We start from the raw sequence: 72,089 nt of genomic DNA, 5'->3' as shown, positions 1-72,089 counted from the left end.
AGGACTCTCTGCCGATGTCTCCTGGTGTGTCTCTGTCTCCGCGTCCACGGCGAGTCTTCTCCGTGACCCCACGCAGCGTCTCTCTCTCCGCCCCGCTCGGCCTCCGCTTCACGCGTCTCTCTCACCCACCGAGCCGGAACGGGAGACTCTGCGGGGGAAAGGACACGGGGGGGGGGGGTGAGTGGGAGGGGGTGAGTGGGGGGGGGGGGTGAGTGGGAGGGGGGTGAGTGGGGGGGGGGGTGAGTGGGGGGGGGGGGTGAGTGGGAGGGGGGTGAGTGGGGGGGGGGGTGAGTGGGAGGGGGGTGAGTGGGGGGGGGGGTGAGTGGGAGGGGGGTGAGTGGGGGGGGGGGTGAGTGGGGGGGGGGGGTGAGTGGGAGGGGGGTGAGTGGGGGGGGGGGGTGAGTGGGAGGGGGGTGAGTGGGGGGGGGGGGTGAGTGGGGGGGGGGGTGAGTGGGAGGGGGGTGAGTGGGGGGGGGGTGAGTGGGGGGGGGGGGTGAGTGGGAGGGGGGTGAGTGGGGGGGGGGGGTGAGTGGGGGGGGGGGTGAGTGGGGGGGGGGGTGAGTGGGGGGGGGGGTGAGTGGGAGGGGGGTGAGTGGGGGGGGGGGTGAGTGGGGGGGGGGGTGAGTGGGAGGGGGGTGAGTGGGGGGGGGGGTGAGTGGGAGGGGGGTGAGTGGGGGGGGGGGTGAGTGGGAGGGGGGTGAGTGGGGGGGGGGGGGGGGGGTGAGTGGGGGGGGGGGTGAGTGGGAGGGGGGTGAGTGGGGGGGGGGGGGTGAGTGGGAGGGGGGTGAGTGGGGGGGGGGGTGAGTGGGGGGGGGGGTGAGTGGGAGGGGGGTGAGTGGGGGGGGTGAGTGGGGGGGGGGGTGAGTGGGAGGGGGGTGAGTGGGGGGGGGGGGTGAGTGGGAGGGGGGTGAGTGGGGGGGGGGGTGAGTGGGGGGGGGGGGTGAGTGGGGAGGGGGGTGAGTGGGGGGGGGGTGAGTGGGGGGGGGGGGTGAGTGGGGGGGGGTGAGTGGGGGGGGGGTGAGTGGGGGGGGGTAAGTGGGGGGAGTGGAGGGGGGGGTTAAAGGAGGCGCGGTAGAAGACGTGACACTGGGAGGAGGCGTCGTGGTCGGAATGCCGGAACACGCCCAACGTGGCGTTAGGGCGTCGTTCTGAAGGCCATTTGCGTGAAATTGGACTTCAGAGTGACGTGAAATTGACCTTCAGGCCAATTCTGTGGTTCTCAGTGTAACTCTCTGGGTCTCAGTGTAACTCTCTGGGTCTCAGTGTAACTCTCTGGGTCTCAGTGTAACTCTCTGGGTCTCTGAGTAACTCTCTGGTCTCAGTGTAACTCTCTGGGTCTCAGTGTAACTCTCTGGGTCTCAGTGTAACTCTCTGGGTCTCTGTGTAACTCTCTGGGTCTCAGTGTAACTCTCTGGGTCTCAGTGTAACTCTCTGGGTCTCAGTGTAACTCTCTGGGTCTCAGTGTAACTCTCTGGGTCTCAGTGTAACTCTCTGGGTCTCAGTGTAACTCTCTGGGTCTCAGTGTAACTCTCTGGGTCTCTGAGTAACTCTCTGGGTCTCTGTGTAACTCTCTGGGTCTCTGAGTAACTCTCTGGGTCTCAGTGTAACTCTCTGGGTCTCTGAGTAACTCTCTGGGTCTCTGTGTAACTCTCTGGGTCTCAGTGTAACTCTCTGGGTCTCAGTGTAACTCTCTGGGTCTCTGAGTAACTCTCTGGGTCTCAGTGTAACTCTCTGGGTCTCAGTGTAACTCTCTGGGTCTCAGTGTAACTCTCTGGGTCTCTGAGTAACTCTCTGGGTCTCTGAGTAACTCTCTGGGTCTCAGTGTAACTCTCTGGGTCTCAGTGTAACTCTCTGGGTCTCAGAGTAACTCTCTGGGTCTCTGAGTAACTCTCTGGGTCTCAGTGTAACTCTCTGGGTCTCAGTGTAACTCTCTGGGTCTCTGAGTAACTCTCTGGGTCTCAGTGTAACTCTCTGGGGTCTCTGAGTAACTCTCTGGGTCTCAGTGTAACTCTCTGGGTCTCAGTGTAACTCTCTGGGTCTCTGAGTAACTCTCTGGGTCTCTGAGTAACTCTCTGGGTCTCAGTGTAACTCTCTGGGTCTCAGTGTAACTCTCTGGGTCTCAGAGTAACTCTCTGGGTCTCAGTGTAACTCTCTGGGTCTCTGAGTAACTCTCTGGGTCTCTGAGTAACTCTCTGGGTCTCAGAGTAACTCTCTGGGTCTCAGAGTAACTCTCTGGGTCTCAGTGTAACTCTCTGGGTCTCAGAGTAACTCTCTGGGTCTCAGTGTAACTCTCTGGGTCTCAGTGTAACTCTCTGGGTCTCTGAGTAACTCTCTGGGTCTCTGAGTAACTCTCTGGGTCTCAGAGTAACTCTCTGGGTCTCAGTGTAACTCTCTGGGTCTCTGAGTAACTCTCTGGGTCTCTGAGTAACTCTCTGGGTCTCAGTGTAACTCTCTGGGTCTCTGAGTAACTCTCTGGGTCTCTGAGTAACTCTCTGGGTCTCAGTGTAACTCTCTGGGTCTCAGTGTAACTCTCTGGGTCTCAGTGTAACTCTCTGGGTCTCAGTGTAACTCTCTGGGTCTCAGAGTAACTCTCTGGGTCTCAGTGTAACTCTCTGGGTCTCAGAGTAACTCTCTGGGTCTCAGTGTAACTCTCTGGGTCTCAGTGTAACTCTCTGGTTCTCAGTGTAACTCTCTGGGTCTCAGTGTAACTCTCTGGGTCTCTGAGTAACTCTCTGGGTCTCTGAGTAACTCTCTGGGTCTCTGAGTAACTCTCTGGGTCTCAGTGTAACTCTCTGGGTCTCTGAGTAACTCTCTGGGTCTCTGAGTAACTCTCTGGGTCTCAGTGTAACTCTCTGGGTCTCAGTGTAACTCTCTGGGTCTCTGAGTAACTCTCTGGGTCTCTGAGTAACTCTCTGGGTCTCTGAGTAACTCTCTGGGTCTCAGAGTAACTCTCTGGTTCTCTGAGTAACTCTCTGGGTCTCAGTGTAACTCTCTGGGTCTCAGAGTAACTCTCTGGTTCTCAGAGTAACTCTCTGGGTCTCAGAGTAACTCTCTGGGTCTCTGTGTAACTCTCTGGGTCTCAGTGTAACTCTCTGGGTCTCAGTGTAACTCTCTGGGTCTCTGTGTAACTCTCTGGGTCTCAGTGTAACTCTCTGGGTCTCAGAGTAACTCTCTGGGTCTCAGAGTAACTCTCTGGGTCTCTGTGTAACTCTCTGGGTCTCAGAGTAACTCTCTGGGTCTCAGTGTAACTCTCTGGGTCTCTGTGTAACTCTCTGGGTCTCAGTGTAACTCTCTGGGTCTCAGTGTAACTCTCTGGGTCTCAGTGTAACTCTCTGGGTCTCAGTGTAACTCTCTGGGTCTCAGAGTAACTCTCTGGGTCTCTGAGTAACTCTCTGGGTCTCAGTGTAACTCTCTGGGTCTCAGAGTAACTCTCTGGGTCTCAGTGTAACTCTCTGGGTCTCAGTGTAACTCTCTGGGTCTCTGTGTAACTCTCTGGGTCTCAGTGTAACTCTCTGGGTCTCAGAGTAACTCTCTGGGTCTCTGAGTAACTCTCTGGGTCTCTGTGTAACTCTCTGGGTCTCAGTGTAACTCTCTGGGTCTCAGTGTAACTCTCTGGGTCTCAGTGTAACTCTCTGGGTCTCAGTGTAACTCTCTGGGTCTCTGTGTAACTCTCTGGGTCTCAGTGTAACTCTCTGGGTCTCTGAGTAACTCTCTGGGTCTCAGTGTAACTCTCTGGGTCTCTGTGTAACTCTCTGGGTCTCAGTGTAACTCTCTGGGTCTCAGAGTAACTCTCTGGGTCTCTGTGTAACTCTCTGGGTCTCTGTGTAACTCTCTGGGTCTCAGTGTAACTCTCTGGGTCTCAGTGTAACTCTCTGGGTCTCTGAGTAACTCTCTGGGTCTCTGTGTAACTCTCTGGGTCTCAGTTGTAACTCTCTGGGTCTCAGAGTAACTCTCTGGGTCTCTGTGTAACTCTCTGGGTCTCAGTGTAACTCTCTGGGTCTCTGAGTAACTCTCTGGGTCTCAGTGTAACTCTCTGGGTCTCAGTGTAACTCTCTGGGTCTCTGAGTAACTCTCTGGGTCTCAGTGTAACTCTCTGGGTCTCTGAGTAACTCTCTGGGTCTCAGTGTAACTCTCTGGGTCTCAGTGTAACTCTCTGGGTCTCAGTGTAACTCTCTGGGTCTCTGAGTAACTCTCTGGGTCTCAGTGTAACTCTCTGGGTCTCTGAGTAACTCTCTGGGTCTCAGTGTAACTCTCTGGGTTCTCTGTGTAACTCTCTGGGTCTCAGTGTAACTCTCTGGGTCTCTGAGTAACTCTCTGGTTCTCAGTGTAACTCTCTGGGTCTCTGAGTAACTCTCTGGGTCTCTGAGTAACTCTCTGGGTCTCTGAGTAACTCTCTGGTTCTCAGTGTAACTCTCTGGTTCTCAGTGTAACTCTCTGGTTCTCAGTGTAACTCTCTGGTTCTCAGTGTAACTCTCTGGGTCTCTGAGTAACTCTCTGGTCTCAGTGTAACTCTCTGGGTCTCAGTGTAACTCTCTGGTCTCTGAGTAACTCTCTGGGTCTCTGTGTAACTCTCTGGGTCTCAGTGTAACTCTCTGGTTCTCAGTGTAACTCTCTGGTCTCAGTGTAACTCTCTGGGTCTCTGAGTAACTCTCTGGTTCTCAGTGTAACTCTCTGGGTCTCTGAGTAACTCTCTGGTTCTCAGTGTAACTCTCTGGGTCTCTGAGTAACTCTCTGGTTCTCAGTGTAACTCTCTGGGTCTCTGAGTAACTCTCTGGTTCTCAGTGTAACTCTCTGGGTCTCTGAGTAACTCTCTGGTTCTCAGTGTAACTCTCTGGTCTCTGAGTAACTCTCTGGTTCTCAGTGTAACTCTCTGGGTCTCTGAGTAACTCTCTGGTTCTCTGAGTAACTCTCTGGTTCTCAGTGTAACTCTCTGGTCTCTGAGTAACTCTCTGGTTCTCTGAGTAACTCTCTGGTTCTCAGTGTAACTCTCTGGGTCTCTGAGTAACTCTCTGGTTCTCTGAGTAACTCTCTGGTTCTCAGTGTAACTCTCTGGTTCTCTGAGTAACTCTCTGGTTCTCTGAGTAACTCTCTGGTTCTCTGAGTAACTCTCTGGGTCTCAGTGTAACTCTCTGGGTCTCTGAGTAACTCTCTGGTTCTCTGAGTAACTCTCTGGTCTCAGTGTAACTCTCTGGGTCTCTGAGTAACTCTCTGGGTCTCTGAGTAACTCTCTGGGTCTCAGTGTAACTCTCTGGGTCTCTGAGTAACTCTCTGGTCTCTGAGTAACTCTCTGGGTCTCAGGTAACTCTCTGGGTCTCTGTGTAACTCTCTGGGTCTCAGTGTAACTCTCTGGGTCTCAGTGTAACTCTCTGGGTCTCTGTGTAACTCTCTGGTCTCAGTGTAACTCTCTGGGTCTCAGTGTAACTCTCTGGGTCTCAGTGTAACTCTCTGGGTCTCAGTGTAACTCTCTGGGTCTCAGTGTAACTCTCTGGGTCTCAGTGTAACTCTCTGGTTCTCAGTGTAACTCTCTGGGTCTCAGTGTAACTCTCTGGTTCTCAGTGTAACTCTCTGGGTCTCAGTGTAACTCTCTGGGTCTCTGTGTAACTCTCTGGGTCTCAGTGTAACTCTCTGGGTCTCAGTGTAACTCTCTGGGTCTCAGTGTAACTCTCTGGTTCTCTGTGTAACTCTCTGGGTCTCTGAGTAACTCTCTGGGTCTCTGTGTAACTCTCTGGGTCTCAGTGTAACTCTCTGGGTCTCAGTGTAACTCTCTGGGTCTCTGAGTAACTCTCTGGGTCTCTGTGTAACTCTCTGGGTCTCTGTGTAACTCTCTGGGTCTCTGAGTAACTCTCTGGGTCTCTGAGTAACTCTCTGGGTCTCTGTGTAACTCTCTGGGTCTCAGTGTAACTCTCTGGGTCTCAGTGTAACTCTCTGGGTCTCTGAGTAACTCTCTGGGTCTCTGTGTAACTCTCTGGGTCTCTGTGTAACTCTCTGGGTCTCTGAGTAACTCTCTGGGTCTCTGAGTAACTCTCTGGGTCTCTGTGTAACTCTCTGGGTCTCTGTGTAACTCTCTGGGTCTCTGTGTAACTCTATGGGTCTCTGTGTAACTCTCTGGGTCTCTGTGTAACTCTGATGAATTAATTGGTATAATCTTGGCTCTGACGTGCCCATCATGAACCCTCCGAGGGACGTGGCCACCATGGAAGCTGACACAGTCAACTTGGACCCGGCACGCCCATTATCGAGCTGCCACGAGATCAATTAACCACGAGGTGGGTATTTATAACTTCCTTGCGTCATCCACACGCATCGTGGCACGGCCGTCGTGAACCCGAGCTGCTTGTACTGTGCCACAAACGTGGCAAGACGAATGACATTTGCCGTGAAACTTTGTCGTCAGAAAACCCAATTCAGAAGCTGTCGTGCACATGACGAACCCGGCAATCATTACGAACGGACACGGCCACTGTGACCCCCACCGACACGTCACTGTGACCCCCACCGACACGTCACTGTGACCCCCACCAACACGTCACTGTGACCCCCACCGACACGTCACTGTGACCCCACCAACACGACACTGTGACCCCCACCGACACGTCACTGTGACCCCCACCGACACGTCACTGTGACCCCCACCAACACGTCACTGTGACCCCCACCAACACGTCACTGTGACCCCCACCGACACGACACTGTGACCCCCACCGACACGTCACTGTGACCCCCACCGACACGACACTGTGACCCCCACCGACACGTCACGTGACCCCCACCAACAGGTCACTGTGACCCCCACCGACACGACACTGTGACCCCCACCGACACGACACTGTGACCCCCACCGACACGACACTGTGACCCCCACCGACACGTCACTGTGACCCCCACCGACACGTCACTGTGACCCCCACCAACACGTCACTGTGACCCCCACCAACACGTCACTGTGACCCCCACCGACACGTCACTGTGACCCCCACCGACACGACACTGTGACCCCCACCGACACGTCACTGTGACCCCCACCGACACGACACTGTGACCCCCACCGACACGTCACGTGACCCCCACCAACAGGTCACTGTGACCCCCACCGACACGACACTGTGACCCCCACCGACACGACACTGTGACCCCCACCGACACGACACTGTGACCCCCACCGACACGTCACTGTGACCCCCACCGACACGTCACTGTGACCCCCACCGACACGTCACTGTGACCCCCACCAACACGTCACTGTGACCCCCACCGACACGTCACTGTGACCCCCACCGACACGACACTGTGACCCCCACCGACACGTCACTGTGACCCCCACCGACACGTCACTGTGACCCCCACCAACACGACACTGTGACCCCACCAACACGTCACTGTGACCCCCACCAACACGTCACTGTGACCCCCACCAACACGTCACTGTCACCCCCACCGACACGTCACTGTGACCCCCACCAACAGGTCACTGTGACCCCCACCAACAGGTCACTGTGACCTCACCAACACGTCACTGTGACCCCCACCAACACGTCACTGTGACCCCCACCAACACGTCACTGTGACCCCCACCAACAGGTCACTGTGACCCCACCAACACGTCACTGTGACCCCCACCAACACGACACTGTGACCCCCACCGACACGTCACTGTGACCCCCACCGACACGTCACTGTGACCCCCACCAACACGACACTGTGACCCCCACCGACACGTCACTGTGACCCCACCAACACGTCACTGTGACCCCCACCGACACGTCACTGTGACCCCCACCGACACGTCACTGTGACCCCCACCGACACGACACTGTGACCCCCACCGACACGTCACTGTGACCCCCACCAACACGACACTGTGACCCCCACCGACACGTCACTGTGACCCCACCAACACGTCACTGTGACCCCCACCAACACGACACTGTGACCCCCACCGACACGTCACGTGACCCTCACCGACACGTCACTGTGACCCCCACCGACACGTCACGTGACCCCCACCGACACGTCACTGTGACCCCCACCAACACGTCACTGTGACCCCCACCAACACGTCACTGTGACCCCCACCGACACGTCACTGTGACCCCCACCAACACGTCACTGTGACCCCCACCGACACGTCACGTGACCCTCACCGACACGTCACTGTGACCCCCACCGACACGTTACTGTGACCCCCACCAACACGTCACGTGACCCTCACCGACACGTCACTGTGACCCCCACCAACACGTCACTGTGACCCCCACCAACACGTCACTGTGACCCTCACCAACACGTCACTGTGACCCTCACCAACACGTCACTGTGACCCCCACCAACACGTCACTGTGACCCTCACCAACACGTCACTGTGACCCTCACCAACACGTCACTGTGACCCTCACCAACACGTCACGTGACCCCCACCAACACGTCACTGTGACCCCCACCAACACGTCACGTGACCCCCACCAACACGTCACTGTGACCCCCACCAACACGACACTGTGACCCCCACCAACACGTCACTGTGACCCTCACCAACACGTCACTGTGACCCCCACCAACACGTCACTGTGACCCCCACCAACACGTCACTGTGACCCTCACCAACACGTCACTGTGACCCCCACCAACACGTCACTGTGACCCTCACCAACACGTCACTGTGACCCCCACCAACACGACACTGTGACCCCCACCGACACGTCACTGTGACCCTCACCAACACGTCACTGTGACCCTCACCAACACGACACTGTGACCCCCACCAACACGACACTGTGACCCCCACCAACACGTCACTGTGACCCCCACCAACACGTCACTGTGACCCTCACCAACACGACACTGTGACCCCCACCAACACGTCACTGTGACCCCCACCAACACGTCACTGTGACCCCCACCAACACGACACTGTGACCCCCACCAACACGTCACTGTGACCCCCACCAACACGACACTGTGACCCCCACCAACACGTCACTGTGACCCCCACCAACACGACACTGTGACCCCCACCAACACGTCACTGTGACCCCCACCAACACGACACTGTGACCCCCACCAACACGACACTGTGACCCCCACCAACACGTCACTGTGACCCCCACCAACACGTCACTGTGACCCCCACCAACACGACACTGTGACCCCCACCAACACGTCACTGTGACCCCCACCAACACGTCACTGTGACCCCCACCAACACGGCCACGTGACCCCACCGACACGTCACTGTGACCCCCACCGACACAACCACGTGACCCCCACCGACACTGAACTCACGGACACAGTCACTCTGAACTCACCGACACGACCACGTGACCCCCACCGACACGACCACGTGACCCCCACCAACACGACCACGTGACCTCACCAACACGACCACGTGACCCCCACCGACACGACCACGTGACCCCCACCGACACGTCACTGAACTCACTGACACGGTCACCCTGACCTCACCGCCACGACCACGTGACCCCCACCGCCACGACCACGTGACCCCCACCAACACGACCACGTGACCCCACCGACACGTCACTCTGACCCAACCAACATGACCAATTGACCCCCACCGACACGTCACTGAACTCACCGACACGGTCACCCTGACCTCACCGCCACGACCACGTGACCCCCACCGCCACGACCACGTGACCCTCACCAACACGCCACTGACCTCACCGACACGACCAGGTGACCTCACCGACACTGAACTCACCGACACGTCACTGTGACCCCCACCAACCCGGTCACTCTGAACTCACCGACACGACCACGTGACCCACACTGACACGGCCACGTGACCCCCACTGACACGGCCACGTGACCCCCACTGACACGGCCACGTGACCCCCACCGCCACGACCACGTGACCCTCACCAACACGCCACTGACCTCACCGACACGACCAGGTGACCTCACCGACACCGTCACTGAACTCACCGACACGTCACTGTGACCCCCACCAACCCGGTCACTCTGAACTCACCGACACGACCACGTGACCCCCACTGACACGGCCACGTGACCCCCACTGACACGGCCACGTGACCCCCACTGACACGGCCACGTGACCCCCACCGCCACGACCACGTGACCCTCACCAACACGCCACTGAACTCACCGACACGTCACTGTGACCCTCACCAACACGCCACTGAACTCACCGACACGACCACGTGACCCCCACCGACACGCCACTGAACTCACCGACACGACCACGTGACCCTCACCAACACGCCACTGAACTCACCGACACGACCACGTGACCCTCACCAACACGCCACTGAACTCACCGACACGTCACTGTGACCCTCACCAACACGCCACTGAACTGACCGACACGTCACTGTGACCCTCACCAACACGCCACTGAACTCACCGACACGTCACTGTGACCCTCACCAACACGCCACTGAACTCACCGACACGTCACTGTGACCCTCACCAACACGCCACTGAACTCACCGACACGTCACTGTGACCCTCACCAACACGCCACTGAACTCACCGACACGTCACTGTGACCCTCACCAACACGCCACTGAACTCACCGACACGTCACTGTGACCCCCACCAACCCGGTCACTCTGAACTCACCGACACGTCACTGTGACCCTCACCAACACGCCACTGAACTCACCGACACGTCACTGTGACCCTCACCAACACGCCACTGAACTCACCGACACGTCACTGTGACCCCCACCAACCCGGTCACTCTGAACTCACCGACACGTCACTGTGACCCTCACCAACACGCCACTGAACTCACCGACACGGTCACTCTGAACTCACCTCAACGTGGGCGCTGACTGGCGGCTCCTCCACGCTATTGGAATCCCTACCGCGGATGCGCCGCGCCTCTCATCCGGCTTGGTGACGTCACTCGGCGCGGGCAGCCAATGAGGGGGCCGCGGGTGCAACGCCGGCGCTTAAGCGGACTGCGAAATTCTAACCGGACGTGACGTCGACCTGCTCCGGGCGTTTTGATTGACAGCTGTGCGGGCGGAAACGCTCGGAACCAATTAGTTCGGCGTCAATTGAATCCGGAACCAAATGTTCAGCGGCGGTGAATTAGAAAGTTAAATGGCAACACGTGAGCCCCGCAGGTCGCTTTGGTCTGTCGACTGCTGGATGAACACGAAGGACTTCCACCCGAACTAATAAATAACTATTTATATAAAGATGTAGAAGCTACCCTGGTTGTCTCGAATGATGGTTGATCTTCCTTGGTTCTTTCGGTAAAGTCACGTGGAAGGGAAATAATAAAGTAATAGAAAGATTAAATTTTTATTTAATCAAAATATTAATTTAATCAAAAAATAAAACTATTTAGGTTTATAATTAAGTAAAAATATTAATTTAATAAAAAATGGCATTTTATTATTATTAAAATATTTACTTAATACAATAAAAAAATTGAAATTGTATAAAAAATATTTAATAAAATACATTTAAATTTTTTTTTTCCCTTCTACGTGACTTTACCGAAAGAACCAAGAAGATGAATCCCTGCAGTCACGAAAGCTTTACATCGAAAAATGATGGTTGCTCAACGAAGTGACGGCTTATAGGGCCGTCCATAAATGACGTCACTCACCTGGGGGGGTCAGACATTCGTGACGATGTGTGACGAAGGGGGGGGCTGGGGTTTGAGAAATGTGACGTCACATCAAAATGCGCAACTTTAAATCAAAATATAGAATTGTTACAACACTAATTGTTCTAACACTCCTACAACATCAGAGTGCAGCGCCACATTAAATACGCACTACAATGACAATAGTTTAAAGCGATTTGAAGCATGTTTTATTTAAAAAATGGAAATGTTTTTTTTTGGGGGGGGGGGGGGGCAGAGCTTTGTGACGTCATATTTGAGGGGGGGGGTCAAAAATCGTCCAAAATCGCGTGACGTCATTTATGGACGCCCCTATCATCACCGTGTGGAAATGTATAGCAGCAGCCGAAGACTCTAAACGCGTGATGCCGATTGTGGACGTAGAGTGGAGATAAATCCACGAGAGAGACGCAACCCACGACCTCCTGCGCACCAGGCGAGGTAGTTAACATCTCCTAGCCACCGTGATGATGATGAGAGAGAGACACGCAAACTCCATATATACAGCAGCAGGCGTCAGGGTCAGGATCGAACCCACGACCTCCTGTGCACCAGGCGAGGTAGTCAACATCTCCTAGCCACCGTGATGATGATGAGAGAGAGACACGCAAACTCCAAATATACAGCAGCAGGCGTCAGGGTCGGGATCAAACCCACGACCTCCTGTGCACCAGGCGAGGTAGTCAACATCTCCCAGGCACCGTGATGATGATGAGAGAGAGAGTCACGCAAACTCCAAATATACAGCAGCAGGCGTCAGGGACGGGATCAAACCTACGACCTCCTGCACACCAGGCGAGGTAGTCAACATCTTCTAGCCACCGTGATGATGATGCTGAGAAAGAGAGACACGCAAACTCCAAACATAGAGCAGCAGGCGTCAGGGTTGGGGGTCGAAGCCACGACCGTCGCTCATGTAAACGAACGTGTTGCACTCTTCATCGGATTACAACTTTAAACTTCCATTTGGCGGTGGCCCCTTGGCATTTTGGGGTCTGTGCCCGGTAAGTTATGAGCCGAAAAAATAACATCAAAAAGGCTAAAATGTTCGTATTCGCATTTTATTAATAGTAAAGTGAATACCCCCAATATATTACACACGTGCAATCAAAAAAAAATTACAATACTCTAATGTTACGATCAAAAAATATACCCATATACATTAAAGACACGACTCGAAAACCGCACGGCTCTTCCATAGAAACCGCACGCGTGGGTTGTCCCCCGACTGTTTCACACACACACGCACACACACATGCACGCACACACACATGCACTCACACGCACGTACACACACATGCACACACACGCACTCACACACACGCACACAACAACCGCCATTCGCCACTAAGTGGCGGTGACGTCACCACGGCGCTTGTGCCAGGCTATGTGCACGTTGAGGCCACGTGAAGTGTCGAACGCCCGCCGGCAGGAGGTCACGGGGTAGACCCAGGTGCCATGGGTCGACTGACTGACATACGCACACAACCACAAAAACGTCATTCGCCACTAAGTGGCGGTGACGTCACCACGACGCTTGTGCCAGGCCATGTGCACATTGAGGCCACGTGAAGTGTCGAACGCCCGCCGGCAGGAGGTCACGGGGTAGACCCAGGTGTCATGGGTCGACTGACTGACATACGTACACAACCACAACAAACGTCATTCGCCACTAAGTGGCGGTGACGTCACCACGGCGCTTGTGCCAGGCCATGTGCACATTGAGGCCACGTGAAGTGTCGAACGCCCGCCGGCAGGAGGTCACGGGGTAGACCCAGGTGTCATGGGTCGACTGACTGACATACGTACACAACCACAACAAACGTCATTCGCCACTAAGTGGCGGTGACGTCACCACGGCGCTTGTGCCAGGCTATGTGCACGTTGAGGCCACGTGAAGTGTCGAACACCCGCTGGCAGGTCACGGGGTAGACCCAGGTGCCATGGGTCGACTGACTGACATACGTACACAACCACAACAAACGTCATTCGCCACTAAGTGGCGGTGACGTCACCACGACGCTTGTGCCAGGCCATGTGCACCTTGAGGCCACGTGAAGTGTCGAACACCCGCTGGCAGGAGGTCACGGGCAGACCCAAGTGCCATGAGTCGACTGAGAGGACTGGCCGATGCACCACCGGTGCCCCCTACTGTGCCAACTTGGTAACGCTGTGGTGAACAGTGCCGTGGGGGAGGGCCAATTTCGATTGGCAATTCCCCTCATTGCGTTTGTAGCCACCACAGCGGCCAAAGGGGGCTCTGGGCAGGTGCGAGTGGCTGGTAACCCCTCCACCTTCAATCAATTACCACTAAACCAATTAACAAAATATCCACCTTGGCAAGTGTGCATACACACACACAGACACATAAAAGGATACAGACTCACGGACGCACAATTATGTACATTTGTAAATATAAACACACACACACATACTGACAAACGCACACAAACCCAATTCGAAAAGACAAAGATCCCCCGTATAGCCTCAACACAGTTGGCGGCAAGTGCCGTTAGCGAGCAGCGGCGGCTATGAAGGCCGGCGCGGCACACGAGGGGGTGGGTGGCAACCACCACGCCCGGCCGCCTTTGTCTCCCCAGTGGCGATGTTGACTACACACACCGCTACACCAGGTGCAATGTTTACACACCATAGAGGCGACCGAGTGGAGGGCCCAGGACCGGTACAAAAAATTGTCACCGGCGTCGGCCTCGAGCGGGAATCGAACCCGGGCCGCCGGGTTCGTTTCGCAGCGTAGCGCTAACCGCTGCACCACCACCACTGTGCGTGCCAACAACAACAACAACCGCCATTCGCCACCAAGTGGCGGTGACGTCACCACGGCGCTTGCGCCAGGCTGTGCGCCAACACGCGCACGCACCCGCTACATACGCATGCTGAACTTCTTTCGCCAATCCGCGCTAATCGGAGGCGCTGCGTTCCATCTCCCCGTGGTCAACGTGCCAGGCGCGTCGCCGCGATCCCACGGGGACTCGAATTCACGGCAGCTCCCGTCGCGCGCCGCGCTCTGTTCGCTCCGGAGAGGAACGTCGGGGAATGTGGAGGAGGAGAAGCGTGTGGAGGAGGAGAAGCGGGCGGAGGAGCAGTAGCAAGTCGAGGAGAGGAGAGGGAGGCAGGGCGTGGTTGTGCGGTTGTGCTGTTGCCACCACCACCGCCACGGCCACCACCACCACCACCACCATCGCAGCAGACACCACAACCGCAGCCGCAGCCGCCTCCGCGCACGCCGAGTGGCCGGCAGATTCCCCGGGGCGGCTGGTGGGGTCGATGGAACGCCATTATGCAGTGCAGATTGCCCCCGACCTGCGGGGCGAGGGTGGAGCGGTGGTGGTGGCAAGGGGGGAGACAAAGACGGCCCACCCACCCACCCCCCCGGGGGTTTAGTTGATAAGCGTCAGCGGTAAGATGTCGTATTCCGCGCGACGACGCTCCGTTCTCCTACGACGCCTACCGTTCTCATGACGCGCATTGGATATAACACGATTAGTGTATTGCAGGGAACACGCTTTTGTTTTTTTACAACGAGATCGAGTGAACTAGGGTCGCGGCGCGAGTGGGAACAGGCGGTCGTACCGGCGCCTCGGCGTAGCATCATCATCATCTTCTTCTTGGTTCTTTCGGTAAAGTCACGTAGAAGGGAAATAATAAAATAATAAAAATAAAACATGATAAAATAATTCTCACGACGTTTCGGCCACAACGCAAGCAGCCGTCCTCAGGTGAAGAACAGGGCTGCCCTGCGCATTTTTATATTAAATATTAAATATTAAAAGACAGCTGTCTTTCCGACAGACCTGTTCTTCACCTGAGGACGGCTGCTTGCGTTGTGGCCGAAACGTCGTGAGAATTGTATTTTATCATGTTTTATTTTTATTATTTTATTATTTCCCTTCTACGTGACTTTACCGAAAGAACCAAGAAGATGAATCCATGCAGTCACGAAAGCTTTAATCGAATCATCATCATCATCATCATCATCATCACACGAGGCGCTGGGATGCTGCTGGATGCTTCTAGATGCCACCCTACGCGTCTTCTGCTCGGCCTGCGAACGCATCTCACGTGTTTTCGCGGAGCGCGCTTTGCCCCCGAAATGATTTATTACAACGCGATTTTTCCCACCACGCGGTGTTCTTCAGTGTAGGCGCTACTTCGCAAACAGCACTTGCCCCCGCGGTCCGTTTAGAGCAGCGGTCGGGAACCTATGGCTTGCGAGCCATATATGGCTCTTCCAGTGACGGCATGTGGCTCCCAGACAATTTTGAGTTGAAAAAATAATAAATAAAAATAGAAAATCAGTTTGGAACTGATTTTAAAATACTTGTGATATTGTTTAATAATACTGTGTCATTTTGAAGTAAACAGAAATTAGTTTTGAAGATAAATTTCACGGGTCACGCGCCTGCACGAAGCTCAACCTCGCCACGTACGAACCAGACTACAAGGCCATCAGCAAAACCACGCAGCACCACAAGTCGCATTAAAAGTAAGACGTATTTAATTTATTATACGTAAAAAATTACTATATGGCTCTCAATGAAATATATTTAGAAATATTTGGCTTTTATGGCCCTGTTTAACACGTAGGCTTTCGCGACCAATATTATTCATAATCAACGTTTTTGAGTTTAGATCGCGTTATTTATAAATGTGTCGTAACCCTCCACCACCCGACACGGCCAATCCAGCATCATCGGGCGAATTGCCCGATGATGCTGGATGCAATTACCAGCGAAACGTCGTACTCAAATTGTAAATGTTGTGGTTTCACGCTTCAACACACCGGTGGGCTAAAGCAGTGAACTATTTGTCTTTTGTCAACGTGACACTTTTTTACTGATTGGCCGTGTCGGGTGGTGGAGGGTTACGACACATTTATAAATAACGCGATCTAAACCCAAAAACGTTGATTATGAATTTTATGGCTCTCCCAGTCAAAAAGGTTCCCGACCCCTGGTTTAGAGGCTATGCGACGATGGGGGGGGGGTGGGGGGGTGATCTTTGTCTGTGTCGGTTGCACCTTGTTGGTTTTTCTCTGCTGGAGGCCTTTCTCCGTGCGTCTGATGTCCAGAAACTCGGGGCTCTGGCAGCTGAGATCTGTGACCACGTCAACCCACCTGACACAACAACAACAACAACCGCCATTCGCCACTAAGTGGCGGTGACGTCACCACGACGCTTGTGCCAGGCCATGTGCACCTTGAGGCTGCCACGTGAAGTGTCGAACGCCCGCTGGCAGGAGGTCACGGGGCAGACCCAGGTGCCACGGGTCGACTGACCGAGATGACTGGCTGATGCACCACCTGTGCCCCCTACTGTGCCAACTTGCTGTGCTTTAGCCACCCGGCGCTCCGCTCGTTGTTGACACACACACACACAGACAAAGGTCCCCCGTGTAGCCTTAACAGACTGTAGGGGCAAGTGCTGTTAGCGAGCAGCACCTGTGAAGGCCGGTACTGTGGCACACGAGGGGGTGGGTGGCCAGCACCACGCCCGGCCGCCTTTGTCTCCCCAGTGGCGATGTTTCCTACACACCGCACCAGGTACTCATTTGAGGCTGAGTCGACCTAGGCGAGGCCCAGGACCTGTTCAGATAACCGTCACCGGTGTTGGTGTTGGCCGTGAGCGGGAATCGAACTCGGGTCGCCGGTTTCGTAGTGCAGCGCGCGCTAACCACTGCGCCACCGCTCCCCTCAAAAGACTCACGAGGAGGCTGTCCTGGATGATAAAACGGCAAGTCCTCCCTTTTTACAGCTTGCCATTCACCGTTTCCACTCATGGACATGCTCATTTCTCTAACCCCTCCCTCTCTCCCTCTCTCCCCGCCCCCCCCTTTCTCTATTTAAGGCCTCGACACAGAGGCGTGGTTTCTCTGTGATATCTGTCTGCTTATATGTCTGTCTGTGTGTCGATGTTGTGTGTCTCTCTCTGTGTGTGTCTCTCTGTGTGTGTCTCTGTGTTGTCTCTCTCTATGTATCTCTGTGATATCTGTCTGCTTGTATGTCTGTCTGTGTGTCTATGTTGTGTGTCTCTCTCTGTGTGTGTCTCTTTGTGCCTATGTTTGCTCTCTCTCTATGTATCTCTGTGATATCTGTCTGCTTATATGTCTGTCTGTGTGTCGATGTTGTGTGTCTCTCTCTGTGTGTCTCTGTGTTGTCTCTCTCTATGTATCTCTGTGATATCTGTCTGCTTATATGTCTGTCTGTGTGTCTATGTTGTGTGTCTCTCTCTGTGTGTGTCTCTGTGTTGTCTCTCTCTATGTCTCTGTGATATCTGTCTGCTTATATGTCTGTCTGTGTGTCTATGTTGTGTGTCTCTCTCTGTGTGTGTCTCTTTGTGCCTATGTTTGCTCTCTCTCTATGTATCTCTGTGATATCTGTCTGCTTGTATGTCTGTCTGTGTGTCTATGTTGTGTGTCTCTCTCTGTGTGTGTCTCTGTGTGTCTCTGTGTTGTCTCTCTCTATGTATCTGTGATATCTGTCTGCTTATATGTCTGTCTATGTTTCTGGTTCTGTGTCTTATCTCTCTCTCAAATGTAGCATTCTCAGGAAGAACGTAATCAACCAGGTAGGGTGTTGACTGTTATGTTATCCGACTCTCTCTGTTGTATTACATTACATTTCTAAGTATACTAGATTTGTGTTTCTATTTCATTTATACCTGATGACGATTGCTTGTGTTGCAATCGAAACGTCGCATGCTAGTATTTAATTTAACTTGTTATTTTATCTTTATACGTGACTTTACCGAAAGAACCAAAGAATAATCCTCCCTTAACGCGCTAGATGCGTTCCTGAACGGTACGCACGTATGTACGTGTGACTTGTTTCGCACCGCACGAAGCCGAACGCGCTAGTCGGAGATGCGGGAAAAGTTCCGCGTTTGGCGAGAAACGATTTCCCCCATGAACGATGTCGTAACGGTAAAGTTTGGCGAGATAAGATGTCAGTTTAACACGTAAGCAGGCTTTCGCGACCAGTATTATTCACAATACACGTTTTTGGGTTTAGATCGCGTTATTTATAAATGTGTCGTAACCCTCCACCACCCGACCACGGCCAATCAGCACAAAATAAAGTGTCACGTTTGACAAAAGACAAAATAGTTCGCTGCTTTAGCCCCACACCGGCGTGTTAAAGAGTGAATCCACAACATTTACAATTTTTTTTTGAGTAGTACGACGTTTCGCTGGTAATTACATACCAGCATCATCGGGCAATTCGCCAGAATGATGACGTCACCCTGCTGCTGCTGCTCTATATAAGAACGGGAGACGCAGCAGAGCCTCACCATTCTGGCGAATTGCCCGATGATGCTGGATGCAATTACCAGCGAAACGTCACAGTACAACTCAAAAATTGTAAATGTTGCGGATTCACTCTTCAACACACCGATGTGGGGGCTAAAGCAGTGAACTATTTTGTCTTTTGTCAAACGCGACACTGTTTTACTGATTGGCCGTGTCGGGTGGTGGAGGGTTACGACACATTTATAAATAACGCCATCTAAACCCAGAAACGTTTATCGTGAGATAATTAGCGCTACTACGCAGCCCGCGCAGTGAGTCGGCGGGGACGGATAACTGAGGCTACGCCGCCACCGCGTGACCATATCCCTCCGCGTGCTGCTGCATAACTGTACCGCTCAGCCGCGCAGTTCAAGAAAGTAGTTCGTTGCAGTGGCGGCTCCTGCAAAATCTCTCAGGGGGGGCAAATGTCTGGATGATTGATAAGGATAAGGTCCGCCCATGCAATGGATAAATTAACAGCTTAAGCGTGTAAAGGCAACTTCACTTCTTTAATATTAATGAAAAATAAAGTGACTCTTACAATACATCTTGTTTGTTTCTATACTCACTATTAATACAATCCGCTCAAGTTTCTTTTATTAAAGATTCCACTAGGTGGCGGCAAATTATATTGTTGGATGAAACGTGCTTACGTATGATGACGTAAGCACGTTAGTGCGAGCCCTCCCGGAAGCCATAGAGAATGCATTGCAGTGCCCCGCGTTCGAGAAAAAACATCTTTGAATGTAAGTCTATGGGACCACTTTGGGCGATTCTCAGCCGGAGTGAAATCGCCCAAAAAGAGGCAGTACTCCACAGAACGTGACATGACGCTGATTGGACTATATCCAGAGGCACAGTAACGGCTAGCATAGCTCTGTGGTTGAATGAGATTGTTAATGTGATTTAAAAAGTGCCTTTCACACATTGGTGGTGCGTCGCCCAATCGCCCTAATGAAGAAACCGCCCCTGGTTCGTTGTCAACCCGCTCAGAAGCCGCGTTCTCACGGGCGCGTGTTTCCTGCGTTGTATCGGCGCGCGTTTGGCATTTTAACGGAGCGCGTTTCGCGCGATACAACGGTCGCGTGTTCCGCGTGCGTTATAACGGCGTGCATTATCACGGGGCGGGTTTCTGCGTTGCGCAAAAAGTGTTCCCGAAGGAAAGAACAATGTTTCAGAGAAAACGCGTTTGAGTGTTCGCCACGCGTTACAATAATAAAAACCAAGCCAGTGGCCGCCCCCCTCACCTCTTGCAGTGGATGGCCGGGTGCTTGCGGCTCGTTTCTCCGATGAGAATCCAGTAGTCCAGCGGAGCGGATTCCCCTCGCCTGGCACAGAGAGAAAAGAGGGCACCACCCCCAACTCCTTCAATCACACTATGAGACATCTCCTTTACCAGTGGCAAAATGTAGTAGTAGGTTTTTTACCCTTTCAACTGGTACAAAACTGACACCTTTATACAAGGGATCATGTTTGCAATAACCACAACACAAGCAGTCAAAATGCAAACAAAAAGAAACAACTCTGATGATGATAATGATATGCACTGTCCTTCAAGTTGATTGTACGCCTTTTGGCGTCATCTGGTCCAACACCAATGGAGAATAGGCTCTAAGAAAAGCTGTCTCGGGTGTGGACCAATGAACTTCAACGATAGTGCATATCATTATCAGAGTTGTTTCTTTTTGTTTGCATTTTGACTGCTTGTGTTGTGGTTATTGCAAACATGATCCCTTGTATAAAGGTGTCAGTTTTGTACCAGTTTAAAGGGTAAAAAACCTATCACTATACTTCAATCACGTCCGCTGCGCGTCTTTGGTCGTTGTTACACGTCGTGCAGAGGTAGAAAAGCGGTTAGCGCTGCGCTACGAACCCGGCGACACGAGTTCGATTCCCGCTCACGGCCAACACCAATTGACGATTGTCTGAACTGGTCCTGGACCTCCCCTAGGTCGACTCGGCCTCAAATGAGTACCCGGTGCGGTGCGTAGTAAACATCGCCACTGGGGAGACAAAGGCGGCCGGGCGTGGTGCTGGCCACCCACCCCCTCGTGTGCCGTGCCGGCCTCCATAGGTGCTCGCTAACAGCACTTGCCCCTACAGCCTGTTGAGCCTACACGGGGGATCTTTGTCTTTGTACACCTAGCCTGGTAGAAGCGCCGTGGTGACGTCGCAAGCGCTGTGGCGACGTCACCGTGGCGAACGGCGGTTGTTGTTGTTGATGTTGTTGTGTATCTGTATGTGCGGTAACGTTGCGCTGAGCGCACTGCATTTAAAACCCAGCAATCCCGAGTTCGATTCCCGTCATGACCACCAACACCGGTGACGATTATCTGAAACGGACCTGGGCCTCCCCTAGGTCGACTCAGCCTCAGATGAGCACCTGGTGCGGTGTGTAAAAACATCGCCACTGGGGGAGACAAAGGCGGCCGGGCGTGGTGCTGGCCACCCACCCCCCTCGTGTGCCACAGTGCCGGCCTTCACAGGCGCTGCTACTCGCAGAGGGGAGCTTCCCACCCCGATTCTGTGCCTGCGTCTCACCGGTAGGCGTGTGCCGCTGGCCGGGGAGTGGCGTCGTATCCGATGGGACAGAAGTAGTGGTTCTGGCAGTGGTAGATGAACGCCTTCGAGTCGTCTCGAAGTCCACGCGTCAGCTTCTCCAACGCCGACTCCGCTAGCATCACCGTCAACATCGTCACCATTACTATCACAATCTCGATTTCATCATCATCATTATCGCTATTACTAGCACCATCATCATGAACATCACTATCACCGCCGACATCACCATCACTGTTACCATCACCGACATCAACATCATCTCCGTCAACATCACTATCATCATCACTATTACTATCACCATCATCATGAACATCACTATCACCGCCGACATCATCATCACTGTTACCATCACCGACATCAACATCATATCCGTCAACATCACTATCACCATCGTCATCATCACCATTGCTATCACAATCACGAACGTCACGAGCATCAATATCATCATCATCATCACTCTTACCATCACCGACATCAACATCATCTCTGTTACTATCACAATCGTGAAAGCCACGATCACCATCAATATCATCTTTACCATCATCATCATCACTGTTACCATCACCATCATCACCATCATCACCATCATCACCATCGACATCATCATCACTGTCAACATCGATATCATCATCATCATCACTTTTACTATGAACATCTCTATTAGCATTGATATCATCATCATCACTGCTACAATCACCATCACCACTCTCACCATCGACATCATCATCACTGTTAATATCACCATCAATGATATCACGATCACCATTGACATCATCATTATCATCATCACTGTTACTATTGTAGTAGAGTTACCCACTCGATATTCACAAACTCGGAGAGCAAATCGTTAACAAGGTTTTCCCGCTCAAACTAACGGTCAGGGTCTCACAAGCTGTGAGAGCTGACCGTAAACAAGGTTTTCCCGCGCGACCAAACGGTCAGGGTCAGATAGGGTGAATTGGGATCGAAAAGCATATTGGGAACGACCAATCACAGGGTTCCACAAGGTGGCCGGGGATTGGACAACCCGGCCACGAGCAAGTATAAAGCCAGAGCGCTGAGAGCTCTCGGGGAGTTCGACTACACGAAGACCCAAGACGGCGGAAGAAGCCTAGGACCCTGGACCAAGCCCTCCAGCCCTTATCAGGGCTAGGGTTCAGAGTAACCAGTGGTCGGGAGACATCTCCCTAGGTCCAGTCAGAGGACACTGAAAGAGCGGGATATTAAGTAGCCTGTAGGGTACGGGGGCTTGTACGTTCTGAGTGTAACGGGTGAGGGGACCGTATACCCCTCAGTGCATAGGGACTGTGTAAATAAGACGAATAAAAGTGTGTGCTACAAAAGACGTTGAAGAGTCCGTCTGTACAACACTACACTATCACCATCATGAACATCACGATCACCATTGATGTCATCATATCATCACCAGAAACGCTATCATCACCACCATCACCACAACCAAGGTTGTCTTCACCATCACCATCAACGTTATCAAAAACAATACCATCACCACCACTATTACCACCACCACAATCATCACAATCAACATTAACGCTATCAGGACCACCACCAACACCATCACTACCACCACCACCACCACTGTTATCACTACCAACAATACCATCACCACCACTATTACCACCACAATCATCACGATCAACATCAACACCATCACTACCACCACCACTGTTATCACTACCAACAATACCATCACCACCACTATTACCACCACCAACACCATCACTACCACCACCACTGTTATCACCACCAACAATACCATCACCACCACTATTACCACCACCAACACCATCACTACCACCACCACTGTTATCACCACCAACAATACCATCACCACCACTATTACCACCACAATCATCACGATCAACATCAACACCATCACTACCACCACCACTGTTATCACTATCAACAATACCATCACCACCACTATTACCACCACCAACTCTATCATCACCACCACCACCACCAAAGCCGCCGGGTGGCCGCGGGCTGGCTGACGATCCTGGCGCGTGCCACAACGCCCCGGTACAAACACGTCTCCCCCAGATACGAACACACATCCTCCAGATACGACCACATATCCTCCAGGCACGAAAACGTCTCCTCCAGGCACGAAAACGTCTCCCCCAGGTACGAACACGTCTCCCCAGGTACGAACACATCTCCCCCAGATACGAACACGTCTCCCCCAGGTACGAACACGTCTCCCCCAGGTACGAACACTTCTCCCCAGGTACGAACACATCTCCCCCAGATACGAACACATCTCCCCCAGGGTACGAACGCCACTCCCCCCAGGTACGAACGTCTCCCCCAGGTATGAACACACCTCCCCCAGTTACGAACACGTCTCCCCAGGTACGAACACGTCTCCCCCAGGTACAAACACATCTCACAGATACGAACACGTATCCCCCAGTTACGAACACATCTCCCCCAGATACGAACACGTCTCCCCAGGTACGAACACGTCTCCCCAGGGTACGAACGCCACTCCCCCCAGGGTACGTACGTGTCTCTCCGGGCGTGCGGTTCTTCCCGTGGGGCTTGTAGAGGACGTGCGAAGAGCTGCGCACGCCCAGCATGTCGCTCACCTGCCGGAACCACCTGCCCCACCAGCCGGGCACAAGCAACAGTTCTGCAGTGTCTACTTCTTGCGGGACCATCTCCGACGCGCCAGCGCACGCGCGCGCACGCACGCCAAATATATAAACAAATACGCTGTTTCTATTTAAAGCTTTCGTGACTGCAGGGATTCATCTTCTTGGTTCTTTCGGTAAAGTCACGTAGAAGGGAAATAATTAAATAATAAAAATAAAACATCAAATAATCACGTAGAAGGGAAATAATAAAATAATAAAAATAAAACATAATACAATAATTATTATGTTTTAAGGGAAATTTTAAGGGAAGTAATAAAATAACAAAAATAAAACATAATAAAATTTCGATTTAAAGCTTTGGTGACTGCAGGGATTCATCTTCTTGGTTCTTTCGGTAAAGTCACGTAGAAGGGAAATAATAAAATAATAAAAATAAAACATAATAAAATTTCGATGTAAAGCTTTCGTGACTGCAGGGATTCATCTTCTTGGTTCTTTCGGTAAAGTCACGTAGAAGGGAAATAATAAAATAATAAAAATAAAACATAATAAAATTTCGATTTAAAGCTTTCGTGACTGCAGGGATTCATCTTCTTGGTTCTTTCGGTAAAGTCACGTAGAAGGGAAGTAATAAAATTAAAAAAATAAAACATAATAAAATAATTCTCACGACGTTTCGGCCACAACGCAAGCAGCCGTCCTCAGGTGAAAACAGGTCTGACTTTACCGAAAGAACCAAGAAGATGAGGTGTGCCAAATACATAAATAAATACAGTAAAACCTTGGATTACGAGTGACTTGGTCTGCGAGTGTTTTACAAGACGAGCAAAACATTTTAATAAGTATTCATTTGATAAACGAGCGAGGTCTTGCAATACGAGTAGTACGTGCAGACACTTTGTCTGCCGAGCGTCACGTGATCACAACTGATAAACGAGTGCTTTGGATTACAAACACGTTTCCGGAACGAGTCATGCTCGCAAATCCAAGGTTTTACTGTACGCCAGAGGTGGGACAAAGTCATTGTTATGCAAGTCCAAGTCGAGTCGCAAGTCATCAAATTCATGACTCGAGTCTGACTCGAGTCCAAGTCACATGACTCGAGTCCACATCTCATAGGTGGGACAAAGTCATTGTTATGCAAGTCCAAGTCGAGTCGCAAGTCATCAAATTCATGACTCGAGTCTGACTCGAGTCCAAGTCACATGACTCGAGTCCACATCTCATAGGTGGGACAAAGTCATTGTTATGCAAGTCCAAGTCGAGTCGCAAGTCATCAAATTCATGACTCGAGTCTGACTCGAGTCCAAGTCACATGACTCGAGTCCACATCTCATAGGTGGGACAAAGTCATTGTTATGCAAGTCCAAGTCGAGTCGCAAGTCATCAAATTCATGACTCGAGTCTGACTCGAGTCCAAGTCACATGACTCGAGTCCACATCTCATAGGTGGGACAAAGTCATTGTTATGCAAGTCCAAGTCGAGTCGCAAGTCATCAAATTCATGACTCGAGTCTGACTCGAGTCCAAGTCACATGACTCGAGTCCACATCTCATAGGTGGGACAAAGTCATTGTTATGCAAGTCCAAGTCGAGTCGCAAGTCATCAAATTCATGACTCGAGTCTGACTCGAGTCCAAGTCACATGACTCGAGTCCACATCTCATAGGTGGGACAAAGTCATTGTTATGCAAGTCCAAGTCGAGTCGCAAGTCATCAAATTCATGACTCGAGTCTGACTCGAGTCCAAGTCACATGACTCGAGTCCACATCTCATAGGTGGGACAAAGTCATTGTTATGCAAGTCCAAGTCGAGTCGCAAGTCATCAAATTCATGACTCGAGTCTGACTCGAGTCCAAGTCACATGACTCGAGTCCACACCTCTGCTGGACGCTGCAGTACTAATCACATTCCTGCATTTCCCATAAATATGCTAAATTCCTCTTGATATGCAAATTCCTTTGTCAAGGCGCCCAGCTTATATAGATGCTCCAAGCTCGTGTGCCGTTTCATTTAGACGCTGTCGCCTCGACGGACCTGGTTTTCACCTGAGGACGGCTGCTTGCGTTGTGGCCGAAACGTCGTGAGAATTATTTTATTATGTTTTATTTTTATTATTTTATTACTTCCCTTCTACGTGACTTTACCGAAAGAACCAAGAAGATTTACTGTACGCTGTTTTTAAAGAGGCTCTTGAGGGCAAGTGCCGTTGGCGGGCATCAGCGCCTATGAAGGTCGCCACGGCACACACGAGGGGGGGGGTGGGTGGCCAGCACCACGCACGGCCGCCTTTGTCTCCCCGGCGGCGATGCTAACAACACACCCGCACCAGTGACTCAATGAAGAACGGGTTGAGAGCTGCATGCCGTGTCTCACTGCAAGATTGTGGTGTTGTATGTCTCTCTGTGTCCCCGTGTCTCTGTGTCCACGCGTCTCTCCCATGTTTCATTGCCTGAGCGTGGTGTTGTGTCCGTGTTTCCCGCATGTCCCCGTATCTCCCCATGTCTCCCCGCGTGTCCCTGTGTCTCCCTGCGTGTCCCCGCGTCTCCCCGTATCTCCCCGTGTCTTCCCGCATGTCTCCCCACGTGTCCCCGTGTGTCCCCGCATGTCCCCGTGTCTCCCCGCGTGTCCCCGCGTCTCCCTGTATCTCCCCAAGTCTCCCCCGTGTCTCTCCGTGTCTCGCCGCACGTCCCGTGTCTCCACGCGTGTCCCCGCGTGTCCCTGTGTCTCCCCGTGTGTCCCTGCGTCTCCCTGTATCTCCCCGTGTCTCCCCGCATGTCTCCCCGTGTCTCCCCGCATGTCTCCCCGCGTGTCCCTGTGTCTCTCTGCGTCTCCCTGTATCTCCCCACGTCTCCCCCGTGTCTCCCCGCATGTCTCCCCGCGTGTCCCTGTGTCTCTCTGCGTGTCCCTGTACCTCCCCGCGTCTCCCTGTATCTCCCCACGTCTCCCCCGTGTCTCCTCGCATGTCTCCCCGCGTGTCCCTGTGTCTCTCTGCGTGTCCCTGTATCTCCCCACGTCTCCCTGTATCTCTCCAAGTCTCCCCCGTGTCTCCCCGCATGTCTCCCCGCGTGTCCCTGTGTCTCTCTGCCTCTCCCTGTATCTCCCCACGTCTCCCCCGTGTCTCCCCGTGTCCCCCCGCGTGTCCCTGCATCTCACCGCATGAGCGTGGTGTTCCCCGTGAAGGGGCCAAAGCGAATCTCGTCAAACGGAGGTCGGAATCCGAGCATGAGCAGAACGTCTTCCTGGGTCACGGGGGGCAGCCTGGGGTCACGGTGAAGTCAGAGTTGTGGTCAGTGCAAGTGTTGGGGCTTAGTATTAGCAATGACGCGGCTAGGGTTGGTGACAGGGTTAGCGTTTGTGGTAGGATTGTTGGTGAGCGTTAGGCTCTAAGGAAAGCTGTCTCGGGTGTGGACCAATCAACTTCAAGGACAGTGCATACATTATCAGAGTGTGTTTTTTTTGTTTTCATTCTGACCGCAGGTATTGTGGTCTATGCAAACATGACTCCTTGTAAAAAAGGTGTCAGTTTTGTTGCAAGATAAACCTGGAAAAGCAGTTGCGAGTAGCAACATCATCAACACCAGCTAACGTCACACGCCTCGCCAAAGAGATTCAATTCCAGCCCATCGCATTAGGGGTGTGAGTTAAACACATTCCTCCTGCGGAGGGAGCTGCTAGGAACGTTGGGTTGCTCAGTCAATGGCCTGCAGGGTCAACGGCGGCGTGGTGTATTCCGCAAATATGGCCGACTGTGAGGGCGGGCACAAGCCGGCGTGAGTAGGTTAAACGTTGAGTTTTATAAGAGCACCACGGGGTGACCAGCCCCTCCCCACCCAGCCCCACCCCTCCCACCCAGCCCCACTCTCCCCACCCTCCCCTCTCCACCCAGCCCCACCCCTCCCATTTTTGGATGCACGACGGACGGTCGGACGGACACAATAATCCCGTGGGCTGGTGTAACCAGGTGGTTCCTACCAGTATTAAATGTTTGACCAAATATAACGGGCTAATTTTTAAGAAGATAATTTTGTATGGCCCGCGAATGATGTTATAAATATCCAAATGGCCTTTGGCAAATAAAAAAGGTTCCCCACCCCTTGTCTATCCCATCCACATGGCACAGGTGGAGAATAATAATAGGTTTTTTTTATATTTTGCTACTGGCAAAGGAGGCCTCATGATGTGGATGCTTAACCCCGAGCCCTCATTACTCTGACGGTGCGTTGTCTTTGAGTTGTGCGCCTTTTGGCGTCTTCTGGTCGAACACCGTATGAGTCTAGGCTCTAAGGAAAGCTGTCTCTGGTGTGGACCAATCAATTTCAAGGACAATGCAAACATTATCAGAGTGTGTTTTTTTTGTTTGCATTCTGACCGCAGGTATTGTGGTTAATGCAAACATGATTTCTCGTAAAAAAAAGGTTGCAGTTTTGTTGCCAGAAAAAAGGGTAAAAAAACCTATTATTATATTTTGCAACTGGCAAAGGAGGCCTCATAAGGTGGAGAATAGTCCACGCTTTGCCTTATACCGCCTTCACCTGGCGGAGGAGGAGCCAGGGTATGTGTCACCTCCTCAATACCCACAGGGAGTGTGGCACAGACGGAGATTTGCCCACGCCTTGCCGTCACGCCGTCTCCACATCTCTGCGTGATCCACCCACCCTCGCTGCTGCCTCCACAGCGTTGGCTTACCGGCAGCCAACCCCAATGGATGCCCTGCTCGACAGGCCGATGCGACGTCAACGCTCGCACAAAAAGACAAAGATCCCCCCCTATAATAGCCTTTAACGGACTGCTAAAGGTTCATCTTCTTGGTTCTTTCGGTAAAGTCACGTAGAAGGAAAATAATAAAGTAATAAAAATAAAACATAATAAAATAATTCTCACGCCGTTTCGGCCACAACCCAAGCAGCCGTCTTCAGGTGGAGAACAGGTCTGTCGAGAAGACAGAGTCTGAATGGCACGCCCCAGGCTTGGAGCGACTATTTATGCTGGGGCGTGCCATTCAGACTATGTCTCCTCGACAGACCTGTTCTCCACCTGAAGACGGCTGCTTGCGTTGTGGTCGAAACGTCGTGAGAATTATTTTATGTTTTATTTTTATTCTTTTATTATTTTCCTTCCACGTGACTTTACCGAAAGAACCAAGAAGATGAATCCCTGCAGTCACGAAAGCTTTAAATCGAAATTTAGACTGCTAAAGGCTTTAATAGGGGGTGAACTCAATCAAAGCCACCGCAACCACCACCACCATGGCTGCTCCAGTTACGCGTCGCGACCCAGTCCCGTCCGTAACGGGACACGGGGTGGGCAACGGGTGGAGGGGTGGGGGCTGGGATTGTGGGGGGATTCCTTTAGAGGGATCGTTGAGAGGAGTGAATGGGGTGCAGTGGAGCTCACCAGCCGGCTCCCAGCGAGCTGAACAGGAAGTTCCAGCAGGAAACGAGGGCCGAGATGCCGCATGACTTCTTGTATTGAGGGCGGCTCACGCAGTGCCTGCGGTGGCGGGCGGGGTGGGGGGCAGCACACGAGGTGAGGGCGGTGAGAGGCACCGCCGGCTCCCCACATACAAACAGACAAAGGGTCCCCCGTAGAGCCTGAACAGACTGTTGGGGCAAGTGCTGCTAGCAAGCAGCACCTACGAAGGCCGGCACGGTACATGAGGGGGCTGGGTGGCCAACACCACCGGGGCGCCAATGTGGCTAGGAGATGTTAACAACCTCGCCTGGAATACAGGAGGTCGTGGGTCCGATCCCGACCGTGAGGCCTGCTGCTGTATATTTGGAGTTTGCGTGTCTCTCTCTCATCATCATCACGGTGGCTAGGAGATGTTAACAACCTCGCCTGGAATGCAGGAGGTCGTGGGTTCGATCCCAACTCTGACAATGCCTGCTGTATATTTGGAGTTTGCGTGTCTCTCTCTCAACATCATCACGGTGGCTAGGAGATGTTGACAACCTCGCCTGGTATACAGGAGGTCGTGGGTTCGATCCCAACTCTGACAATGTCTGCTGCTGTATATTTGGAGTTTGTGTGTCTCTCTCATCATCATCATCATCACGGTGGCTAGGAGATGTTGACTACCTCGCCTGGTGTACAGGAGGTCGTGGGTTCGATCCCAACTCTGACAATGTTTGCTGTATATTTGGAGTTTGCGTGTCTCTCTCATCATCATCACGGTGGCTAGGAGATGTTGACTATCTCGCCTGGTATACAGGAGGTCGTGGGTTCGATCCCAACTCTGACAATGCCTGCTGTATATTGGGAGTTTGCGTGTCTCTCTCTCATCATCATCACGGTGGCTAGGAGATGTTGACTACCTCGCCTGGTGTACAGGAGGTCGTGGGTTCGATCCCAACTCTGACAATGCCTGCTGTATATTTGGAGTTTGTGTGTCTCTCTCATCATCATCATCATCACGGTGGCTAGGAGATGTTGACTACCTCGCCTGGTGTACAGGAGGTCGTGGGTTCGATCCCAACTCTGACAATGTTTGCTGTATATTTGGAGTTTGCGTGTCTCTCTCATCATCATCACGGTGGCTAGGAGATGTTGACTACCTCGCCTGGTGTACAGGAGGTCGTGGGTTCGATCCCAACTCTGACAATGCCTGCTGCTGTACATTTGGAGTTTGCGGTGTGTCTCTCTCCCTGCGGTCGTGTGAATTTTTTCTCCGGTTTTTCCCTCTACATTTAGAAGCATGCACCGGGATTATTTAATTATTTTGCTGCTATAAATTCCCACGTGATAAGCCACTTTGTTGACCTATCATTTGTGGCCAGGTCGCTGCTGAAAAATAAGTTAATTCCTCAGCGGGCTTTACCTGGTAAGATCAAAAGATTTTAAGCTTTTGTGACTGCAAGGATTCATACTCTTAGGTTTTTTCGGTAAAGTCACGTAGGTAGAAAATAACAACCCTTCTGGCTACCATCAAAGGTTTGTACACGAGGCCATCCAGATATACAAACACAGACATAACTTCAACCGTGATGATGGATACAAACTGAGTAATCATTGGAAAGATGTTATTAATCATGTAAAAAAAGATTTAACTACACATATTTGTACCTTCTTATTTGACAGGTACTATTCTACTTTACCGAATGTTTACATCGCCAGCGTTTAACAGTGCTCTCCTTTTTGTATTTTTTAGTTGTCAGCCAACAATCGGCCGCAACTCCAAGCTCTGCCCCCACCCCCCCACTGTCCCATTCACATTCAGATAAGCCCCTCCCACCCAACTTGTAATCATTGGAATGATGTTATTAACCATGCAAAAAAGATTTAACTACACAAATTTGGACCATCTTATTTGACAGGCACTATTCTTCAGTTACCGTAGAGTTTCTTCTTCTTTTTTCACACACTGGTTTTCCTACTTTAAGTTTTACCACACATATTTGGAAAATCTAGAATTAATCCCAGCAACGTAACAAAGTGCTGTTTCATCTACGTAACAAAGGCTCAGTCCCATTCACAGCAGCCGCACCTTTACATGAGCCGCATCTTAACAACTCTTAGAACCTCCCAGTTCAACCAGTCGACAAAACAAAGACTCATTCCTGGCAGCGGTTTCAGCCGCACCACCTCTACATAACAAAAGGCTCAGTTCCATTTACACGCACCTTTACAGCAGCCGAACCTAGTCTACACAACAAAGGCTCATTCCAAACAGCGTGCTTCAGCCGCACCGAACCTCACAAAAATAATATCCAGGGCCTACCTTGGCCCCTCCCACCCTCAACCAGTATATATACAAATACTGTGTTCTTGGAATTTCTCTTTACTTGATACAGCAATCGTGCTGTGACGGTTCCACCTGAAGACGGAAGCTTGTGTTGCCTCCGAAACGTCGTGATTTTTATTTTATTTTACTTTTATTAATTTAAATTTTTTACCTACGTGACTTTACCGAAAAAACCTAAGCATATGAATTTGTATTTAAGAGCTTGCCTCTTGGATTTTTTCCTCACTTGATACAGTAAATTTAGCTGTGACGGTCCGACCTGATGACGGAGACTTGTGTCGCCTCCTAAAAGTCGTGATTTATTATTTTATTTCTATTATCATTTTTATCATTTTTTTACCTACTTGACTTTACCGAAAAAACCTAAGAGTATAAAGATCAAAAGAGTTTAGTTTTATTCGTATATTTTTAGGTGAATCGTTTACCTTTCCTATAATTTGCCCTCCTATCGTGTTTTTGTGTTGTTTGTTTGGTGTAACTTTCTTCTTACACGCCCCTACTGGACACCTGTGAAAAAGAGCTTTGCAACTCATCGGATTCCCCCAGTATAAAACAAATATTTTGATACTGATCTGATGATTCACTCCCGCTCTGCAGAACTTAGAAACTTCACACGGCCCGGCGCCCAAGTCGGGAGTCGAACCCAAGCCCCTCCCTTGATGTGAGACACAAGTAAACTAAATAATACTATGAGACATCTCCTTTACCAGTGGCAAAATATAGTAGTAGGTTTTTACCCTTTAAACTGGTACAAAACTGACACCTTTATACAAAAGGGTAAAAACCTACTACTACATTTTGCCACTGTTAAAGGAGATGTCTCATAGTGTAAATGCTTAACCCGAGCTCTCAATACTCTGATGGTGCGCTGTCTTTGAGTTGTACGCCTTTTGGCGTCATCTGGTCCAACACCAATGGAGACTAGACTCTAAGAAAAGCCGTCTCGGGTGTGGACTAATCAACTTCAAGGACAGTGCATATCATTATCATCATCAGAGTTGTTTCTTATTGTTTGCATTTTGACTGCTTGTGTTGCGGTTATTGCAAACATGATGCCTTGTATAAAGGTGTCAGTTTTTGTACCAATTTAAAGGGTAAAAACTACTACTATATTTTGCCACTGGTAAAGGAGATGTCTCATAGTGTAAATGCTTAACCCGAGCTCTCAATACTCTGATAGTGCGCTGTCTTTGAGTTGTATGCCTTTTGGCGTCATCTGGTCCAACACCAATGGAGACTAGGCTCTAAGAAAAGCTGTCTCGGGTGTGGACCAATCAACTTCAAGGACAATGCATATCATCATCAGAGTTGTTTCTTTTTGTTTGCATTTTGACTGCTTGTGTTGCGGTTATTGCAAACATGATGCCTTGTATAATAAAGGTGTCAGTTTTGTACCAGTTTAAAGGGTAAAAACCTACTACTACACTAAATAATGTTTTACTTTACCAGGTAAGGCCCACTGAGCTATGTAACTCTTTGTCAGAAGTGACCCTGGCTATCACAAATGATAGCTCGACAAAGTGGCTTATCATCATGTGGACATTTATAGCTGCCGAACAATCTAAACGCGTGTTTCTGCACGTGGAGGGGAAACACTGTCCACGGGAAGAGAGAGAGACACGCAAACTCCAAATATACAGCAGCAGGCGTCAGGGATGGGATCAAACCCACGACCTCCTGCATACCAGGCGAGGTAGTTAACATCTCCTAGCCACCGTGATGATGAGAGAGAGAGAGACACGCAAACTCCAAATATACAGCAGCAGGCGTCAGGGGTTGGATCGAACCCACGACCTCCTCTACAGTCTCCCTCACCCCCCCCCCCAGCGAGTCACCCCGGTCCCAACCCTCGACCATCCTCGCCGCCCTCACCATCTTCGCAGGTCCAGAACCTTCCGCTGGCGAGTTCCTCCCACGCAGCACATGGCTTGGTTCAGCGGTGCGGCTTGATTCAGTGGTGGGCCCGAGGGTGTGTCCGGCGGGGGAGCTAGAATCGGTGTGGCCGGCCCCGGCGGGGGCGGGTTCGGTGCGGCGCGAGCCGCCGCCCACTGCTGCCACCTGGGGTTGTCCGTGCTCAGAGATCCGACCGGAGCCACTGCCACAGCCAACGGGGGAGAGAGGAGACCCAGTTGCAGCAGCAGCAACAGCAGCAGCATTGTCTTCATGGCCAGCAGGACAAGCAGCAGTAGCAGCATCGTCATCATCATCAGCAGCGGGAATGGCCATCATCATCAGCAGCAGCAGCAACATCGTCTTCATGGCCAGCAGGGCGACAAGCAGCAGTAGCAGCATCGTCATCATCATCAGCGGCGGCAATGGCCATCATCATCATCATCAGCAGCAGCAGCAGCAACATCGTCTTCATGGCCAGCAGGGCGACAAGCAGCAGTAGCAGCATCGTCATCATCATCAGCGGCGGCAATGACCATCATCATCAGCAGCAGCAGCAGCAGCAACATCGTCTTCATGGCCATCAGGGCGACAAGCAGCAGTAGCAGCATCGTCATCATCATCAGCAGCGGCAATGGCCATCATCATCAGCAGCAGCAGCAGCAGCATCGTCTTCATGGCCAGCAGGGCGACAAGCAGCAGTAGCAGCATCGTCATCATCATCAGCAGCGGCAATGGCCATCATCATCAGCAGCAGCAGCAGCAGCAACATCGTCTTCATGGCCAGCAGGGCGACAAGCAGCAGTAGCAGCATCGTCATCATCATCAGCAGCGGCAATGGCCATCATCATCAGCAGCAGCAGCAGCAGCAACATCGTCTTCATGGCCAGCAGGGCGACAAGCAGCAGTAGCAGCATCGTCATCATCATCAGCAGCGGCAATGGCCATCATCATCAGCAGCAGCAGCAACATCGTCTTCATGGCCAGCAGGGCGACAAGCAGCAGTAGCAGCATCGTCATCATCATCAGCAGCGGCAATGGCCATCATCATCATCATCAGCAGCAGCAGCAGCAGCAGCAACATCGTCTTCATGGCCAGCAGGGCGACAAGCAGCAGTAGCAGCATCGTCATCATCATCAGCAGCGGCAATGGCCATCATCATCAGCAGCAGCAGCAGCAACATCGTCTTCATGGCCAGCAGGGCGACAAGCAGCAGTAGCAGCATCGTCATCATCATCAGCAGCGGCAATGGCCATCATCATCATCATCAGCAGCAGCAGCAGCAACATCGTCTTCATGGCCAGCAGGGCGACAAGCAGCAGTAGCAGCATCGTCATCATCATCAGCAGCGGCAATGGCCATCATCATCAGCAGCAGCAGCAGCAACATCGTCTTCATGGCCAGCAGGGCGACAAGCAGCAGTAGCAGCATCGTCATCATCATCAGCAGCGGCAATGGCCATCATCATCATCATCAGCAGCAGCAGCAGCAACATCGTCTTCATGGCCAGCAGGGCGACAAGCAGCAGTAGCAGCATCGTCATCATCATCAGCGGCGGCAATGGCCATCATCGTCATCGGCGACAGCAGGGAGATTAGCAGCAGCAGCAGCAGCAATAAGCTCCAGCAACATCGTCAGCAGGAGGGATATCATCAGCAGCATCATCCGCAGCATCATCAGCAAAAAGAGGCAGTAGTAAGAAGCAGCATCATCAGCAGCAGCAATGAGCAACAGCAGCATCATCAGCAGGAGGGGGATCAGCAGCAGCATCGTCCGCAGCATCATCAGCAATAAGTGGCAGTAGTAAGAAGCAGCAGCAGGATCATCATCAGTAGCAGCAATAAGCTCCAGCAGCATCATCAGCAGCAGGGAGATCAGCAGCAGCATCATCATCAGCAGCAGCAGCAGCAATGAGCAACAGCAGCATCATCATCAGCAGCAGCAATGAGCAACAGCAGCATCATCACCAGCAGGGAGATCAGCAGCAGCATCGTCCGCAGCATCGTCAGCAATAAGAGACAGTGGTAAGAAGCAGCAGCATCATCAGCAGCAGCAGCAGCAATGAGCAACAGCAGCATCATCAGCAATAAGAGGCAGTAGTAACAAGCATCATCATCAGCAGCAGGTAGAGACGCAGTGGTAGTTGCAGCATAAGCTGCTTCCCGTCCCTCCCCAAGCACCCGTCTAGCGCCTTCGCTCATTCCTCCGATACCTTGTAGCACTGCCCCTGCCAAGAACACCATTGCATTGTCTTGTCACCGTTTTGAAAGCTACGTCATTCGATCACCTTGAGTGAAGGCGCTCTCTATAAATATAAATTAGAACACATTGTCCTGCGGAGGGAGCTGGTAGGAACGTTGGGTTGCTCGGTCAATGGCCTGCAGGGTCAACGGCGGCGTGGTGTATTCCGCAAATATGGCCGACTGTGAGGGCGGGCACAAGCCGGCGTGAGTAGGTTAAACGTTGAGTTTTATAAGGGCACCACGGGGTGACCAGCCCCTCCCCACCCAGCCCCACCCCTCCCACCCAGCCCCTCCCCACCCACCCAGCCCCACCCCTCCCACCCAGCCCACCAAGCCCCTCCCCACCCTCCCCACCCAGCCCCTCCCAACCCTCCCCTCTCCACCCAGCCCCACCCCTCCCATTTTTGGATGCACGACGGACGGACGGACACAATAATCCCCTGTGGGCTGGTGTAACCAGGTGGTTCCTTCCAGTATTATTATCATCACAAAATACGATCCAACAACAAATCATCGTTATGAGCACGTCATCAAAAATCATCATCATCGTCATCAGGTGCGCTTTTGCGGCCGTCTGGAAGGCTCTTCCTTCCGATATTAGGAAGCCGCTGGAGCTATACACTTTTAAATAATCTAGATTGAAAACTAATTTCTTTAGAACTGCTTTTTGTGTGTGTGTATATATGTATGTTGAGCTTCTTTTATTTTATTATGTTGAAATTTTATTATTTCCACTCTACGTGACTTTACCGAAAGAATCAAGAAGATGAATCCCTGCAGTCACGAAAGCTTTAAATCGAAATTTTATTATGTTCAATTTTTATTATTTTATTATTTCCCTTCTACGTGACTTTACCGAAAGAATCAAGAAGATGAATCCCTGCAGTCACGAAAGCTTTAAATCGAAATTTTATTATGTTCAATTTTTATTATTTTATTATTTCCCTTCTACGTGACTTTACCGAAAGAATCAAGAAGATGAATCCCTGCAGTCAAGAAAGCTTTAAATCGAAATTTTATTATGTTTTATTTTTCATTATTTTATTATTTCCATTCTACGTGACTTTACCGAAAGAACCAAGAAGATGAATCCCTGCAGTCACGAAAGCTTTAAATCGAAATTTGATTATGTTCAATTGTTATTATTTTATTATTTCCCTTCTACGTGACTTTACCGAAAGAATCAAGAAGATGAATCCCTGCAGTCACGAAAGCTTTAAATCGAAATTTGATTACGTTCAATTTTTATTATTTTATTATTTCCCTTCTACGTGACGACTTTACCGAAAGAACCAAGAAGATGAATCCCTGCAGTCACGAAAGCTTTAAATCGAAATTTGATTATGTTTTATTTTTATTATTTTATCATTTCCCTTCTATGTGACTTTACCGAAAGAATCAAGAAGATGAATCCCTGCAGTCACGAAAGCTTTAAATAGAAATTTAAATAGGTTTTTCGGTAAAGTCACGTAGGTGAAAAATAAATAATAATAAAATAATAGAAATAATAAGAATATGATATACGAGTGCTTTGGATTACAAACACGTTTTCCGGAACGAATTATGCTCGCAATCCAAGGTTTTACTGTACATACAAACAACGTGATACTGAATTTCGATTTAAAGCTTTCGTGACTGCAGGGATTCATCTTCTTGGTTCTATCGGTAAAGTCACGTAGAATGGAAATAATAAAATAATAAAAATAAAACATAATAAAATAATTCTCACGACGTTTCGGCCACAACACAAGCAGCCGTCCTCAGGTGGAGAACAGGTCTGTCGAGAAGACAGAGTCTGAATGACAAGCCCCAGGCTTGGAGCGACTATTCAAGCTGGGATGGAGGGGCGAAGAGCGCCTTGACAAAATAATTTGCGTATCAAGAGGAATTTTGCATATTTATGGGAAATGCAGATATGCGATTAGTACTACTTGTGAAATGCGTGATGCTATTTCTGTACATCTCACCATTTTGTCGGACGACGCGTGGGCTAGCGCTGAATCTGCCGCCATCACCACCACCACCACCGCCACCACCACCGCCGCCACCAGCGCGGTTGTGGTTGCGGGATGGATGCATGGCCCAGTCCGAAGTGTCGACTTCCCACGCGACGGCTCGCGTCTTCTCAACGCAGAGCGGCGGCCTGGCGACAATACAGAATCGCCAGGCATGTCGTCTCCGTGTCTGCGCGTCTCAAAGTGTCTCTGTGTCGATTTAAAGCTTTCGTGACTGCAGGGATTCATCTTGTTAGTTCTTTCGGTAAAGTCACGTAGAAGGGAAATAATAAAATAATAAAAATAAAACATAATAAAATTTCGATTTAAAGCTTTCGTGACTGCAGGGATTCATCTTGTTAGTTCTTTCGGTAAAGTCACGTAGAAGAGAAATAATAAAATAATAAAAATAAAACATAATAAAATTTCGATTTAAAGCTTTCGTGACTGCAGGGATTCATCTTCTTAGTTCTTTCGGTAAAGTCACCACGTAGGTAAAAAAATGAAATAAAAATTAATACAAATAAAACAATAAAATCACGACGTTTCGGAGGCAACACAAGTCTCCGTCATCAGGTGGGACCGTCACAGCTAGATTTGCTGCATCAAGTGAGGCAGGGATTCAAGACTTTACCGAAAGAACTAAGAGTATGAATCCTTGCAGTCACGAAAGCTTCAAATCTAGTCTCAACGTGTCTCTGTGTCGATTTAAAGCTTTCGTGACTGCAGGGATTCATCTTGTTGGTTCTTTCGGTAAAGTCACGTAGAAGGGAAATAAAAATAAAATAAAAAAATATTTTATTATGTTTTCTTTTTATTCTTTTATTATTTCCCTTCTACGTGACTTTACAGAAAGAACCAAGAAGGTGTATCTGTGTCTCTGTGTGCTTCTAGCTGAGTGTCTGTGCCTCGATTTGTGTTTCCGTGTCTTTATCTGGGTATCTGTGTGTGTCTCCATCTGTGTCTCTGCACCTCAATGTGTCTGTGTCTCTGTGTGCCTCTAGCGATGTCTTTGTGCCTCAATGTGTCTCTGTGCCTGAATGTGTCTCCGTGTCTCCAGGTTCCTGTGTCTCAATGTGTCTCTGTCTGTGTCTCTGTGTGCCTCTAGCGATGTCTCTGTGCCTCAATGTGATTATGTCAGAGTCCGTGTCTCAGTACATCTCAGTGTCTCTGAATCTCTGTGTTTGAATCTGTAGTTCTGTGTCTTGAGTCTGTGTCTCAGGGTCTCCGAGTCTGCACGTGTCAATGTTTGAATCTATATCTGCATGGCTGTATCTCTGTGTCTGTGTCTCACTTCCTCCAAGTCTGTATCTTACCCTCTTCATTTTGGAGCTTTCGTGACTGCAGGAATTATTCTTTGGTTCTTTCGGTTAAGTCACGTCTAAAGATAAAATAATAAATTAAATAATAGCATATTACGACTTTTCGATTGCAACACAAGCAATCATCAGGCATAAAAGAAATAGCAACAAAAATCTAACTAGAAAACTATAGACAGACATACAAGCAGATAGACATCTTTTATGCCTGATGATGATTGCTTGTGTTGCAATCGAAACGTCGTAATCTGCTATTATTTAATTTATTATTTTATCTTTAGACGTGACTTAACCGAAAGAACCAAAGAATCTGTATCTTACCGTTTCTCTGTGTCTCCATGTGTCTGAGTTTGTGTCTCCGAGTCTGTGTCTGAGTCTCAATGCGTGTATGTGTCTGTGACTCAGTATGACTCAGTGTCTCTGTGATTGCATGCGTAGTGTCAGTGATTCGGAGACGAGGTTTGTAGGAGGCACCTTCTTTTATTGAACACCCATGGTCTCGCCTGCGACACTCTCTACAGCCGCTTATCCTAGCCTGTACACAACGCTAGCCGACTAACACTGACAGCACTGACCGAGACAGCCAACAACTCTCTGGCATCTTCCATCGATGCAGTAATTTTAGCTGTGACGGTCCCACCTGATGACGGAGACTTGTGTTGCCTCCGAAACGTCGTGATTCATTATTTTATTTTATTTCCATTATTACTTTCATTAACTTTTAATTTTACTTTTTACCTACGTGACTTTACCGAAAAAACCTAAGGGTATGAATCCTTGCAGTCACAAAAGCTTCAAATCTAGAACTATCTGGCAGCGCAATATCGAGCGAAGACGTTTAGCGACGACAGCGACTGAGACGACAGCAACGACGAGACGAATCCAATCCCAGAACCGGCAGCCTCGAGCTCCCCGCCCTCGGCTCCTTTTATCCTCCCAGCGCGGCCTAACTCCACCCAGGCCGAGCCTCCCTTCTCGAACCCACTAACAGGTTCCAGGGGCTTCCAGACGGGGTCCTCTGTGACCCTTGCCCTAGTTCCTCCGCCCTGCCAACACACCCGTGAGCACGCTCGCCGGCGTGTGCACTGTCTGTCCACCAGAGGGTGCTATTACACTACACACGTGTCAACGTTTGAATCTGTATCTCAGGATAGCTCCACGGTTATGTGTCTGTGTCTCAGTCTGTGTCTCCGAGTCTCAATGTGTCTGTGTCTGAATCTCAGGACAGTATTTCTCAGCGGCCTGAGTCTCTGATGGAGATGATGACAATGATGTTGTAGATGATGATGATGTTGTAGATGATGATGATGTTGACGACGATGATGATGATGTATGTTGAAGTTCTTTGCCACAGTAGTTAGCCAACCGTGCTAATCGTAGGTGCGGGGGAAGGATAACAAACTAAACAAAAAATTAGTTATAAAGAAATTAGTTTTCAACCTAGGTAATTTAAAAGTACATAGCTCCAGTGGCTTCCTAATATCGAAAGGAAGAGCATTCCAGATGGCCGCAGAAGCACATCTGAAAGCGTGCGATACGTTGACCGTCTTTGTTCTATGGCTTGCCAAAAGCCGCCACCGCTGCGAGGATGACAAGAATTCCCGTGATGGTTTATGCTCCTTGATGATAACAAAGCGAAGACAATAACCAAACCCAGATTCTCATCGGTAGCAGCAGCAGTAGAGGCCACAGGAATGCCGCCAAAAAATAAGCTATTTTTATTTTACCAGGTAAGGCCCACGGAGCTATTTAGAAGCGACCTGGCCACAAATTATAACGAAGTGGCTTATCATCACGTGGAAATGTATGGCAGCCAAATTCGCTTAACGCGTGATTTTGATTCTAAATACGGAGGGAAAACTCGAAGTACCCGGAGAAAAATTGAAGTGACCACAGGGAGAGAGACAAACTCCAAATATACAGCAGCCGTCACGGTTGGGATTGAACCCACGTCTTCATGTATACCAGGCGAGGTAGTTAACATCTCAAGTGTCTTTCGATTTAAAGCACACTGTCTTTCCGACAGACCTGTTCTTCACCTGAGGACGGCTGCTTGCGTTGTGTGCCGAAACGTCGTGAGAATTATTTTATGATGTTTTATTTTTATTATTTTATTATTTCCATTCTACGTGACTTTACCGAAAGAACCAAGAAGATCTCAAGTGTCTTTCGATTTAAAGCTTTCACGACTGCAGGGATTCATATTTTTGGTTCTTGTGTTGCAATCGAAACGTCGTGAGAATTTGATTGTTTTATTTATGTTATTTTATTATTTCCCTTCTACGTGACATTACCGAAAGAACCAACAATATATCTCAAGTGTCTTTCGATTTAAAGCTTTCACGACTGCAGGGATTCATATTCTTGGTTCTTGTGTTGCAATCGAAACGTTGTGAGAATTTGATTGTTTTATTTAGATTATTTTATTATTTCCCTTCTACGTGACTTTACCGAAAGAACCAACAATATATCTCAAGTGTCCTTACCCGGCTTCCCCCGGGCTCCAGGCAGAGTTGAATCTCGGCAGCGTCGGCGTCAAGGAGGCGAGCGTCAATGTGGTGAGCGGCAATGTGGTGAGCGGCGAGTAGGTGAGCGGCGAGTAGGTGGGGGGGGTGTCCTTGTAGAGGCTCGCCCGAGCGCGAGGCTCCACGCACAGCGGCACGAGCAGGGCGCAAGAGTTGCGGCACGGGGGAGACGGCACCGGAAGAGGGGGGGCTGGCGTCGACAAGGTGGACGACGAGGTGGAGGACGAGATGGACGACGAGGAGGAGGAGGTGTTGGATGAAGAGACGGTAAACGAGGGGGTGGGTGAGTTGGTGTACGAGGTGGTGGTGTATGCGGTAGCGGTGGAGTATTTTGAAGAGGTGGTAAACGATGGGGCGGTGGATGAGGATGTTACGGATGAGGGGGTGGGCAAGCAGGATGATGATGAGGATGATGTTGGTGAGGTGGTAAACGCGGAGTAGGTGGTAACGGACGAGGGGGCAGCCGATGAGATGACAGAAAACGTAGGTGAGGTTGAAGAGGTGCCGACGGCAGAGGGCGGGGATGAGGATGCAGCGGATGAAGTGAACGAGGTGGGCCAGGTGGTGGTGGACAATGAGGCGGTGATGGATGCGGAGGTGATGGATGAGGTGAAGAAAGTGGACCAGGAAGAGGTGGAGAGGCGAGGTGTGGTGGCCGAGAAGGTGGTAAATAACGCAGTGGATGAGGACGATGAGGTGGTGGTGGTGGTGGATGAGGTTATAGGAAATAAGGATGAGGAGGTGGGCGAAGTCAACGAGGTGGAGCTAGGAGTGATGGACGAAGATGAGGGCGTGGTCAAGTACGGGGAGGACGTGGACGAGACGGCGGAAGAGGTGTAAGGGGATGAGGTGGCGGTGACGCGAGAGGTGGACGCAGGAGTTGTCGTGGGCGAGGCCGATGAGCTGGTGGTCGCAACTCTGGTGAACAGCGATGAAGAGGTGGTTGGCAGGGTGGATGAGGAGGCAGAGGAAGAAGAGGAGAGCAAGGTTGGGAACATGGAATAGGCGGCCGTGTAAGTGGGAGCGGTCGTGAACTGAGGGACAACGGAAGAGATGGTGGTGAAGTATGGCAAAGAGGTGAACAGGCAGGTGGACAATGCAGATGAGGTGGTGATGGAAGAGGTTGCTGAAGAGGTGGCGGGCGAGGCGGTTGATTTGGTGAGCGGGATAGGTGTCAATAGCTTGCCGATGGCTACTGCCTCTGAGACTTTGTCCGCAATTTCGTTAGTGGAATAGGTGCTCATCGCACAGTTGTTGGCTGAAGATAATTTCTCACAAATGTCCGCTCAATTGTATTAAGGTGTAGAATTTGTTTTAGTTTGGTCTCTCAACCAAAGGTATCCGTTGTCGCGCAACTTGCAGCTGTTGCAACTTGTCAACACACGATCTCCTGTTGGAAAACACAACACGCGAAATATTAAGCGGGGCAAAATGTGGATTGTTGACGAGTTGCTGCCTGCTCCCTTGTTTAGGAAGAAACCTCGCCCGAGTCTCATGGCAACTTTTGAAGGAGTCGAGGTGGGTGGCGGGGGGGGGAGGGCGGCAATTGCCACGTAGATTCCTACTGTATTCAGCGGATTATATAAGACGCTCCGGAAAAGTTGCAGTACGCAACCAATTTGTGTGCAACAACCACCAAGTTGCGTGGAGCAACCACGTTGCGTGCAATGACTGATCGTTACACTATACACATAACTATACACTACACTATACACTACTATACACTACACTATACTATACACTACACTATACACTACACTATACACTACACTATACACTACACTATACACTACGCTACTATACACTACACTATACACTACACTATACACTACGCTACTATACACTACACTATACACTACACTACTATACACTACGCACTACACTATACTACTATACACTACACTATACACTACTATACACTACACTATGGACTACACTATACTACTATACACTACACTATACACTACGCTACTATACACTACATTATACTACTATACACTACACTATACACTACACCAGGGGTCCTCAAACTACGGCCCACGGGCCACATGCGGCCCGCCGAGGACATTTATCCGGCCCATGGTCACTAATTGGGCTGCGCTTGTGAGCACTAATTGGGCTGCGCTGGTGAGCACTCATTGGGCTGCGGTGGTGGGCACTGATTGGGCTGCGGTGGCGAGCACTGATTTGGCTGCGCTGGTGAGCACTGATTGAGCTGCGGCGGTGGGCACTGATTGAGCTGCGGCGGTGGGCACTCATTGGGCTGCGCTGGTGAATGGTTCAATGGGCCAATTGACTGGACTTGCCCCCCAGGCCTAAGGCTGCCAGCCCTCCCCTGGCTGCGCTTGACTGGCTCTCCCTCCCTCAGCTCCCTCACTTGCCCCTCGGCTCCACTCCCAGTGATATTCCTGTGTGCTGGGGATGTACTGCGATCTGTGAACAAAACTGCAGGTGTAATTAACTTTTTAATGGCACCACCCGCACCAGTGTGAGCCTGGGGTAAAAGCGGAGTTCCCCCAATCAGACTGCATTGATGGGCAGTGCAGTCTGTATGTCTCTGTGTGGGCAAAGTTATTGCTGGTATATTGTTTTTGTAGCGCTGTATATATATTGGTATTTTACTAATAGCAATTTTGACTCCCTAGGAAACAATGATGTCAAGAAAGAGAAAAATTGACTCGGAGTGTAGGATATTCAAAGAACAGTGGACTTATGATTACTTTTTCATGCAGTACAAGGAAAGAGCTGTGTGTCTGATATGCCAGAATATAGTGTCTGTGTTCAAAGAATACAATTTACATCGACACTATGAAACTCAACATAAAGATAAATATGATTGTTTGGTCGGAGAAGTGAGAAAAGATAAAATATTAAAACTGAAAAATACATTAACAACTCTGCAAAATACTTTTGTGAAGCAGAAGCAGCTAAATATTTCATCACTGCGAGCAAGTTTTCAAGTTGCCAAGCTAATAGCGTGCACTGGCAGACCATTCGTGGAGGGAGAATTTGTTAAAGAATGCCGATTTATTTAGTATAGTGAGTCTTTCAGGACCTACAATTACACGGAGGATTGAAGAAATGGGAGACAATTTGCATCAGCATTTGCAAAACTCCACAAAAAAACTTTCCTATTTTTCCTTGGCACTCGACGAAAGCAATGATGTTCGTGATTCTGCACAACTTCTAATTTTATTCGTGGGACGAATTACTATTTCGAAGTCACAGAAGAGCTTGCTGCACTGCAAAGCATCAAAGGAACAACTACAGGAGAGGATATCTATGAAAAAGTTTGCCAAACTGTGAATGGTTTGGAGCTGAAGTGGGCTAAACTAGCCAGTGTGACAACTGCTGGTGCTCCTAGCATGGTGGGGTCTAAGAAAGGAGTAATTGCTCGCATTAACCAAGAGATGGACAAACATAACCATTCTCATCCAATAGCCATACACTGCCTCATCCACCAACAAGCGCTGTGTAGTAAATCACTGAAGTGGGACTCTGTTATGAAAATTGTGGTATCTTGTGTTAACTTCATTAGAGCTCATGCACTAAACCACAGACAATTTCAGGAATTTCTGTCTGAACTAAATGTTGACTATGAAGATGTTCTGTACCACACAGAAGTCCGTTGGCTGAGTCGAGGGAGAGTTTTGAAACGTTTCTATGACTTACTTCCACAGATTACAGCTTTTCTGCTTTCAAAAAACAAAGAAGTACCAGAGCTCAATGATGCAGAATGGAAATGGCACCTTACCTTTCTGACAGATGTAACAGATCTACTCAACAGTTTCAATGTGCAACTTCAAGGAAAGGGGAATCTCATCTGTGATATGCAATCACATGTCAAAGCATTTGAAGTAAAATTAGGCCTCCTCATCAAACAAGTTAAGGAGGAAAACTTCTGTCATCTCCCCACAACTCAAAATCTGCTAGCGGAAAAACCATTGGTTGCAATTCCCAAACAAAACATGTGTGGATTCACTGGAAAAATTGCAAAAGGAGTTCCAATTTAGATTTAAAGAGCTTCATCTCAATGAACAGGACATACAGCTTTTCCGTAACCCATTTTCTATTGACATTGAAAATGTGGATACAATTTACCAAATGGAACTGGCTGAACTGCAGAATTGTGACTCTCTGAAAGACGCATTCAAGTCAAGCAGCCTTCATAATTTCTATGCATCTCTCCCCTCTGAAACATATCCTCATCTCAGGAACCATGCACTCAAAATGGCAACCATCTTTGGCAGCACTTGTCTGTGAACAGACTTTTTCCAGAATGAAACATTTGAAATCTCCAACCAGATCTAGACTAACGGATGCACACTTGCATCACTTGTTACGACTAGCAGTGACAAATATGGAACCGGACATTGACCATCTCATTAGCCAAAAGCAGGCCCATAGTTCCCATTGAAATACTGGCAAGTTTGTTGATTTAACTTTACTTGTTCTTGATTTTAAATATTGTATTTGTTCCCGTTTTGTTTCTTCACTTCAAAATAAGATATATGCAGTGTGCATAGGAATTTGTTCATAGTTTTTTTTGTAACTATAGTCCGGCCCTCCAACGGTCTGAGGGACAGTGAACTGGCCCCGTTTAAAAAGTTTGAGGACCCCTACACTACACTATGCACTACACATTGGGCTCTATGGAGGCCCGTCGTTAACAGCGGGGTGGTCGTTAAGAGGGCTCTACTAAATAACAGGCGACGTTTCGGGCAATAGCCCTTCTGCATTGCACATGGAGAGGTCAGATACAATACGTAGGGGATATAATCAGAGTTGGAGACTGCACTTTTTGCATTGCTGTAACTTTGTGACCCGCCCCGACTGGAAGTATGTGATAAAGAGCTTCATAGCTCATCGGATTCCTCCAGTCTCAGTAAAGATTCTGATGATTTATTTTCACCATGGGGCTTGGTAAGAATGATTTTAATAGCTAATAGTAGCTGTCAACGCCTGCATCGTGGAAAAGCGTTACTAAATAAGCGCATTTATATTAAGGGTAACATTATAAAATGTTTGACTATGAGGCGGAATGTATTGATTTAGCACGTGGTCGACTCAAGCAAAAAAAAACGCGGGAACTTTAAATTTAAAAAAAAACTCGAGCGCGCAATCAGAACGTGTGCGGCGACATGACGTCACGCGCGAATGACGTCACGCACAAATGACGTCACGCAACCATTAAATTGATTAAAACGTATCCCGATTTAAACCGAATCGCAAGCTTTTAAAAAATAATTAGTTTTATTAACAACAACAAAAAGACATTTCTAAAATAATGTTCCCGGGTAATGCAACACAGAGCTCTGAATTAAATATATAAAAAACAACATTTTAAATGTTCAACAAACAAACGAGAGAACGCCGTTGCTAAGGCCGCTTGTGGCTTGCAAAGTCCGAGGCGCCTGAGGTAAAAACATTGTGTGCGTTAGAAAAAATTAAAATCGCTCAAATTTACGATTACAATCGAGCGACTTTACGATCGTAGATGAACGCTCAGATGTCGTTGTCGGAAACGTGAATATTTAAAAGATTTTTTGAGGTGAAAAAATAAAACCGCGCGCTCAATCGCCTCACCACAGATGCCTTTTTAATCGCGGGCCGCGCTCGATTGGATTTCGCAGTCCGCTTGGGCGGCCACGCGCGCTCGTGATTGGCTAGCGCTCGCGTCACGCGGTGCGGGCCAAGACCTGGTATACTTATCCGATGTGCGATTTGTAATCGCGTGTCATTTACTGCCATAAAAAAAAGTTTATACCTTTTAACTAATTAGGTGCTGAGTAATAAAGTATAGACTTTTTAAAAGTTTTGATTGTTTTTAAAAGAGCTCATTAAAAAATATGTTTTTTTTAAAGTCTGTTTTCGTTACATTTTATGATTTTATATTAATTTTCACAATATAGGTTTTTGTTAAAATAGTATTAAATAAACACTTAAATTCCAAATTGCCATGCTGAGGATCGAACCAGCCTGTCTTTACCACACACAGAAGTGACGTTTCTGCCCTGATCTACGTAGTGCCAATTATATCACCCCCAAAGAGATGATGTAAATGATATTGTGATGATTCTGGTGATGATGGTGATGGTGGTGATGATGGTGTTGTTGGTGGTGATGATGGTGTTGTTGGTGGTGATGGTGGTGATGATGGTGTTGTTGGTGGTGATGGTGTTGTTGGTGATGATGGTGTTGTTGGTGGTGATGTTGGTGATGATGGTGTTGGTGGTGATGATGGTAGTGATGGTGTTGGTGGTTATGATGGTGTTGTTGGTGGTGATGATGGTGGTGATGATGGTGTTGTTGGTGGTGATGGCCTTGGTGATGATGGTGTTGGTGGTGATGATGGTGGTGTTGGTGGTGATGATGATGGTGTTGGTGGTGATGATGATGGTGTTGGTGGTGATGATGGTAGTGATGGTGTTGGTGGTGATGATGGTGTTGTTGGTGGTGATGATGGTGGTGTTGGTGGTGATGATGATGGTGTTGGTGGTGATGATGATGGTGTTGGTGGTGATGATGGTAGTGATGGTGTTGGTGGTGATGATGGTGTTGTTGGTGGTGATGATGGTGGTGATGATGGTGTTGTTGGTGGTGATGGCCTTGGTGGTGATGATGGTGTTGGTGATGATGATGGTGTTGGTGATGATAATGATGGTGTTGGTGGTGATGGTGTTGGTGGTGATGATGGTGTTGGTGGTGATGGCCTTGGTGGTGATGGTGTTGGTGGTGATGGTGGTGATGATGGTGGTGATGGTGGTGATGATGGTGTTGGTGGTGATGATGGTAGTGATGGTGGTGATGGCCTTGTTGGTGATGATGATGGTGATTATGATGGTGGTGTTGACTGTGGATTGCGGTTTTGATAGTGTTGATGGTGGTGTTGGTGATTGTGTAGAGGATAATGGTGGTGGCGAAGGCGTTTCTTGTTGCTGAGGGTATGATTTCTTCTGGGAACAAACTATATTTTGTGAACTATATTCAAATGGAATGAAGTGTGGACATTGCCTGAAACGTAGCCGGTCATATTTTTAAGGCCACAGTATTATTGACTAACGTGTTGAGTTATTTAGCACCAGGTAGCTTCCACACAGCGTTAGGAGCCAATGAAAACATAATGCCGCTCGACTGATTCGAAGTGAGACCTCCGCTCTCAAACCGGAGCCGGTCTTGAGCACGCTGCCCAGATATAAACACACAGAGACACACACAGAGACACACACACAGATATATACACATGCAGAGACACACACGTAGATATATACAACCGCCATTCGCCACTAAGTGGTGGTGACGTCACCACAACGCTTGTGCCAGGCTATGTGCACGTTGAGGCCACGTGAAATGTCGAACGCCTGCCGACAGGAGGTCACGGGGCAGACCCAGGTGCCATGAGTCGACTGACTGAGATGACCGAGATGACTGGCTGATGCACCACCTGTGCCCCCTACTGTGCCAACTTGCTGTGCTTTAGCCACCCGGCGCTCCGCTCATTGTTGTGAGCGTCGCTCCTCCGCCCTCCGTTGTTGTTGGAGGGCGACTGCTTCTAACTGCCCAGTAGCCTCCTTCACGAGCCTCCTCCACTGAGGCCGATCTTGACACCGCTGGTACCAGTCATCGGCAAGTCCACTCAGCTCCACGTCCTCCTGTACCACATCACTCTATCTCTTCTCTAGCCCGTGCCGCACCCGTTTAGCCCCCTCGATCCGGCCGAACAAAAGCTGTTTCGGCATGCAGTGGCTGGGCATGCGGGCTACATCACCCAGCCAACGCAGCCTTGCCTGCCGGAGGTGCTCACCGATGGGACTTTGTCCAGATCTTTCGAGGATTTGTGAGCTCCTCACACAATCCAGCCTGGTTAAACCCAGGATTAATCGTAGGCAGGCCAACCTAAATGATTAGGGGGATCCACGTTTCGCAAGCGTAGAGAAGGGAGGGAATGACTGTGGCCGAAAAGACCCGAAGCTTCGTGCAGAGCGACAGACCAGGTAGCTTCTACACAGCGTTATGCAACCGATGAAAAGATATTGCCGCTCGACTGATTCGGAGTGAGACCTCTGCTGATAAACTGGAGCCGGTCATAAGCACACTGCCCAGGTATGGGAAACTCTCCACTCTCTCCACAACTGCCCCATCACCGATTGGGAGTTGTGGGGTGGAGTGTCCAATGGTACAAAATACCCAGGCAGGTGCTTCGTTTTGGTGGCAGCAGCGTCTCCAACTCCTCTGAGTGAGCCGCAATTACCAGGTCGTCGGCATACATAACGTGGTTGACCAATAGGGAGCCATCCCATATATATATACACACACACAGAAACACACACAGAGATACAGTAGATCACGCTTTGTGCGCCATATATACACATTTTTTAGAACGCATCTACTACTCGGACCACAGAGAGACAGAGAGAGAGAGAGCGCGATTCGTGAAACCTGGCCTAATGGGGCTGCTTCTGCCAAGTCACGAGATGCCACTCCACTCTATGGACACCAGGAGGCGATAGGCACACACACACACACGAGCTGGGCATCTGTAACCGGGTCGACACTCACTCACCACCTACTTGCAGCAAGCAAGTGGCTTGTCAACCTTTTATTACCACTACTACTACTACACACTGTTATCGTTACACACTTTGATTGATCTCGCCCTCTTGTCTGTGTGTTTATATTCTTTCAAATCTTCGACGCTTAAATCTCTGCGGGTCTACGGAGCCTCCTAAACGTTTTCACGGAGACTCGTCTTCGAATCAAGATATATATATTTTTTAATTGTTTATATCAAGGCCGTAATTATAATATATTGGAGGGAACACATCCCCCCCAATATTCAAATATGCTCAAAATGTCCCCCCCCCCAAATATATTGCTATAAAATCGATTTTTGTTTATATGATTGTGGTTATGGTTGTACTTTATGAATCCCTAATCTCTGCCATTACATACAATGAACCAAGAAAAGGTAAAAAATAAAAAAGAGTAATGTAATACAATACACTATGAGACATTATTGTAAAAAATAAAATAAAAGTCCATCCCATGTGTTAGTGAAGTTTTTAATATTTAGGCGGGAAATTCGTTTTTAAATTTAGATTTTTTTTTCTGGGGGGGGGACCCCCACACCCCCTGGAAGATTTGCCCCCCCCCCCCAATGTTGACTCCATGGCTACGGCCTTGATTGAAAGAACCGGTCCACGGTCCTTCCGATCCTGGGCCTCTCTTCGTGTTTCTTACTTACATTTTATTAAAAATATATCACACTATTTCAAATATATTGGAAAGATCGGGACAATACACATTCCTGCGGAGGGAGCTGGTAGGAACGTTGGGTTGCTCGGTCAATGGCCTGCAGGGTCAACGGCCAGGGCGTGGTGTATTCCGCAAATATGGCCGACTGTGAGGGCGGGCACAAGCCGGCGTGAGTAGGTGAAACGTTGAGTTTTATAAGGGCACCACGGGGTGACCAGCCCCTCCCCACCCTGCCCCACCCCTCCCACCCAGCCCCACCCTCCCCACCCTCCCCACCCAGCCCCTCCCCACCCAGCCCCTCCCCACCCTCCCCTCTCCACCCAGCCCCACCCCTCCCATTTTTGGATGCACGACGGACGGACGAACACAATAATCCCCTGTGGGCTGGTGGAACCAGGTGGTTCCTACCAGTATGAACTATTGTTATTGTCTGAGATATTACAATGCATAGAATGAATATGTAAATATACACATTTTTCTTTTGCAAGATTAACATTAAATAAATAAAGTTAAAAACGAGTTTTTCAATGCGCGCATTTTTATTTGCACTCAAAAGTAATAAATAAATTATTTTGACCCCACAATTAATCAAATTTGATTAATCCAAATTTCCTTTTGACATGTTTAATTTTCTTCATGCAAGCCACCCACTTTTATTGAGCGCATCAAATGTGATTAATTCTGGAGGTAAAATTATTTATTTTCTACTTTTGAGTGCAAATAAAAGTGTGCGTGCGTAAAAAAAACACTTGGTCTTTATGATCTAATTTATTTTAGACCGCACGTACAACTACTACTACTACCATAGAGAAAGAGATTCGAGAAACCTGGCCTAATGGGGCTGCTTCTGCCAAGCATTCAGATGCAACGCCACTCCATTAACACCACGAAGCGATAGACAACAAAGACAAAGGTCCCCCGTGTAGCCTGCAACAGACTGTTGGGGCAAGTGCTGTTAGCGAGCGCCTATGAAGGCCGGCACTGTGGCACACGAGAGGGGGTGGTCAGCACCACGCCTCCCTAGTGGCGATGTTTGTTTTACGCACCGCACCAGGTACTCATTTGAGGCTGAGTCGACCTCGGGGGAGGTCCAGGACCGGTTCGAATATAATCGTCACCGGTATTGGCCGTTGAGCGGGAATCGAACCCGGGTCGCTGCACTGCCGCTCGCCACACACACAGACTTCCCTGGGCATAAGTAGACGGTTCCATACTCTTACGCAACACTTCCATACAGCAAGCAGTGGTTTGTCAACCTTTTGTACGGCTACGGTGGGTGTGCGCAGTGCCAGATTATCCTGGTAGCACTAGTAGCTACATATGCTACGGGCCCCGCACTTTCAAGGGCCCCGCGATAAATGATTTCAAGCTATCACTTCCGGTTCAGTGATTCTGCACTTGCTCTATTACTATAGTACTATATTGCCTTCAACTTACATGAACGACTGGGTGTTTAAGGTTAGCGATTTGTCGTATTATCTGGCTGTATAGAAAATGAAAAAATACAATTTCTTTACTGTGCAAGTTAAAAATGTCTGTTTTAATATTTAGTGTTTCTATTTTATTTAGGGCCCCTTTATCACATATACTACAGGCCCTGCAGTAGCTTAATCTGGCACTGGGTGTACGGGTAACCCCCCCCCCCTTGTTGAATTTAATTTCAACCGAGCATGTACCCACCCCCCCTCCCCACCTTGCCTGACCCGACATTGCTTCTGAGAAATAAATGTACGAATTAATGGACGTCGATATTTTCACCAAGTGCCGTGTCAGCGGAGCGGGAGACAAGGTTCTTGAGGAGGCACCTTCTTTATTTCAACACTTTCAACATCTCAGGTTCGCTCTCGCTCCTCCCAAGTCGTCTGGCCTAGCCCAGACACAACCCTGACCGTGTTACGCCGATCGAGACAGCCAACAACTATCCAGCCACGCAATGATCTATCGAAGACGGCGACGACGACGACGACGAGTCCACTTCCCAGAACCGGCATCCGCGAGCTCCCCGCTCTCCGCTGCTTTTACGCTCCCCGGCGCGGCCTGACTCCGCCCTGGCCGCGCCTCCCTTCTCGAACCGACCAGCGGGCTCCAGGGGCTTCCAGACGGGGTCTTCCGTGACCCTTGTCCCAGTTCCTCCGCCCTGCCGACGCACACCACGGCAGCGCTCACCGGCGTGTGTGCTGCTCGTTCACCGCAGTTGCCGTGAGGAATGTCCCAAGCATGGCTGAGTTCACTGTGGGCGAATGCAAAAATAACCAAATCTTCGGAAGGCTTTGCACGCGTGACGGTAACTTCTTATTGGTTCTTTCGGTAAAGTCACGTAGAATGGAAATAATAAAATAATAAAAATAAAACATAATACAATAATTCTCACGACGTTTCGGCCACAACGCAAGCAGCCGTCCTCAGGCGAAGAACAAGTCTGTCGATAAGACAGAGTCTTCGCCTGAGGACGGCTGCTTGAGTTGTGGCCGAAACGTCGTGAGAATTATTTTATTATGTTTTATTTTTATTTTAACACGTAAACTTTCGCGACCAATATTATTCATTGATTATGAATGTATTTTTATTATTTTATTATTTCCATTCTACGTGACTTCACCGAAAGAACCAAGAAGATGAATCCCTGCAGTCACGAAAGCTTTAAATCGAAATTTGACGGTAACTTGTTCGCGCTCGCTGGTTAGTCTCGGAAACCCGCGTTGTTTTACGATCAATAAGTTTATAAAGGGTCTTTTAGATCGTTCTGGGCTACCGTACGGACCTATATATTCTCGTAGTTATTTTATATCGGCAGATTGATACAACCGGGTCATTCACCGATGAGTCTCATGTACGATATAATTCGACAAGTTTATAAATCAAGCTCACGTACCCCTCTGGGACATTGCCGCGTACCCCCAGGAGTCCGCGTACCCCCAGTAGTTCGCTTACCCTCGGTTGAGAACCACTGACCTACAGTATTAGTGGTGCGTGTGGGGTGGGGGAGCGGTGGCGCAGTGCTTAGCGCACCGCGCGACACAAACCGACGACCCGAGTTCGATCCCTGCTTCAACGCGACCTGTAACAGTGACAGCCAAAAATGTTAACCGGTCCTGGGCCTCCCCCTGGTGCCTGGGTGCGGTTATGTAAACACTAGCACCGGGGAGACAAAGGCGGCCGGGCGTGGTGTTGGCCACACGCACACACCAACCCCCCTCGTGTACCCTGTGACGGCCTTCACGAGTGCTAACTCGCTGACAGCAGCGGCCTTGCCCCATCAGTCTGAAAAAAAATTCCACACGGGGGAATCTTTGTCTTTGTCTTCGTCTGCCGGTCGTGCCAATAAATGACTCAACGTTCTCCTTAAATTTCGATTTAAAGCTTTCGTGACTGCAGGGATTCATCTTCTTGGTTCTTTCGGTAAAGTCACGTAGAATGGAAATAATAAAATAATAAAAATAAAACATAATAAAATAATTCTCACGACGTTTCGGCCACAACGCAGGCAGCCGTCCTCAGCGTCTGCCGCTGTCTTTCCGACAGACCTGTTCTTCACCTGAGGACGGCTGCTTGCGTTGTGGCCGAAACGTCGTGAGAATTGTATTTTATTATGTTTTATTTTATTATTTTAATATTTCCCTTCTACGTGATGACTTTACCGAAAGAACCAAGAAGATGAACGTTCTCTTTCTTTCTCCGTGTAGCATTTGTGGGGATTGCTACAGATTACAAATCGGTGTCGAGTACTCGATATGCCCATCCCGGCTGCTGCAGGAGTAGCCGCGTGGATTTATTTCAGATCGCCGTTGTGCGCAATATGTTGACACAGCCAGTGATGTCACCAGAGGTCGCAAACGGGTTTTGATTCCTTACCCGTACCCGTACCCGGCCGCACCAGGGTCGCAAATGGGTACCCGTACCCGGCCAGGTACGGGTACCCGTTCCCTACCCGTACCCTACCCGAAATGAGTGACAAACGGTGACTCACCAGTGACTCACGGCCTACCCGTACCCGTACCCGGCCGCACCAGGGTCGCAAACGGCTACCCGTACCCGTACCCGGCCGGGTACCGGTAGCCGGGTATCGGGTAGGGTACGGGTATCGGGTACCCGATTGCGACTTCTGGATGTCACGCCACCACCACCACAGTCACAAACTGGACTCTCGTGAAAATGTTTCCATCTATGGAGGAAGTGTCACACATCTTCCACATTGAGAGGCACGAATCACAGACATTATTTCATCATCATCATCACTTCCCAGCATATCGTGATCCATCAACTCTCCCCTCTTCCCACCCCCCCCCATCTCACAGATACCAAGCCGCTTTCTAAAAATGGAAGTAATTGTAACAAGTACAATGATAGCCACTGTGAGAGAGGGATGGTTATTTTTTTTTAAATGATGTCACGTTTAAGCTTCCGATTGGGCCTGTTCATGAACAAAGTAAGTCCTTTATTTTAAATAATGAGTTTTGACCTCCAGGAAATTCCGGGGGTTTGGTTTAAAATAAAATGAAAAATTTCAAACATTCTGACCGCGCAACATTGTGTGCAAAGAAATATATTGTCAAAAAATGCATGCGGGTTGGGGAGCGGTGGTGCAGTGGTTAGCGCATTGCGTTCACCCAGAATGGCCCCGTGTTTAATTCTCACTTCTCGGCCAAATATCTGAAGGGATCGTGAGCCTCCGCTTAGGTCGACTCAGCCTTAAATATCAATACTATACTCGGTACGATGGTGTGTAATGCGTATGCATGTATCATGGGACCTCCTTTGCCAGTATCAATATATACCCTTTCTGGCAATCAAACAGTTGTGTTAAGATGTTAAAACAAGAAACAGAAATCTTTTGCAAGGAATCATGTCTGCATTAGCCACATATACTTGTGGTGGACATGCAAACAAAAAAACATGCTCTGATATCATTATCATCATCAGAGTTGTTTCTTTTTGTTTGCATTTTGACTGTTTGTGTTGTGGTTATTGCAAACATGATGCCTTGCATAAAGGTGTCAGTTTTTGTACCAGTTGAAAGGGTAAAAACCTACTACTATATTTTGCCACTGGTAAAGGAGATCTCAGTGTAAATGCTTACCCCGAGCTCTCAATACTCTGATAGTGCGCTGTCTTTGAGTTGTGCGTCTTTTGGCGTCATCTGGTCCAACACCAATGGAGACTAGGCTCTAAGAAAAGCTGTCTCGAGTGTGGACCAATCAACTTCAAGGACAGTGCATATCATTATCATCATCAAAGATGATGATTTTAAAGTGCAGCATAGCCCCCAGTGACTTCCTAATATTGGAAAGGAAGAGAGCGTTCCAGACGGCCGCACTGTCTTTACTCTTTGGTTCTTTCGGTAAAGTCAGGTGGGTATAAAATAAAATAAAAAATGTAATCACGACGTTTCGGGCACAACACAAGCGTCCAATCACGAAACGTCTGGATTTATTTTATTTTCTACCTACGTGACTTTATCGAAAGAACCAAAGAGTATGGATTCCTGCAGTCACGAAAGCTTCAAATCAAGATCGCACTGTCTTTGTTCGATGGCCAGCCAAAAGCCTAATATTGGAAGGGAAGAGAGCGTTCCAGACGGCCAGCCAAAAGCCGCTTCTCCTGCGAAGATGACCAAAGTTTGGGTGATGATTTATGTTCCTTGACGAAAGCAGCTTCTGTTTGGGCGGATAGAAGGGGCTCTAAACGGGAACGGCACGGGATAGAGTGGAGATGGTGCGGATGTGGTACAGGAGGATGTGGAGCTGAGTGGACTTGCCGATGACTGCTACCGGCGGTGTCAAGATCGGCCTCTGTGGAGAAGGCTGCTACGAGGATGACCGGAGCTGGCGTGATAGTTTAAGCTCCTGGAGAGGAATAATACATTAGCATTTGGGGAGACAAAGGCGGCCGGGCGGGCGTGGTTTCTGGCCACGCTACTTAACCCCTCGTGTGGCGTGCCGTAGGTGCTACAGTATTTGCTGAGTAGCACTTGCCCCAAAAGTATGTTGAAGGCTATACGGGGGGTCTTTATCTTTGTCACATGCGTGTCTGAGTGTGCGTCGTGAAGGACGCTGCTGGGCAGTTGAAGGCATTCGCCCTCCAGCAACAACAGCGGAGGGCGGAGGAGCGTCGCTCACAACAATGAGCAGAGCGCACGGAGCGGATAAAACGCAGAAAGTCGGTACAATGGGGAGCACACGCGGTGCATCTGCCAGTCATTTCAGTCAACTCATAGTACCACCTGGATGTGTCCCATGACCTTCTGCACCTAGCCTGGCACAGCAGACAACCTGCCAGCAGCGAGGCTTCAACACTTCACGTGACTGCATTAAGGTGCACCTAGCCTGGCACCAGCGCCGTGGAGATGCCACTGGCACTTCGTGGCGAACGGCGGTTTTTGTTGTTGTTGTTGTTATCAACTCGACCTGGCCACCAAAGTTCCAATCCCGACCAGGTCTATCATGGCATCATAGCCACTCATGGCTTGCCCCATCACGCACCCAGTACACTCACCAGCGTGGTGAAGTATGGTTAAACAGCTGCCGTGGGTGGCACGGCGTAACCGTGGACGCTTTCGTGCGCTAGTGGAATTTAGTGGCGTGTGATTTATTCATTTGGTATTTATTAATTCAACGGAACATTTAGAAAGTTGGGATATTTTTTTTATATTGTGTCAGCGAGAAGAATGTAGTGGAAGTGGGATTTGATCGAAGTGGGTTTCGTTCTCAGTTGTGCAGTGAATATTGAAGCGGGAATATCCGTCATTGCGATATTAGACCAGGCACAAAGACAAATGTCCCCCGTATAGCCTCAAACAGACTGTCGGGGCAAGTGCTGTTAGCGAGTAGCACCTATGAAGGCCGGCACCGCACACGAGGGGGTGGGTGGCCAGCACCACGCCCGGCCGCCTTTGTCTTTCCGGTTATATGTACGTTGAACTTCTTTCACACCGTACGTAGCGAAACGCGCTAATCGGAGGTACGACTCAGCCTCAAATGAGTATCTGGTGCGGCGTGTGCATATCTCGCCAGTGGGGAGACAAAGGCGGCCACCCACCCACCCCCTCGTGTGCCACGGTGACGGTCTTAATACGTGCTACTCGCTCACCACAGCACTTGCCCCGACAGTCTGTTGAGCCTACACGGGGGATCTTTGTCTGTAGGACTCAGGAGTGAGGCTTTTGTCTGTGGGTAAACAAAGCAGAACAACAACAACAACAATAATAATAGTATTAACAACAACAATGTGATAAATAAATAATGACATCCCCCCCCCTACCTTACAATCCCCCATAGCCCCGCCCCCCCAGAGGGGGACCCCTTCACCCCTCCCCTACCATCCCCCATAGCCCCTCCCCCCACTTTAGGGCCCCACCCCCCTCCCACCCTCCCATCCCCCACAGCCCCCCCCCCACCGGGGGACCCCTTCACCCCTCCCCTACCATCCCCCATAGCCCCTCCCCCCACCTTAGGGCCCCTTCAGCCCCCCCACCCTCCCATCCCCCACAGCCCCCCCACACCGGGGGACCCCTTCACCCCTCCCCTATCCCCCACCCTCCCATCCCCATAGCCCCTCCCCCACCGGGGGACCCCTTCACCCCTCCCCTATTCCCCACCCTCCATCCCCATAGCCCCTCCCCCACCGGGGGACCCCTTCACCCCTCCCCTATCCCCCACCCTCCATCCCCATAGCCCCTCCCCCACCGGGGGACCCCTTCACCCCTCCCCTATCCCCCACCCTCCCATCCCCATAGCCCCTCCCCCACCGGGGGACCCCTTCACCCCTCCCCTATCCCCCACCCTCCCATCCCCATAGCCCCTCCCCCACCGGGGGACCCCTTCACCCCTCCCCTATCCCCCACCCTCCCATCCCCATAGCCCCCCCCCCCACCCAGGGGCCCCCACCCACCCGGCATGGCGCGCGCGCGTGTCACCGCGCAGGTGACGTGTCAATTAGAGGCGAGGCGTGAGATTACAGAGACGACTTCACAGTCGTTATTCAATCGGATGTCAACGGTTTCTTTTTCATTAAATTCAACGCTTAGAAAATCCGCGGAAGTTACTGCCGCGCCATTCCCCACACCCCCCCCCCCTCTCCAATTTCCGCGTCTTTCTGTATTAAAATGTATTTAGAAACGTGCGCAGCGCAATGTTAAGATTAAGCAAAGGAACGTTGCAAGGTTAATTGTGCCATTATGTTTGCCCTGATGGTTTCTGCATTCATTTGTTCGCCTTAAATTTTTGCCTTAATTTTTCGCCATAATTTTTCGCCTTAATTTTTTGCCTGAATTTTTTGCCTCAATTTTTCGCCTTAATTTTTTGCCTGAATTTTTTGCCTGAATTTTTTGCCTCAATTTTTGCCTTAATTTTTCGCCTTAATTTTTTGCCTGAATTTTTCGCCTCAATTTTTCGCCTTAATTTTTTGCCTGAATTTTTTGCCTCAATTTTTGCCTTAATTTTTCGCCTTAATTTTTTGCCTGAATTTTTTGCCTCAATTTTTCGCCTTAATTTTTTGCCTGAATTTTTTGCCTCAATTTTTCGCCTTAATTTTTCGCCTTAATTTTTCGCCTGAATTTTTTGCCTTAATTTTTCGCCTTAATTTTTCGCCTTAATTTTTCCCCTTAATTTTTCGCCTTAATTTTTCGCCTTAATTTTTTGCCCTTATTTTTTGCCCTTTTTTCTGCCTTTATGTTTTGCCCTAATTTTTTCTGCCCTTATTTCCTGCCTTTATTTTTTGCCTTTTCTTTTTTGCCCTTATTTGAGCTCTTATTTTCTGTCTTTATTTTCTGCCTTTATCTTCTGCCTTTATTTTCTGCCTTAATTGTTATCCTTGTTGTTTTCGCCTCAATGTTTGCCTTTATTTTTGTCCCTCATGTTTTTCCATTTTTTTCCGCCTTTATTTCTTGCCCTAATTTTTTCTCCCCTTATTTTCGGCATTTATTTTCTACCTTATTTTTTCCACTCTTGTATTTTTTTTGCCCTCATTTTCTTTTGCCCTCTGTAAATAAGCCACGTGTTCGTACATCCCCCCCCCCTACTCCCATTCCCCCTCCCACTCCCCTCTTGGGCGCGATTCGAATCAGGCGGGCCGCCCTAGTTATCACTGCCGTGTGGAATATCCGCGACACTCGCGTCTGTACGGGGCGGTGTGGTGGGTGGGTACAGACATTGTTATCATTTGACAGCAAACCCCCAACCTCTGTTATCTGCTGGCTGAGTCGCCCCCATGAACAAGAGCTTCTCACTTCTGATGGGGCTTCACTCGGCAGAGAAACTTGTGAACTTTCGATTCTTCAACATCCACACACGCAGGACTACATCGCGCGACATGCAAGTCACAACTCAACGTCACCTTCTCTCCCTTTGAACCCGAAAACAACAACAACAACCACCCCTTGCCTTTGCATAATAATAGGGTTTTTCCCCTTTTTTCTGGCAACAAAACTGAAACCTTTTTACGAGGATTCATGTCACTGCATTAACCACAATACTTGCAGTCAAAATGAAAACAAAACACGCTATGATAATATCTGTGGCATTGTCCTTGAAACTGATTGGTCCACACCAAGGGACGGCTTTCTTTTGAGCCTCGACCCAATTGGTACTCGACCAGAAGACGCCAAAAGGCGTACAGCTCAGAGACACTGCCACTATCAAAGTAATGAGGGCTCGGGGTGATCATCTACATCATTAGACCTTTGCATGTATTTTAAAAAGATATATATTTTAAACAACTGTTTATATATATAGATAGTATGTGAAAATATGCACCGTAGAAGATTTTTTTCCTCTCATTGTTTGAAACGAAAACAATAAAATAAATCAGTATTCCAATTTAATGTTAGAGTAGTAATTGTTAAGATGATGGGCGCTTTTGAGTGGCAGATTTGTGCCGAAAAGACGCCACACGTGGAAGCGAAATTAAAATCAATTCTAGATTTGAAGCTTTCATGACCGCAAGGATTCATATTCTTAGTTTTTTTCGGATAAAGTCACGTAGGTAAAAAATAAAATTAAAAGTTAATATTTTATTTTATTTCCATTATTACTTTTATTAACTTTTAATTTAATTTTTTACCTACGTGACTTTACCGAAAAAACCTAAGAGTACCTATTTTCGGTAAAGTGACTTTACCGAAAAAACCTAAGAATATGAAATTAAAATCGACTTAACTGGTTGCTTGAGGGCGCGCGCTTATCAGTGGGGAGCGGTGGCGCAGTGGTTAGCGCTACGCTGCGCTACGAACCGGGCTAACCCGAGTTCGATTCCCGCTCGCGGCCACCAACATCAGCAGTGGCGATGATCTGAACCGCTCCTGGGCCTCCCCTAAGTCGACTCAGTCGCAAATGAGCGTATAGGTTCGGTGTGTGGTCGCCACTTGGGAGACAAAGGCGGCCGGGCGTGGTGCTGGATATCCACCCTCCCTTGTGTGCCACAGTGTCGGCCTTCATAGGTGCTGCTATCCACCAACAGCATTTGCCTCAAGGGGCCGTCCATAAATGACGTCACGCGATTTTGGACGATTTTTGATCCACCCCCCCCCCCATCGTCACACGGCGTCACAAAATGTCAGACCCCCCCCCCCCCTCAAATATGACGTCACAAAGCTCTACCCCCTCCCCCCCCCCCAAATAAAACACGCTTCAAATCGCTTTAAACTATTGTCATTGTAGCGCGTATTTAATGTGGCACTGCACTCTGATGTTGTAGGAGAAAACATTTAATAAAAAGTATATTTAATGAAGTAGAACGTGTTGTCTATATTTATTTAAAGTTGTGCATTTTGATGTGACGTCACATTTCTCACCCCCCCCCCCCCTCGTCACACATCGTCACAAATGTCTGACCCCCCCCCCCTCTAGGTGCGTGACGTCATTTATGGACGGCCCCCAAAAGTCGATACGGGGGGGGGGGGGGTAATCGATCCCAGCGCAACACTCTAATCCGCAATAATCGTCACAGCAGCAGCAGCGGTCATTATCATCGTCGTCGTCGTCCGCTTATTGCCTCGGCCATCCCAGAAAATGGCGCCCAACACGTGCGGCGAGCCCTCTCGCCAATCCACGGCGTTCTCCCACGCGGGGGGCCGTGGTGAGTCGTGGGTTCCTGGTGAACACGGGGGCGCATAGAAATACAGTGCAACAACTGCTGCCCAACATAGCCTATAACACCTGGCACGCATCCTCCCTCTATCCTTTCTTCTTCCTCCCCCCAATATCCCTTCCTCACTTACTTCCCCCCCTCCTTCCCCTATCCCCCCTAACCCTCCCTCCCCCTGTCTCACTCTCCCCCTCCCTCCCCTCTCTTCCCCCCTCCCTCCCCCTCCCTCCCTCCCTCCCTCCCTCCCCCTGTCTCACTCTCCTCCTCCCTCCCTCCCTCCCTCCTCCCTCCCCTCTCCTCCCCCCTCCCTGCCCTCTTCTCCTCCCTCCCCTCTCATCCCCCCTCCCCTCCCTCCCCTCTCCTCCTCCTTCCCCTCTCCTACCCCCTCCCTCCCCCTCCCTCCCCTTTCCTCCTCCCTCCCCTCTCCTCCCCCTCCCTTCCCCCTACCCTCCCCCTCCCTCCCCCCTCCCTCCCCCTCCCTCCACCTCCCTCCCCCTGTCTCTCCCTCCCGGCCTCCTTGCAAGTGACGACACTGTGTGACTCACAGATTTCTTTCTGGCGCCTGAGTTCGACTCCAGACCTCCTCATGGGGCGGTTTGTCTGAGTGAGAGTTCGTGTGACCTCACCACGCCCCTGTTCTGCATGGAAGGGGGGGGGGGCATCTTCCACGTGAAGCTGTGAAGGCTTTATTATCTTCTTGGTTTTTTCGGTAAAGTCACGTAGAAGGGAAGTAATAAAATAATAAAAATAAAACATAATAAAATAATTATCTTATTATGTTTTATTTTTATTATTTTATTACTTCCCTTCTACGTGACTTTACCGAAAAAACCAAGAAGATGAATCCCTGCAGTCACGAAAGCTTTAAATCGAAATTTAAGGAGAACGTTGAGTCATTTATTGGCACGACCGGGCTAGGTGCAGGAGGTCACGGGACAGACCCTTGTGGTGCCACGGGTTGGTTGCCTGCTGTGCCAGGCTAGGTGCAGGAGGTCACGGGACAGACCCATGTGGTGCCACGGGTTGGTTGCTTGCTGTGCCAGGCTAGGTGCAGGAGGTCACGGGACAGACCCCAGATGGTGCCACGGGTTTGGTTGACTGCTGTGCCAGGCTAGGTGCAGGAGGTCACGGGACAGACCCAGGCGGTACCACGTGTTGGTTGCCTGCTGTGCCAGGCTAGGTGCAGGAGGTCACGGGACAGACCGTGGTGGTGCCATGGGTTGGTTGCCTGCTGTGCCAGGCTAGGTGCAGGAGGTCACGGGACAGACCCCAGGTGGTGCCACGGGTTTGGTTGCCTGCTGTGCCAGGCTAGGTGCAGGAGGTCACGGGACAGACCCAGGCGGTGCCCCGTGTTGGTTGCCTGCTGTGCCAGGCTAGGTGCAGGAGGTCACGGGACAGACCCTGGTGGTGCCATGGGTTGGTTGACTGCTGTGCCAGGCTAGGTGCAGGAGGTCACGGGACAGACCCAGGCGGTGCCCCGTGTTGGTTGCCTGCTGTGCCAGGCTAGGTGCAGGAGGTCACGGGACAGACCCTGGTGGTGCCATGGGTTGGTTGCCTGCTGTGCCAGGCTAGGTGCAGGAGGTCACGGGACAGACCCTGGTGGTGCCATGGGTTGGTTGCCTGCTGTGCCAGGCTAGGTGCAGGAGGTCAGGGGACAGACCCATGTGGTGCCACGGGTTGGTTGGCTGCTGTGCCAGGCTAGGTGCAGGAGGTCACGAGACAGACCCTGGTGGCGCTATGGGTTACCTGCTGTGCCAGGCTAGGTGCAGGAGGTCACGGGACAGACCCCAGGTGGTACCACGGGTTTGGTTGCCTGCTGTGCCAGGCTAGGTGCAGGAGGAGGTCAGGGAACATACCTGGTGGTGCTATGGGTTGCCTGCTTTGCCAGGCTAGGTGCGGGAGGAGGTCCCGGGACAGACCCAGGTGGTGCCATAGGGTTGACTGACTGAGACGGCTGGCAGATGCACCGCCTGTGCTCCCCACTGTGCCACCTCGCTGCATTTTATCCGCCCCGGCGTTCCATTCGTTGTTGTGAACGTCGCTCCTCCACCCTTCGCTGGAGGGCGACTTCCTCCAGCTGCCCAGCGGCGTCCTTCACGAAGCACACACTCAGACGCACATGTGACAAAGATAAAGATCCCCCGTATAGCCTTCAACATACTGTTGGGGCAAGTGCTACTCAGCAGGTACTGTAGCACCTACGTTACGCCACACGAGGGGTTAAGTAGTGTGGCCAGAAACCACGCCCGCCCGGCCGCCTTTGTCTCTCCAAATGCGGATGTATTATTCCTCTCCAGGAGCTTAAACTACCACGCCAGCTCCGGTCATCATCGCAGCAGCCTCCTCCACAGAGGCCGATCTTGACACCGCCGGTAGCAGTCATCGGCAAGTCCACTCAGCTCCACATCCTCCTGTACCACATCACTCCATCCCTTCCCTAGCCCGTGCCACCCACTCACTCACCCACTCACCCATTCATTCACCCAATCACCCACTCATTCACCCAATCACCCACTCACTCACCCAGTCACCCATCACCCCATCTCTTCCCTAGCCCGTGCCACTCACTCACTCACTCACCCAATCACTTACCCACTCACCCAATCACCCATCACTCCATCTCTTCTCCAGCCCGTGTCACTCACTCACTCACTCACCCACCAACTCACCCACCCACTCACCCATCGCTCCATCTCTTCTGTAGCCCATGTCACTCACTCACCCACTCACCCACCCACCCACTCAACCACTCACCCAATCACCCATCACTCCATCTCTTCTGTAGCCCGTGTCACTCACTCACTCACTCACCCACCAACTCACCCACCCACTCACCCATCGCTCCATCTCTTCTGTAGCCCGTGTCACTCACTCACCCACTCACCCACCCACTCAACCACTCACGCAATCACCCATCACTCCATCTCTTCTCCAGCCCGTGTCACTCACTCACTCACTCACCCACCAACTCACCCACCCACTCACCCATCGCTCCATCTCTTCTGTAGCCCGTGTCACTCACTCACCCACTCACCCACCCACCCACCCACTCAACCACTCACCCAATCACCCATCACTCCATCTCGTCTGTAGCCCGTGCCCGTTTAGTGCTGCTTGGGCATGCGGTGGCTGGGCATGCGGGCTGCATGACCCAGTCAAAGCAGCCTTGCCTGCCGGAGGTGGTCACCGATGTGACTGTGTCCAGACCTTCCAAGGATACGTGAGCTCCTCACACAATCCATCCTATAGTTAAATTCAGCCTGGTTAAACCCAGGATAGATCGTAGGCAGGCTAGCCTGAATGTTTCCAACCGGCGGAGATGTTCAATTAGAGCAGCCTTGCATCCCTTTAGCTGTCAAATGTAACAAACAAAAGAAACGTACCAAGTGAATAACTCTGTAGGGCTTTGATGAAACAAAGTAAGTTTGCAACTAACGTGCCCGTTGCTCAATTTGTGTTTTCGATGAGTCACCTTCTAAACAAAAAATGTGGCCGTGTCTCGCACCCCTCTCTCCACCCACCCCTCCAAAAAGGGCATCTCGCACCCCTAGGGGGCTGTGTGCACCCCCAGGAAAAGAAGAAGAACTGCGTTACAGAAGGGGGGGCCCATATCGCAAGCATAGAGAAGGGCCGACACTGCGTGTGGACCGACAGACCGGGTAGCTTCCACACACATGTCCACCCCACCACACCCCCCGAAAGATTGGGAGTGAGACTAAATTTGAAGCTTTCGTGACTGCAAGGATTCATACTCTTAGTTCGTTCGGTAAAGTCACGTAGGTAAAAAATGAAATTAAAATTAATAAAAATAAAATAATAAAATCACGACGTTTCGGAGGCAACACAAGTCTCCGTCATCAGGTGGGACCGTCACAGCCAGATTTGCTGTATCACGTGATACAGCAAATCTCACTTATCATTTTATTTGTATTAATTTTAATTTCATTTTTTACCTACGTGACTTTACCGAAAGAACTAAGAGTATATTTTTCGATTTAAAGCTTTCGTGACTGCAGGGAATCATCTTCTTGGTTCTTTCGGTAAAGTCACGTAGAAGGGAAATAATAAAATAATAAAAATAAAACATAATAAAAATAAAATTTCGATTTAAAGCTTTCGTTACTGCAGGGATTCATCTTCTTGGTTCTTTCGGTAAAGTCACGTAGAATGGAAATAATAAAATAATAAAAATAAAACATGATGAAATTTCGATTTAAAGCTTTCGTGACTGCAGGGATTCATCTTCTTGATTCTTTCGGTAAAGTCACGTATAGAATGGAAATAATAAAATAATAAAATAAAATATAATAAAATAATTCTCACGACGTTTCGGCCACAACGCAAGCAGCCGTCCTCAGGTGAAGACCAGGTCTGTCGGGGAGACAGCGTCTGAATGAAACAAAATTAACCCGTAAAAACAAAGTTTTTCACTATAAATCCTTTATATGCGTGGCATCGGGGCGGCTAGAGTCCTCTCGTCCTCTGGCTTGAGATGGCTGCCACCTATGGGTCAGATGATTGTCTGGCAGCATTAAACAATAGGTAATTAAATATTTATTTATTTTCCCCTAGACAGTGTAAAATTTTGAAAAAATTTTTTTCACGAAAATGCATTGTCACGCACAACGAGTCTGTGTGCAAAATGTCAGCTCGATTGGATCACGGGAAGTGGGTTAAAAAACGACCGAAAGATTTGCACGGTCCTAAGCAAGCAAGCGAACTTAATATAAAGGATTTAACAAGAGTATGTGGGAGTGAGACCTCCGCCGCCGAGGACGGAGTCGTCGGTTGTGACAATCGCCGCTGTTCCAGCTGCGGTCACTTCTCATCTGACCCGATGGGGGCAACTTGGAGTCGTCTGAGTGAGCGGTGTTGTCGTGCACGGCAGACCAAGATGAAGAACATCGCTTCAGCCGCACGCGGGCATCGATCAGACTCCCACTGTGCCGACACAACAACAACAACAACAACCGCGGTGGCGTCAACACGACGCTTGTGCCAGGCCATGTGCACGTTGAGGCCACGTGAAGTGTCGAACGCCCGCTGGCGGGAGGTCACGGGGCAGACCCAGCAGGTGCCACGGGTCGACTGACACACAGACACACACAAAGACAAAGATCCCCCCTGTAGCCTTAACGGACTGTTGGGGCAAGTGCTGTTAGCGAGCACCTATGAAGGCCGGCACAGCACACGAGGGGGTGGGTGGCCAGGACCACGCCCGGCCGCCTTTGTCTCCCCGAGTGACGATGTTAAGTGCACAACGCAGCAGGTGCTCATTTGAGGCTGAGTCGACCTAGGTGAAGAGCTAGGACCGGTTCAGATAATTGTCACTGGTGTTGTTAGCCGTGAGCGGGAATCGAACTCGGGTCGCCGGGTTCGTAGCGTAGCGCTAACCGCTGCACCACCGCTCCCCACGACAAAGACAAAGACTCCCCATATAGCCTTAACAGACTGTAGGGGCAAGTGCTGTTAGCGAGCACCTATGAAGGCCGGAACGGTACACGAGGGGGTGGGTGGCCAGCACCACGCCCGACCGCCTTTGTCTCTCCAGTGGCAATATTTACACAGAGCACCAGGTACTCATTTGAGGCTGAGTCAACCTAGGGGAGGCCCGGGACCGGTTCAGAAAATCGTCACTGGGTGTTGGCCGTGAGCGGGAATCGAACCCGTGTCGCTGGGTTCATAGCGCAGCGTAGCGCTAACCACTGCGCCACCGCTCCCCACGACACGCACACACACACAGACACACACACACACAGACACACACACACACAGACACACACACACAGACACACACACAGACACACACACAGACACACACACAGACACACAGACACTCACACACAAATATCTCCCGTATAGCCTTAACAGACTGTAGGGGCAAGTGCTGTTAGCGAGCACCTACACACACAGACACGCACATACACACACACAGACAGACACATACGCACAGACACACACACACAGACAGACACAGACACACACACACAGACACACGCACAGACACAGACACACACACACACAGACACACACACAGACACACACAGACACACACATACACACACAGACACACGCACACGCACAGACACACGCACAGACACACACACAGACAGATGTGAAGATGACGCATCATAGATCATGCAGCTCTCGGTAATCATATCTCTCCACCCCTCTCTCTCTTTCTCCCGATGTCAGTCATGAGAGAGAATGAAATTAAATTACTCCAAATGTAAACATACGCGCGCTCTGCGCGTAACGATAGGCGTGTTCGTATAAATAATATATGCACGTACATTCGGGGGTATGAATAAAACAAGACAAACAAAGACAAAGATCCCCCGTGTAGCCTTAACAGACTGTTGGGGCAAGTGCTGTTAGCGAGTAGCACCTGTGAAGGCCGGCACGGCACACGAGGGGATGGGTGGCCAGCACCACGCCCGGCCGCCTTTGTCTCCCCAGTGGCGATGTCTACTACACACCGCACCAGGTACTCATTTGAGGCTGAGTCAACCTAGGGGAGGCCCAGGACCGTTTCAGATAATCGTCACTGGTGTTGGCTGGGAGCGGGAATCGAACTCAAGGCACCGAGTACAACCACAACACCACCGCTCCCCACAACACACACTCACACACTCAGTCCCACACACACACGCACTCAGTCACACACGCACTCACATACACACTCATTAACACACACACACTCCCACACACACTCACTCACACACACCCATTCACACACACACTCACTCACACACACCCATTCACACACACACTCACACACACTCACACACAGACACTCATTCCCACTCACACACTCACACACGCACTCACACACATACTCCCCCACACACGCACACGCTTATTCTCACACGCACTAACTCTCACACACTCCCACACACACACACTCCCACACACACACTCCCACACACATACTCCCACACACACTCCCACACACACTCCCACACACACTCCCACACACACGCACTCACACACACACTCACACACACAGACACACGCACTCACTCACACACACTCCCACACACATACAACAACAACAACAACCGCCATTCGCCACTAAGTGGCGGTGACGTCACCACGACGCTTGTGCCAGGCCATGTGCACCCTGAGGCCACGTGAAGTGTCGAACGCCCGCTGGCAGGAGGTCACGGGGCAGACCCAGGTGCCACGGGTCGACTGACCGAGATGACCGAGATGACTGGCTGATGCACCACCTGTGCCCCCTACTGTGCCAACTTGCTGTGCTTTAGCCACCCGGCGCTCCGCTCGTTGTTGTGAGCGTCGCTCCTCCGCCCTCCGTTGTTGTTGGAGGGCGACTGCCTCCAACTGCCCAGTAGCGTCCTTCACGAGCCTCCTCCACTGAGGCCGATCTTGACACCGCTGGTACCAGTCATCGGCAAGTCCACTCAGCTCCACATCCTCCTGTACCACATCACTCCATCTCTTCTCTAGCCCGTGCCGCGCCCGTCTAGCCCCCTCGATCCGGCCGAACAAAAGCTGTTTAGGCATGCGGTGGCTGGGCATGCGGGCTACATGACCCAGCCAACGCAGCCTTGCCTGCCGGAGGAGCTCACTGATGGGACTTTGCCCAGATCTTTCAAGGACTTGTGAGCTCCTCACACAATCCAGCCTGGTTAAACCCAGGATGGATCGTAGGCAGGCCAGCCTAAATGTTTCCAACCGGCGAAGATGCTCCACTAGGGGGGTCCACGTTTCGCAAGCGTAGAGAAGGGAGGGAATGACCGTGGCCGAGAAAACCTGAAGCTTCGTGCGGAGCGACAGACCAGGTAGCTTCCACACAGCGTTACGCAACCGATGAAAAGATATTGCCGCTCGACTGATTCGGAGTGAGACCTCTGCTGATAAACTGGAGCCGGTCATAAGCACACTGCCCAGGTATGGGAAACTCTCCACTCTCTCCACAACTGCCCCATCACCAATTGGGAGTTGTGGGGGTGGAGTGTCCGATGGTACAAAATACCCAGGCAGGTGCTTAGTTTTGGTGGGGCTGATGGTAAGGCCCCACCTCTTAGTGGCACGCTCCAGTCTCAGCAGCAGCGTCTCCAACTCCTCTTCTGAATGAGCAGCTATTACCAAATCATCGGCATACATAACGTGGTTGACCAATAGGGAGCCATCCCTTGATCGCACCCGGGCGTCGATCAGCCTCCCATTATATCTGTACCAAATGGAAATTCCCCCGGTACAGCTATTGAAGTCTTCACGAACTACGCAGTCGAAATAGATGTTAAATAATGTGGGAGCCAAAGGACATCCCTGTCGCACCCCAAGGTGTACAGGGAAAGGCTCCGACTCCCGGCCACGTAGTTTTACCCGGGCCCGCTCACCATCATGAAGGTCCTTAATGATCGTGAGCAGAGGGTCAGGGACTCCGAAAGCACGAAGAACAACCCAGAGCCCAGTCCTACTGATGGTATCATAGGCCTTGACCAGGTCAATAAAGCAGAGATGTAGGTCTTTTTGGAATTCCCTACACCTCTGCTGTAGCAGACGGACAGAAAATATGGCATCTGTGCAGGACCGCCCTTTCCTGAAACCGCATTGGGGCTCCGCAAGCCTCTCCTCAGCGTGCCTAGCAAGGCGATGTTGAATAATCCTTGCCAGGACCTTACCCGGCACACTGAGGAGTGAGATGCCCCTGTAGTTGTTACAGTCGGTACGGTCCCCCTTCTTAAAGAGGTGGACCACCAGGGCATCCTTCCAGTCCTGCGGAACCCGTCCAGTGGTTCCGACTGTTGTTATGATGTCATATAGGGCAGTCTGTGCACAAACGCCACCCTCCCTCAGCATTTCGCTTGGGAGATCATCTCTGCCCGGTGCCTTCACACACACACTCCCACACACACACACACGCGCACACACTCACACACACACAGGCACTCACACACACACTCCCACACACACACACACACTTCCACACTCACACACTCCCCCACACACACTCCCACACACTCACACACACACACTCCCACACACACTCCCACACACACACTCCCACACACACAGGCACTCACACACACACTCCCACACACACACACACACTTCCACACTCACACACTCCCCCACACACACTCCCACACACACACACTCCCACACACACACTCCCACACGCACTCCCACACACACACGGACACACACTCCCACACACTCACACACACTCACACATACACTCCTTCTCACACATTCACACGCACGCACTCACACTCACACACTCCCACACACACACACACACTCCCACACACACTCACTCCCAAACACACTCCCACACACTCCCACACACACACACACTCCCACACGCACTCACACACACACACTCCCACACACACATTCCCACACACACTCACACACACACACTCACACACACTCCCACACACACACTCACACACACACGCACACACTCACTCTCTCTATAATCCGCGAGATGGATGCGATGCCACAAACCCGATCCCTCGGCCTAACAGGTGCCGTCCAGAGAGGTGATGCGATGCGATTATGACCGCAATTACACCTGGGCATTACCCCCCCCACCTCTCTCTCTCGTTCTGCCCCCCCCTCGCTCTGTCTCCCTTCACCCTGCTCTTGTTATGTCAGCGATCCTTTACAAACACTCTTCATTCATTCATTCAGACACCCCTAATAAAGACAAAGGTCCCCCGTGTAGCGTTAACAGGCTAGTTGGGGCAAGTGCAATTAGCGAGCAGCACCTATGAAGGCCGGCACGCCACACGAGGGGGTGGGTGGTCAGCACCACGCCCGGCCGCCTTTGTCTCCCCTGGTGGCAATGTTTACTACACATCGTGCCAGCTGAGTCGACCTAGGGGAGGCCCAAACCCGGTTCAGATAAATCGTCACTGGTGTTGGTGACCGTGAGCGGGAATGAAACTCGA

At 50.3% G+C, this 72,089-nt stretch overlaps 1 protein-coding gene across 1 annotated transcript; it reads right to left on the bottom strand.

Moving 5' to 3' along the window:
• Positions 1 to 14,575: 14,575 nt before the first annotated feature.
• Positions 14,576 to 42,911, bottom strand: BIVM (basic, immunoglobulin-like variable motif containing). The gene is made up of 10 exons (XM_078880190.1): positions 41,791 to 42,911; positions 37,959 to 38,134; positions 33,730 to 33,952; positions 29,511 to 29,606; positions 27,270 to 27,374; positions 24,022 to 24,116; positions 21,471 to 21,603; positions 20,177 to 20,257; positions 16,662 to 16,758; positions 14,576 to 14,944 (listed from the first exon to the last, which is right to left on the bottom strand). The coding sequence occupies exons 1-10, from the start codon at positions 42,825 to 42,827 to the stop codon at positions 14,576 to 14,578; spliced, it is 2,412 nt and encodes an 803-aa protein (XP_078736316.1). The 5' UTR covers positions 42,828 to 42,911.
• Positions 42,912 to 72,089: the final 29,178 nt, after the last annotated feature.

Source organism: Lampetra fluviatilis, chromosome 56 (genome assembly GCF_964198595.1).
Source record: "Lampetra fluviatilis chromosome 56, kcLamFluv1.1, whole genome shotgun sequence".
NCBI classification, from domain to species: domain Eukaryota; kingdom Metazoa; phylum Chordata; class Hyperoartia; order Petromyzontiformes; family Petromyzontidae; genus Lampetra; species Lampetra fluviatilis.
This window is presented reverse-complemented; position numbering and strand designations above follow the sequence as displayed.

What these genes read in the sequence shown, in the direction of transcription:
- BIVM (XM_078880190.1), bottom strand. Translation starts at nt 42,827, where the DNA reads ATGTTCCCAACCTTGCTCTCCTCTTCTTCCTCTGCCTCCTCATCCACC. An exon ending in AGCTCGCTGGGAGCCGGCTG is followed by an intron (nt 27,375 to 29,510) that starts GTGAGCTCCACT and finishes CCGTGACCCCAG; the next exon opens with GCTGCCCCCCGTGACCCAGG. An exon ending in CCAGCGGCACACGCCTACCG is followed by an intron (nt 20,258 to 21,470) that starts GTGAGACGCAGG and finishes TCTCTGTGCCAG; the next exon opens with GCGAGGGGAATCCGCTCCGC.